The 72089-nt window shown below is 48.2% G+C and overlaps 1 protein-coding gene across 1 annotated transcript; it reads left to right on the forward strand.

The window, feature by feature from the left end:
* The first annotated feature begins 1160 nt into the window (after window positions 1-1160).
* LOC149326171 (uncharacterized) lies at window positions 1161-41511 on the forward strand. Its single transcript, XM_089564490.1, has 6 exons — window positions 1161-1169; window positions 30289-30986; window positions 39716-39908; window positions 40022-40134; window positions 40248-40360; window positions 41507-41511. The coding sequence occupies exons 1-6, from the start codon at window positions 1161-1163 to the stop codon at window positions 41509-41511; spliced, it is 1131 nt and encodes a 376-aa protein (XP_089420616.1).
* Window positions 41512-72089: the final 30578 nt, after the last annotated feature.

The following is a 72089-nucleotide window of genomic DNA, read 5'->3' on the forward strand; positions in this document are numbered from 1 at the left end:
CCCCAGTCCATGCAAGTCCTTGACAATCATTCTATCCACCCTGCTTAAAATATCTCTTAGCACAAGGCTCATCTTCGAACCACTACATATACCAGATTTTTGAACACATACCACACTACAATACTCTACAACCATGCTCTTAAAATAAATGCTACTCACTAGCATGCTCTTCAGATAAATTTCAGAAAAGGGTTCTTGCAAAATTTTGTCTGGTTATTTGCAAAAGCATCTGTCTACTTCGCATATTGAAGATCCGTTTCTTGTACTAAATTCGCAGCGTGGTTGAGTATCTCAATCAATCAATCAATCAATCAATCAGTTTATTCTGCACTACAAAGACATTTTACAGATTCAGGCCTGCCGAAGCCTCATTGGGCTTGTATGGAAGCGCCTGGCAGGTAGCGGCAAGTCGCGTGCGGCGCTTTACAAACTAAGATTAGCAGAAATCAACAGAAAAATAGGAACAGCAAAAAAAACCATTGAAACACATCACACTTCACAGTTAACTGGAAAAAACGCTGAATCCACTAAACTACACGAACAACAGATGTATATCAGGCAATGTAGGCGATGAAAGTCCAGGAATATGACCATGAAAAAAACGACGAGACAAAAACAAGCGATAAATTATACCAAAAAAACGAAGTCAAAGGTCAGATGAAAACAGATGAACGCAATAGTTTTTTTAGTTTATAATTTGTACTCACAGAAAATGCACTTGACGGCAACGCATTTAGTGACGAAGGAACATAGAATGCACGAGTTCTTTTACCATAGCGAGGGGAGCAGCGGGGAATACTATATCTATCTTTTGGTCTGAGAGTTCTACTCGGAACATATTCAACTTTATACGCACTTTCTCAAAAATGTCTGAGTATAACCGTTTCAAATAAGACAGCATTAAAGTTTGGGAGCCTTAGAAAACTAAAAACATCACATTCCTTTGGAAGGTGTAAATCGTAAACACTGTTTTTTAAGATTGAGCGAAATATGGAGTTCAGTCTGTTTTGCCAACGAAGCGCACAATGCCCATAAACTGTTATGCCATATCTTAAAACACTGTAACCCAAGGCATGAATTATTACTTTTCTAACGGAAAAAGGCATGTAGTATCTAATATTGAACAGCAGACAAAAAAGAGCCCGTAATTTCTGACAAACATGGTAAAGGTGAGAATTCCAAGATAAGTCACTGTCAAACAGCAAACCGAGATATTTTAGACAGGAAGCATAAACCAGAGGTGTACAGGAGCACGGGGCACAACAAGAAGTATGTAAAAGTAAACATCGGTCAAGCGTCAACTCCTTTAAAGGGTTACAGAAGCATATTAGATTTGTTTTGGATACGTTAACGCTGATAAGATTGTTGGCGAACCAGTCCATAACTTTTGTTGAAGTACTTTGAAGATCATTCATAGCATCAGAAAAGTGCTTTGCACAGGAAACGATAACGGTATCATCAGCATATTGAAACAAACGGCCGGGAACTGTGTCAACTAGATCATTAACAAAGATATTAAATAGCAAAGCGCTCAGAATGGACCCTTGGGGGACACCCGCGTTGATATCAATACAACTACTGCGAAAATTGGCGACTGAGTCTAGCTGCCGTCTGTTCTGTAGGAAATTAGTAAGCAGTAGCAAAAACAAGCCTCTAAATCCTAACATATGAAGTTTAGTTAAGAGCAGGCTATGACAAACACTGTCAAAAGCTTCACTCACGTCTAGAAACAATGCACATGCAACCTGGTTAGACTCGAAAGCCAAATTCAAAGTATCAGCGAAATCTTCAAGAAGAACCTGGGTGCCTCTGCCCTGCACAAATCCGTACTGGGCAGCAGAAATGACACCATGTCTATCCAAGAAACCCTGCATACTCTGAAGCAAGTGTTTTTCAAGTATTTTGGATATCGCTGGCAAAATTGAGATGGGTCGATAATTTTCTACCCTATTGCGTGCTCCATTTTTGAAACATGGAATGATAGTGGCGGTTTTCATTAGGACTGGTATTTCGGCTGTTGAAATAATATGGTTCAGTATTGTCAGTAACACACATTTAAGGACATGAAAATTTCTGCATAAATCAGCAACTAAGATTCCATCTATGCCAGGAGGTTTATTGGGTTTTAGGCTTGAAAGCAGATATTGAAGGTCATGTTCGGAAATAAGAGGCAGGTAGGCGGATTCTGCCAAAGAGTGCTTCAAGGAACATGTGTTCGGATGTGGCCTTGCTACGCCAACTACACGAGAAAAGTAACTGTTAAATTCTTGCACAACCGTTTCAGCATCGCTCGAAAAATGTCCCAGAATAGACCTGTCCTTGCACATGGCAGAGTTCTCACCTCGTAAGTCTTTGACAAGCCTCCACGTTCGTCTGCTATCAGAACGTGCATCGAAAAATTTTTTTCCGGCAGTGTATCCGCTTGGCAAGCCTAACCATCGCATTGACTCTGTTTCTGCATATCTTAAACCTGAGTCGCAACTCGTCGCAAGAAGGCGCACGCCTTACTTGCGTCCACAGCAACTCTTTTTCTTTAATTGCTGCCAATATTTCCGCTGACATCCACCGGCTATCAACACTACGCTGCTTAATATGGAGACACCGTGTGGCGGCCTGTTTAAATTTTTTGAACAATTTAACGAATTATTCATACATCTCACCAGGAGGCACGATTTTTAAGAAATTGTACCAGTCGTATTGTGCTATTAACTCGTCCAATATTTTAGGGTCTGTGATAATAATTTCTTTTCTGCAATTCATAGTAGACGCCAGGCAAGACGGTTGGGTGAAGTCGCAGCAGATGAAGTAGTGATCAGCAAGTTTTTGACGGACAACTACTGAACGCGTTGGAAGATTGTGAGCACGAACATTGATATGGTCAATACACGAGACAACCAGACGGTTAGATAATATCTCTTCACGCGTGACTTCGTGGATAGTATTTTGGATACCCCATTTCGACAGCACATCTAGATATTCGCATGTTAAACGTGTAGTGGTACGATGGGTGTCAATGTTGATATCGCCGATCAAACATAAGTGTTCTTCTAATGGCAAAGCTGAGACTGCAGAATCCAGCTCTTCAAGGAAGCGCCGCCCATTGTTACACGGGGGACTATAGACCGCTAATATTACCAAAGAAAAGTTTGATACTGAGAGGCGCAAGGCTACCACCTCAGCCTGGCAGAAATGAACATTTATTTCTTGCACTGACCAAGCATCTTTTACAAATACAGCCACACCCCCACCTTTACCTGTTGTGCGTGTGTGTGCATACATATGAAAACCCGGTATGGAAAAGCACAAGAGGCCATCTGATGTAATGTTAATTTCTGTTAGTACTAAAACATCAAAGAGCGATTGCAAGGGCAGTGTTATTGCACAAAAGTGATCCCAATGTTTGCGAATGCTGCGGATATTGACGTGCAAAATGCGGATAGCGCTATTGTTGGCTGTGAAAAGTCTGTGAACTTTCGAAAAATCAGTACAAAACGATGGAACGGAATTATCCATGATTACACGATGTTTTCAAGATCTGCCACACATACCACTCGAACAACGGAAGCGCCCTCAGATTTTCTGGCGAAAATCTTTCCATCTCGCGTCCAAACATACTTGAAACCTTGCTGATTTCCCTTCACACGGGCAAGGTAGAACAGCTCACGATTTGTCTGGGTCAAATTGTCATTGAAAAATAACTTCGGAAAAGTGCTATCTTGAGCTAAAGCCTCAAGCCCCTTTTTGGCTCCAATCCATTTCTGTTTCGAGGCGAGGCTGGTCGTTTGTACAAGGATGGGCGGAATAGTGTTACCCTTGGCCGGCAGACGGTGAACAGCAGCAATTTCTGAAGCATGAAAATCTGAGAGCTCTAGTTTGACTGATAACTCGTGAAGAAAAGACATCAAGTTTTCACTAGGCTTAACGGGATTTCCGTGGATTTCAAAATTGCACTTCCGACTGTATTGCTCCAATGCATTCAAATCACCACTCATCTTCTCAACAAGTGAATTCTGGTCAACCAGGCGAGATGGGAGAGACTCCACTTCACCACGCAGAGTCTTAAGCTCTTCTTGGTTGGAAGCCACAGTGGTGTATACTGCGTCATATTTCTCGGAAAGGAACTCAACTGACTCAGCAAGCTTTCCCGCTGTTGCTTTGAAAGTAAGCATCTCTTCAACTTTTGACGTAAGAACTGCAACCGTTCCTGTCAATGCGTCCAATTTTTTGCTAACATCGGAGAGTTGTTGCGAAAAAGAGTCGCCTTTCGAGGAGGACGTGGCTTCTGCTAAGTCAGTTGTACATGATTTACAAATCCACTTTTTTCGCTTCGCAGCCGGCATCTTATCATAAGTGCTAACCTTTACAGTCGAGTAGTTTTTCCCAACATGAAAATATTCTTCACACTCTGAACACTTCAACAATTTTCCATCCTGAGGCAACTGTTCTGAGCAAACATTGCACGTATCGGCCATAGCGGTGCAGTCAGCGGCCAAATTCACTTATTGATATAACGTATCGGTCAACACTCACCTGCCGAGTTAAAAAATATGTCAAGAATGGCAATACAGCGGATTTTCTGGCGGTTAGTGTCGATGTAGAACTATTTTATTCCATCCCGTATGAGGACCTCATGAAAAGCTTGTGAATGTGTATATCGGAGCAGAATTATGAGCTTGTGTTTAGGAACAGGTGCGTAATAGTCTGTTTTTTTGGACTTACCTCATTTTATTTGAAGAGCATGTTTGTGGAGTATGGCTGTGCGGCATATGTTCAAAAGTCTAGTATATGTATCGATTGAATGTCCCTGTGCTAAGTAATATTCTCTTAAACAGGGTGGATGGAATGATTGCCAAGAACTTGGATGGGCTGGGGGAAAATCTTTCACTGCGTCTGATTTTCTGGTCTTTTACAGAAGGTTGCGATAGTGTGAGACCTGTGTATATTGTCAAGTTGTTTAAGGAGCAAGGCCTTTCTTTGCCTTAGGTTATCCTTGGAGGAAATGTCCCATCAAAAAGAGCTGCGGTTTCTGGGCTTCGCCTTGATGTTCTGCACATGCCATGTATGCTGCCGATATTCACCCAGGACTGCCAAGCAGCTACTTGATTATTGGCCGAACCATTCTAAGCTAGTGAGAGATAGCATTGTGTCATCTAGGCTAGGCTCGGTATTGATGAAATGATGCTTTCACAGCATGACAAGTGGTCTCCAAGAGCAGATTTTGAGGCTTACGAAAGCATGGCGCAGCATCATGTAACGTGGACAGCAGGAGAGCACACATGCATTAGTGCCAACCTTGGAGCGGATACAGAATATAAGAGCGTGTGCTTGACATTCAGCGTTGGCAGTCAAGGATCGGGCTCATTCAATCTTGAATGTTCAAATCAGTGTTTTCTCATTTCCTTGACTGTCAGTGCTGATTGTCAAGCACGCGCTCTTGGATTCTGTATCCGCTCCAAGGTTGGCACTTGTGCGTTTGCTTGCTGTTCTGTTGTCCTTATTACTAGATGCTGCGCCATTCTTCCCTTTAGCATGTTAAAGCTAAAACCCCTTCACAGGGATTGGCAGGATACGGCCGGGGCCAGCCATCGAGATGCCAAAAGATTGACTGTTTTACTGTACATACGTAGATTGTCGCACAATTTGAAAAATGTGGTCAGAAGGTATGACGCAGAAATGGTGCTCTTGGCCCCTAATAAGTTGTCTACAATCTGTAAAATTGTTAAGAATAATTTTATCAATTTGGTCCGGGAAAAGCATATGGGCCTTGTAAAATGTGTCTGGTGTATTGGGTACTGTTATCTTGGGGTTGGGTTTATGTTGCTCAAACTCGAAGGTGTGTGAATGTAAGACTATGGCAGCACAAGAGATATTTGGATATTGGTAGGTGTTCTAACTTATCTGCACATCGCAAGGAATGTGAAGGCTGCTAGTCATTCCTTTTGGCAACACTCATTTTGGCGATACATTCGGAGCAGATTAACTGGAAAATTATCGAGGCTAGACACATCTTATGACTCGGTGACAAATCTGAGAGTGTGCTGTCCATTGCGTTAATATGCAACGAGTTGGACTATCTAGATGAGAGGAAAGTTAAGGGCGATCTTTTACTCATGTTGTGGTATAGCTTACCTGTACTGTGTGGTTTGTGGTGTTGTTTGGCTTTTCTGTGTATTCCCTGTTCACTTCAATAAACTTCAGTTGCGAGTCAGCGCCTGTTTTGTCTCCTTTCTTGTCATCGTGCTGGTAGGTTCACGTACTTGCAGAGTATATTCACTGAATTGTATACTTCCAGAGGCTTGTGAAGAAAAACCAGAGGAATTTTCTTTCCTTTGTCTGGAATGGAAGTTAAATTTTTTTTTTCCGCGTAGCTAGATGTTTGCAGCATGAAATTCTATTCTGAAAGTTGAAACCCACTAAATTGTACATTTTGTGTGCAAGGGTACTGATGCTTGCAGGAAACTGAAAACATTCATCCAGGCTATCTGGCTAGCTTTCTTCTTCCTTGTGCCCAGATTTTTTTAAACAACACTTTGTCAGATTTATTTTAACCAGAATTTCTAACATTCTAATCAACCACATTTTGTGATCATATACAACAAAATTCAAAACATGGTGATCACTGGTATGGTTTAATCTGGGGTAGAATGATGAGAAGTACCTAGTATATAGTAAAATTTAATATTACTAGTCTAACATAAACAAAATTGCTCTTTTTTTAGTGGAAAATTTTGCTACCAGAGAGTTGGAGCGGCATGGCATGATGAAGACTTGGACAGTGTGCATTCCAAAGTACCTGTATTCATGTCGGCACGAGAACTTGCGCACAGTGCTTCAAACAGTTGGTGAGTACCTTGGTGCTGTGCTTCTGCTTAAATAGATAGGTAGATATTTTATTTTAAATGTGCCTGAACAGCGAATTGGCCTAAACGAGTGCACACTAAGTCAATACAAACACCATGACGTGAACAGACATAATACAGAAAAATGATCACAAATGCGATGATAATAATAGTAAAGAAAAACAAGAATAATGAAATAAACAATGAAAACAGCAAATTAGGCAAATATTTGTGTCATAAAAAGTTGGATTGTATTATTTGCAAACGAGTCATTGGTGAAATGGCATGCATGCCAGGATAAAATTTATCATAGCATTTGGTGGTTTTTCCCGAGGCGCACGAAATCGCATGGACATCAATAACTGCTCACAGTCAATAGAGCCGAGCACAACTTTATGTAGAAAATGCATGTCACGCGTGAGTCACCTGTCATAAAGAGTAGACATACCAAGGTCTGCTAGAAAAAAGTCGTAGTCTTAGAAACGACAGCGCTCAATATATCTATCAGAAAGGATGCATACAATCTTATGCTGAACATTTTCAATTTCATTGGCAGAGGTAACAGAGGCACTATTCCAAGCTACTGATGCAAACTCAAGCGAGAGCACAGTAGCCAAATTATGTTTTTAATCTGAATAAGAGTGTGTATCTAAAAATTTGAGCAAAAATTGAGTAGCATTTAGATATTCTTGCACGAAATACTACTGTTAAAATTGGTTATAAATGATGTGTCTCACATGTACACTTACAGTAAGCATGGCTTGCGACCTGAGTGCCTCCGATGTATGAAAAAAATGGCCAGGTTACTGCATGACGTGTGGAGCAACCCATTGTAGCACATTCAGGCTTCATGGAGTAGAGAATGAAGGCAGTAATAACTTTAAGAATAGAAAACACAGGACCAGGAAGCTGACAGAGCACACTGACACTCGGCGCATGAAGGGCATTATGGAGTTGCCTGTCGTGTCGTGCAAGATGGAGGTCGCACAGACAGATGTTAAACATGAGTCGATGCAGATTCCTTCTTTCATTACGTAGTACTCACTGCAGAACTCAACAAGCAAGAAGCAAAGGTAACAGCTGAGCATGGCCAGACTCTTGTGCTTTCCTCCGCAAGCAATCTGGAAGCGCACTTCTTAGAAATCTTTTATGCTTTCGCTCGACATATACATCATCGCTGCATGTGTCGAGAAAAAGTACATACCCTTGATGTCAAGTGACAGAGCACTCACAGGGCCCAGTAACAGCTCACTGAGGTGTTCTAATACATCTACAGGGCACCTCATGAGAGATTCTTAGGCTTCAGAACACTCAGCCCTTGCAGAAATTGTTTCAGAGTTTGTTGCCACATGGACCTCTTCGTAATAATGACCCTAAAAGGCGAGCCTTCCTTTAGTGTTACAAAAAAAGGCCTAGGACATGGGTCTTTTTTTGCTCCTTCATTAGAACCAAAATGTTTGCGAGCGAGGTCTTTCACAGATATGGAATGATTTCACAAAATATCAAAGAGAAGACTGAAGCTGTGCGAACCAATACCAGCAACAGCCCTGCTGCGGTGGCTCAGTGGTTACGGCACTCGGCTGCTGACCCGAAAGACGCGGGTTCAATCCCGGCCGCGGCGGCTGAATTTCGATGAAGGCGAAATTCTCGAGGCCCGTGTGCTGTGCGATGTCAGTGCACGTTAAAGAACCCCAGGTGGTCGAAATCTCCGGAGCCCTTCACTACGGTGTCCCTCATAGCCTGAGTTGCTTTGGGACGTTAAGCCCCAATAACCAAACGAAACCAAGCAATACCAGTAACAAACACATCACAGCTATTGAAGAAGCTGAATGATTCATGCCTTCATCCTTTTTCTACATCAGACACATGACGACACTTCGTCTTTCTGGGCCATCATTTTGAAAAGGTTAACATGGCAGCGGCCTTCGGTTAAATTTCTGCAAAGAGCCCTTTGTGGAAACTTGAGCATCTTTTCCTCGTGAGGCACACTGCAGAGATATTTGAATACCTTAGTGAGCTGCAACCGGCACCTGTGACTGCATTTTCGTTGACATCAGAGATTAGTACATTTTCTTGCAGATGCTGAGATAATAGAAACTATGACTGAAAGCATAATTTTTCGGGGAAGTATGCTTCCTGATTGCTTGTGGGCAAGTGCTGGGTAATCACCAATCCAATAGGTACAAGCTTTCTCCTCACCTGGTGCTCGTCTTCTTTAGAGTGAAATGCCTGACAAATGGTTCATTGCCCCACCTTGAGATGAAGAAAATACCTTGTGCCATGGTGCTCTTTGTCCTCAGATTCCCTCGCGCCATCAAAAATCACAATCATCATCATGCTTGTGGGCAAGTGTCTGGCCTTTTTCAGATGTTACCAATGTTCCTTGCTCGCTAAGTTGTGCATTGAGTACTATGTAATGAAAGGCATCTGCATTGAACTGCATTTGGCACCCATCCTTAAATAGTTACTTTCTATTTGCACAAAATTGTAGACAACCGTAAAGACTTTCATGCACACAATGGTGTCCGAGTAAGCGCATTTTGTCTGCTTCTTCCGGCCCTGTGGTTTTTGCTGTTTACTGTTATGAGAAATGAATTTTAGGCAATGAATCATGTTGGTTTGGTTCTCTGTAAATGGCTTTTACAAGCTTCTACGAAAGCCGATTGTTCAATAGCGGATGGTTCAAATGTATCTGTGAAATTTATAATAGGTGTTGTGTGGCTACTAAATGAGGATTTTTTATCTTTTCAGATGAATCCGACAGCAATGTTTAGAGGTATCATGTGTGCAATTTGTCATGAAAATAAAACGTATGTACTTGTACTCAACCAATAACTTGCCACTTTTTCATTCTAAGTTGCATTCTTTGTACGTGTGCAATACATAATATGCATGAAAGTCTTGTACGTAATACTTATTTCCTCGGCCTCTGGACTGCCATATCTACAGTGAACATTCTGGGAAGAAGCTATACACAGATGCATGTGCGTGCACTACTGAAAGTACTATCGAGAGCAAAAACAACAGACCCCTGCCAACGCGTGCCGATCTGTGCCAAACTGCATGCAAGCGCCGCTTGACGAAGCACTCCAGATGCTGAGACGAGCGCAGTGGCACGCAATGCGTAGCGCTCCTCGAGATGGGCGCACACCATTGCGCTGGTCTCGGCACTAGGAGCGCTTCGTCAGGCGGTGCTCGCATGCAGTTTGGCGCGGATCGGCACGCGCTGGCAGGGGTCTGTTATTTTTGCTCTCGATAGTACATAAGTACAACGCAGATTATTTCCGTTCTAGATCAGATGACTTCCAAGTGAACGGAGGAAGTATGCATACACATTACGGGACCTTTAATAAGAACACAACAGAAGCATCCGTTGCAAAGAAACGATTTCATTCTCGTGCATACCATATCGTAACTTTCCGTTGCCAAGAATGTTACGACCGTCAGACGGAGTCGCTGTATTCATGTTGAGGAAAACCCTCCGGCAACGCTTTACCAGCGGGTTTCTCTGTACTGTGGAGCATTTTTTTTACAGTGTAGGTACGATCGGAAGGCTCAAAGTCGCGCAACTCGAGAAAGATCGTATAATCCACAGATTTATTTAATTATTTATTTATTTAATTATTTACTCTCAGGGCTGAAGCATTACAGAGAGGAGTGGGTGATACACAACAAAAACAGAACAGGTAACGCAGCACTCCAATGTAAAATCAATTACAGCATTTTTAACAAGTCGGCGTTTGTAATGGAGGCGATGGAAGCGGGAAGGTGGTTCCATTCCTTAGCAGTCTTGGGGATAAAAGAGGCGAAGTGTAAGATCCTGATACGATCTCGATAAATATTTCATTAGTCCACGAGATATTTCATAAATGCATGAATTGAGTATTGCTGATAGTCAGTTATCGCAAAAGCCGCCTTGATGCATGGGGCTTATGGTACTCGGCTGCCGACTAGAAAGACGCGAGTTCGGACCCCGGCTACGGCGGCTCTATTTCGACGGAGGCGAAAGGCAAAAGGCCCGTGTACTCTGTGATGCCAGCGCACGGTAAAAACCACAGCTGTGCGAAATTAATCCGGAGACCTCCACATGGCATCCCTCATAGCTTGAGTCTCTTTGGGACGTCAAGCCTCATAAGACCGTGAAACCAACCAGGTATCGCAAATGTTCTGGCTGTATCGCAGGCTAGCAAATGCATAATATCAATTGTGTTACCTTCGATAATGTTACTGTCGATAGTGTTACTATCAATAGCCGTACTATCGACAGTCTCGCTATTCGATAGCCTTGCTGTCGATAGCGGTACTATCGGTAGTAATACTACCAATACTATCGATTCTACTATCCATAGTATCAATAATACTATCGATAGTATATCGATAGTAGTGCTGTTGATAGTTTTTTAAGCATGAAATGCTTTTAGCCCCCGTTGTCGGCAGTGTGGTGACGTCACGCCGAGACCGAGAGTCATCATCCGGGCACTGAAATCCACTCATCCGGGCACTGAAATCCACTCATCCGGGCACTGAAATCGAGTCATCCGGGCACTGAAATCGAGTCATCCGGGCACTGAAATCGAGTCATCCGGGCACTGAAATGGAGTCATCCGGGCACTGAAATCGAGTCATCCGGGCACTGAAATCGAGTCATCCGGGCACTGAAATCGAGTCATCCGGGCACTGAATTCCAGTCATCCGGGCTCTGAAACGAGAACATCCGGGCACCGTACGAGACTTAACGAGATTTAACGAGACTCTCTAAGCCCTCCTACGCGACCGGCATGCAAGCAACGGTTGGTCTCCAAACGAGTCACAAAAAATAACTGCTGCCAGTGCCTTCTCAATGTTTATCAAGATATCAGTCGCGCTGTGCGTTTGATAATGCACGGAATTATAATTTCCGATTTCTAATAACGCCTGCAAAAAGCACATAAATGCCACGTACACTTCGTTGTCGTACGTGATCTCTTAGGGGCTTCGCGCATCGAAGCAAAGCTGCGCAGGTGCACAGGGGCCCGGGGGAGAAGCGCTGCGTTCAAAGGGCAAGGCATCGCGCCGAACGGGTGGTGGCGTTCCTCCCTTGCTTTACGGTGCGGTTCGGGTGTCCACCGAGATGGCAGAGAATTACTGCGCCATTTCCTTTCCTCAAAAAACCAAATGGCAAGGCATCGCGCTGAACGGGTGGTGGCGTTCCTCCCTTCCTGTACGGTGCGGTTCGGGTGTCCACCGAGATGACATTAGGCCCGTAAACATTTCATGCTTACTCTACTCTCGGTTACGGGAGAGGCAGAGATTTTTAAGCATGAAATGCTTTTAGCCCCCGTTGTCGGCAGTGTGGTGACGTCACGCCGAGACCGAGATCCACTCATCCGGGCATTGAAATCCACTCATCCGGGCATTGAAATCCACTCATCCGGGCATTGAAATCCACTCATCCGGGCACTGAATTCTAGTCATCCGGGCACTGAAATCCACTCATCCGGGCACTGAAATCCACTCATCCGGGCACTGAATTCCAGTCATCCGGGCACTGAATTCCAGTCATCCGGGCACTGAAATCCACTCATCCGGGCACTGAATTCCAGTCATCCGGGCTCTGAAACGAGAACATCCGGGCACCGTACGAGACTCAACGAGATTTAACGAGACTCTCTAAGCCCTCCTACGAGACCGGCATGCAAGCGCCGGTTGGTCTCCAAATGAGACAAAAAATAACTGCTGCCAGTGCATTCTCAATGTTTATCAAGATATCAGTGGAGCTGTGGGTTTGATAATGCACGGAATTATAATTTCCGAGTTCTAATAAGGCGTGCAAAAAGCACATAAATGCCACGTTACACTTCGTTGTCATACGTGATCCGGGGGAGAAGCGCTGCGTTCAAAGGGCAAGGCATCGCGCCGAACGGGTGGTGGCGTTCCTCCCTTCCTTTACGGTGCGGTTCGGGTGTCCACCGAGATGGCAGAGAATTACTGCGCCATTTCCTTTCCTCAAAAAACCTTGCGTTCAAATGGCAAGGCATCGCGCTGAACGGGTGGTGGCGTTCCTTCCTTTCTGTACGGTGCGGTTCGGGTGTCCACCGAGATGACATTAGGCCCGTAAACATTTCATGCTTACTCTACTCTCGTTTACGGGAGAGGCAGAGAATTTTTGAGGAAAGGAAATGGCGCAGTAATTCTCTGCCATCTCGGTGGACACCCGAACCGCACCGTAAAGGAAGGGAGGAACGCCACCACCCGTTCGGCGCGATGCCTTGCCCTTTGAACGCAGCGCTTCTCCCCCGGATCACGTATGACAACGAAGTGTAACGTGGCATTTATGTGCTTTTTTACACTATCGATAGTTTCAAAAATGTTACCGATACTATTGACAGTCAATTTCTCGATAGTTTTCCATCTCTACCTCAAAGCCGTTTGCGATGCTAGCGTCCTTTGCAAGTTAACGTCAAGTGCTTGAGCATTCTGCTTGAGCAACGTCAGAGGAGAAGGCTGCTAGGGTGGAGCCGTCTGCTTCCACGGCGGCGTTCTCTGAATACGCACCTAGGTGGTGAGCGCTGCCAGATCGCATGGATGGCTTTGCAGCAGCAGTGCCGGAGGTCTACGCAGAGTACTCCCTCTCCTAGGCTCCTCAACACGCGCATTTTACACGACAGCTATACAGCTCGTTCGGTCGGAAAGCCGTCGACGGCGTAAGAGTAGTAGTTGGGAGCACCGCGCGTCGTAAAAAATCGTACCATGCCAACCATTTGCCGCAGAATATTCCGGATGGAGTCATACGATTCAGCGTTTTCTGCAGCATAAACTTGCTAGCTAAGTTAGAGCCTAGCTTATGGCAGGAATACGAACCGGCGACCTATAATCGGGGGCTACGGGTGTCCACCCAGGTATGTGAGACAGTTACTGCGTCGTTTCTTTTCCTAAAATCCAATTTTGGTTTTCTTTATTACGGTATTCGCCAGTTGTAGGATTTCGCCGCAAAAAAAAAAAGAAATATTCCCAGCTGCTCCATAGAATCACTTGAGTTTCTGCTATTTACTGTGAAAAAATTAGAGGCGACACTTAAGCTCCGGCTTAAGGGTATGATGCTGTAGCGGAGAGGGTTAATTTCTATACAAATAAAAAAGGTAATCCTCTACTTTAGATTCACAGATCCCTTGAAGTCCTCATACCCTTCCTCTCGCAGTGGTGCAGCAATTGAGCGATGCGCTACTGCCCTGTGATGTCAGGTACTGCATCGGTGGGGCTTGTGAGACCCAGGTGGCTCTTTCCGAGTAGTCAATCGTTAATTTAAACGCAACCTGCCACAGTGGGAAGATTGTGGTTATGCTGCAAGGTTGCGTGACCTAAGTGGCCCACCTGCCTACTTGGTTGCTCTCTGGAGACCACCTCCCAGAGTCATGTCCACGATTTTTCCCTGACAACGTCGACGCCGAGAACGCCGGCATCAGATTTTCTGGAGAACGGCACCTTTAACGCCATTGCGTTGAAACGCACACCTGCGGGTTTCTGAACCAGTCTTAACGACTACGTGCGAGTGGAACTGAAGGTTTCAAAGCCAGATTTTTTCATGCATTGGAATATTAGACGATTTGTATCAATAACTTCAAAACAATATTGTACAATGTCCACTGTGGCCTCAAAGGTAGAAGTGATGGCCAAGAAAGCTCGCCATAATATGGCACATACATACATAGGCCAGACTGGCCGCTGTATTAACGTGCGCCTCATGGAGCACGCTAATTCTTTAAAGAAGAAAGAACCTAACTTAGCGAAGCATTGTTCCACATGCAAATGCCCGCCGTTTTTTGGTGACACTGATGTGTTGTTTCTTCGTTCTGACCAGTGCACTAGAGAAGTAGCTGAAGCCTTTCATATTATCCGGAAAGACAAAGGGTGCGTGAGTACGCCATCTGTAACATTCTCTCTTCGAGAAATGAATATGCTGCATAGTGGATAGCGGTTCTGCGGATGCACACGTGCTTTTAAAGCGAGTTTACCTCTTACCGGCACTAGGAGATTGACTTTGCGCATCTGCGCTGTTTTTTCGTGTGTGTATATTATGACGGGCTTCTTCGTAATAAAAAATCAGTTGTAAGTTCAGCGCTGGTGTGTGTGTCTTGTCTCCTTCTTGGTCTGTGTGTGTTTGCGCTGTTGAACCATCATTATGAATCGCCCCCGCGGTGGATCAGTGGTTATGGTGCTCGGCTGCTGACCCGAAAGACGCGGGTTCGATCCCGGCCGCGGCGGTTGAATTTCTTTGGAGGAGGAATTCTAGAGGCCCGTGTACTGTGCGATGTCAGTGCACGTTAAAGAACCCTAGGTGGTCGAAATTTCCGGAGCCCTCCACTACGGCGTCTCTCATAGCCTTAGTCGGTTTGGGACGTTAAGCCCCATAAACCAAACCAAACCATCATTATGAATCATTACAACTCAACGTTTTGACGCTCATGAACAGTCGAATGCCACTGTGCGCCATGGAAAGCAAGACCGCGCTACAGGTATCTTAGTCTGCGAGAAAGGTACGCTGTTGAATGACTTTCACCAGTCCGCAAGGTGAGGCACAGGATTTTTATAAGAGCACAGAGGTAGATAATATGTGTGATCGCTTTCTAATGTCCCCATGTCTGAAGGTGTTGGTGCCACCGTTTTAAAAATAATTGGCAGAGGCTCAGCTTGGTTAAGCCCGGAAATTGCGAAAGCAACTTCATCCGTTTCTTCAGCCCGCATCCGCCGTGTCTACCGCCGCTCTGCGCTGACGATGTTGTTGTTGTTATTGTGACTGGGAGAAGGATTAAAAGGAAATTGCACGGGCCTGCCTACTGGCTCGAGCCTAGCCACCACCGCTGCCGCGTGCAGATAGAGGAGAATCAAGAGGTCAGAAGAAAGAGAAAAAGAAAATACACGCGTCGCAGCAACAACCGCGTCCGCCGAAGCGGACGCTGTTGAAAAAACAGATAAGTGGCCGAAGCCGCGATCGCTCCACCACCTCGGCGCTGACGAGCCGAGCTGGAGCTCTGTTTATACAACTGGTGTGACGTCACTCCTACCACAGTGCCTCTAGTGGGAGAAGCGAGAGGCTCACCACCCGCCGTCTAAATTTGCGGAGCCCTTCACTACGGCGTCCCTCATAGCCTGAGTCGCTTTGGGACGTTAAACCTCAATAAACCAAACCAATCACCGCCCGCCGTGTCTACCGCCGCTCAACGCTGACGAGACGAGCCGGGGCCCTTTTCTTCCACAGATGGTGTGACGTCACTCCTACCGCAGCGCCTCTAGTGGGAGAAGCGAGAGGCTCACCGCCCGCCGTGTCTACCGCCGCTCTACACTGACGAGCCGAGCTGGGGCCCTCGTTCTTCGCAGCTAGTATGACGTCACGTCTAAGGTCACGCTAAAGGTCATACATGTTCACTGCCGCGCTACGCTGAAGGGCTCAAACTGTGAGCAGTATTGCTTTCACAATAAAAATTTTTAGTATCTAGTGTCGTCGAAAGTAAGCGTAAGCATGAAATCTATTGCAGGAGAGACGCAATACATTCCAGGACAGCTCATAGACGGTGGTAAGGCCTCACTCGGCTAAAGACCAGGGCATTTGGCTCCTGAACGTGCCGCCTCCTTCTCCTGCGTCTGTTTGTCGAGCTAGGCAGTTCGCATTGTCTCCCTGGCTACTTTCGCAGACTTCTGTGCCAGCTTGCCAGTGCGCTCAGCGTCCCTCGCTTCACTCGCTGCTTGACGCGGAACCTCGTCGCCCGCTTTTCTTCGACCTTATAGCGAGGCCATCGGGGGGCTTTTCGCGTTTGTTTGCGGCGACACGTCTCTTGTGTACTCCGGATCTATTGCGCAGCCAAGACTGCAGCTCGACTGACGTGAAGCACTTGAAGTTGCGTGCGTGTGTGCTCGTTGCGCGCGTGCATGTGGAGGAAAACGTTCCTAGGGCTGGTTGGCAATGCACTTGAAAGAAAAACCAAGCTGAAATGTGGTGAAAATCATATAGTCGCAAAGGCGGTAAACATAGGTATCAGAAGTCATCTACATTATTAGCAGAACACAGACACGTAGCGACCTTACAAAGTAAAAAATATTGCGGAGCGCACAGGTGAAAAAAGAGCGCGGTAAAAAAAAGTACACGAGGCGAAGCTACATTATGGCTGATAAATCGTGGCTTGCGATTTGTACACATCCAATAAAATTTAAAAAAAACAGGCGAAGAATCGATGACTCGCTGTGGGATGCAATCACAATACATACGTCTTCTATACTCATGTATAAGGCGTTTTATTTACGTAATAAAAGATTCAATTCAATTCATTTTATTTTCCAGAAAGATTCTGGCGGATTCATAGGCAAAAAGCTGTTCCTGACAGCTTGACAAAGGCCTATAAAACCACCAACGAGGCAGTAGGTGATGACCTTACGATGCAGAATATTGAAAGAAGAATAAAATATGTTTAACACACAATGTATGACTACAAACATGGATAATGGCTGAGTAGAAAAATATACATTAACAAGAATGACATTTTAGAGCTTGACACCAGTTTTACAGAAAACAGTATTAACGAAGTATCGATTATAACTTCAAAGGAAATTTACACATATTGTTTTAGAAATACAATTATGTGGCATACACAAAAATAAAAGAGATTAAGGCTAAGCAAATAATAGCATGAACAAACTATCCATCAAATAGTTAACCGGTAATATATCTAGGAAAAGGCAGCACATAATGCACACAATCTCGAAACCTACATTATACAATTATAGCTAAAATGAGTACACTTGTGCACATCTGGTATAATTTGTAAATAAAGGTACAGCTATGTGGACAAGAATTGGTCAAGTAACTGTTTTAGTGTAGGCTTAGTTATGTGTTTGTATTTATTTAGAATGACTGGAAGATTATGCTGAAGTGTTTGCACTTTATAATTTGTGCGGAAATGAGGTATGAACCATAGATCAGTGTTCCGTGTATGAGTGTTTTTATTGAGTTCTAAAGAGGCTAATGACTTAAGGAATTGCCTGAAAGAATCCATTGCTAAATAAAATGATCGCAGGACTCGAAACTCGTAAGCACGTTTGATGCTAATTATATTGTAGGACTGAAAATATTCTGCTGTTGACGTCTGTGTTGATATCAGTCATATTCTGTGTTGATATCAGTCACGTCCCTGCGATTCACAAGATTGGGGCGATCAGGACAGGCAAATTAGCGTACCTACGCTTTTGTTTATACCTGACGAGACGGCTTTAAACTTTTGAATTAATAAACTTGTGAAGCGAGTATTGTGAATGTTAGGTACTCGGCTTCGGCGTTACAGTGGGCACCATGCACGAACAAGTTCTGCTAAAACTTGGCTTTTGTGTACCGGTTTGGTACCTCTCGCGGTGGTCGTTGCGCAAGCTACTGTGGAGGCGCGTGCGAGCCCGTAGGCTGTCATCGCGGGCTATGCGTCCGGTGGCTGTGATGTGTTGGTTGTTGCTGCGGCATACCTAGGAAGGACAGCCGGGTACAAAAGCCGACTGGCCACGATTATGGGCAATGCCTACTCTGTACCCAACTGCTGTTTGGGCTAGCTGACTTGCGTTGATGGAAATGCCGCTTTTTAGTAAAGCACCTTCGTTGCATGCTCAACTGGACCTCTTAAGCTTGGTTTCAAGGCGTTGAACGTCTCAAAGCGGCTCAGGCTATGAGGACACTGTGGGGGAGGGTTGTAGACAACTTCGACCGCCCGGAGTTTTTTAACGTGCACTCATATCGCACAGTACACGGGCTTCCATCGAAATGCGACCATGCGGCAGGGATTGAACCCGCGTCTTTCGGGTGAGCAGCCGAGCGCCATAACCACCGTGGATTTGTCCGCTCCTGTGGCGAAGAGCAATCCCCAGAGTAGATAGGGCGTTGCGACCGGGAGACCATGCCTGTTATGCAGTTATCAGTTCGCCATTGAGAGGACGCATGTTTCTGAGATGTCTATGCGGTCGTTTTCCAAGGAGACGGATGCAGCGATGGTCAGAACTGGTGATCCGGTCTGGCCGCATGGCTACCCGAAAACTGCGCATCAAGCTGCGACTAAATGTGTTTTGTGCTTAATCCTGTGAATACACGGAATCACATCTCCCTGCAAGGCTGTTTATTGCACTGATTTTTTTTTGCGCAAAATCGCTTCTGAGGCCGCAGAGGATTCATGAATGAGAATTGCGCAGTTTACCGCCACGAAGCTATACGAGGAACGCCGCTATCAGGGCTCCCGTTAAAGAAAACCTGGGGTTTTTAAATGTGCGCTGACACCGCACAGCACACGGGCGCCTTTTGCGTTCCGGCTGTTTAGAAACGCGGTCGCCGCAGCCGGGATTGAACCACTGTCCTACGGCGAAGCAGCTGGGCGCAAAGACCACCCAGCTATCTTGTATTCAAAAGTATTGAGGTTATGATGTCAGCAAAAAGAAAAGCAATTGGTGCTACTGACGGCCGTCTGCACTCCTCGTAAAAACGCGACACATGAAGCCATACGCCTTCGGCGTTCATGGTGTTCTTTGGCGTTCGTGTTGACAATGTTTTAGACTGCGATGATTTTAAGGAAAGGAAGTTCGCCTAACTGGATCCTTGGGTCCGAGGACGCCTGAATCGCGCTTTGAGGTTCGTGGTACAGTGAGAGAGAGATGTGGGCTACATGCGTTAGCGCTGAGAATGTTGTGGCAGACAGGGCACTGCAGAAATACGCCACAGCGTTCACTGGATGAGGAAGCTCTCGTGATCGACCATTAACTGCCACCTGCCCGGGTGCTCGGGTGGGAGGGCTGCTTATCCAGTGCCCGAAACACACTCCGTGTTACAGACGCCAAGCCGCGCATTGTTGCCCGACACGCCATAGCTTTCGCGCTGTAAGCAGGTACAGCAGTAGTTAAACCGCACCTAATTTTTTAAGTTTTGCGCGACCTTCGACCTGCCGGCGCCTTATCACGGCGCAGAGCGGCGAAGAAGAATGACGTGTTCATGACGTGTTCTCCGGTAACTAGTTCGGGTTTATTAAGGGTCGTGGTACGCAGAACGTGCTTGATGAACTGTGTAATCTTCTAAACAGCTGCACTGAAGAAAATGAGTTTGCTTGCGATTTATTTTTGGATGTGTCCAAGGCATTTGACTCTGTTTATCCTGATGTGTTGTCAGATAACCTTCAAAATTATCGGTTTAGGGGTCTTTTTCTGTTATTTCTTGATAATTATCGACCCAACCGTCTACAGCTCGTTGCATTAGGTAAATATTGAAGTGGCCTGCAGCAGATTAAATCGGCTGGTGCTCAAGGATCTATACTTGCACCTATTTTGTTTAATGTATATGTCAATGATTTGAGCTCTGTCTGCAAAATGTGCCATGTTTTCCAATACTCTGATGACACGCTCTTAGTTGCTAGACACAAGGACTATAAGATGGCATTATCTTTTATTCAACACGACAGAGAGTTAGTTTTGGAATAGTTCAGCAATAACATAATAAATTTTAACAATGAAAAGACAAAATTGGTATTTTTTACAATCATTTCAAGGGAATTACTACTGATGTGTCAATTCGTTTGCACAGACCAAATTGTGCTCATTGCAAATGTCCTTCAATCATGCCTGTGTCAGCGGTCAAATACTTAGGAGTATCCTTCGATTCCGACATCTCTTGGAATACCCATTTGTCTTTTTTCTGTTCTCAGCTACGAAAAGTTGCGTGTTTGCTGCACTCTGCTAAGACCCTTTGCCCTATGTATGCACGCAAGCAAATAGTAAACGCCTTAGGCTGCAGTGTGTTACGTTATGGTATTTGCTGCTTTTATTTCTGCTCTGCCTTTCGGTGAAAGAAGGTTAACCGCATACTGAAATCCACCCCTTAATCAGAATTACATGGTAGGTCTCGATATGAAGATAGTTTTTTTTTTTGAACTTTTACTTATGCCTGACTTTTCTCATCTATTTTCTTGAACAGTACATTTTAAACTCATCTGTAGAAATGTTTTTTGTACACCATATGTTCCTGTTAAAGATATGCGAAGTCGCGATCGTTTTCTCGTGCCTAGAGTGCAAACTCGTTATGGCGAGCGCCTTCGAAAACATTCTGTTTCCTCCTGTTCTTAACCAATCGCCCCCCCCCCCCCCAAAAAAAAGAAAACTTCTGCTAATTCTAAAAATATAGTGAAAGCTTGTCTTGCGTAATTACGTTGTTAGTTCCAGTACTCTGCTTTCATGCCATGTTTTCACATGTTTTTGTTTTCTCTCCTTCTGTGTGTATTTTCGCGTTCGGTCATTTAGAATCCCATTTCTTCTTCTCACATCTTCTTTTTTTTTATTTTTTTTGGCTGCCTTTCTTTTTTTTTCCTGCCATTTTTTCTTCTGCAGCTTGTCTGCTCGGTGCATGACTTATATGCTGTCTGCTGCCGGGCACTGCCACTAAAGCCTTGTGAGGTTTTGGCAGGCCCGCATTTGTATTGGAAAGAGGAAATACAAAATTTAATATTATTATTATTAAGAGCATGCTTACCACAGGCGCTTATTCAGGCTTGATTGGCCGTGTGCACCAGGCTAGTTCTCACTTCTTTTTTTTTCCGCGTGCAAGGTACTGGGGCAGCTCGAGGGCCACCTGGGCTGAGGGTTGTCTGATACAGCCGGCGTCGTTGATTATACCAATTGGAGAATATACCGCCGAGAATATACCAATTTCCTACTGATTTTTCATTGAATTTTTGGTGTTGTTGACACAAGCAGCCCTGTTGTGTAACCCAGTTCTTCACTGGGGGTTCCGAAAATCGGTATGAGAACGTAAATACAGAAGGTTAAGTTTGCGTTTGTGAATGCTTTGACGTTTGTAAAAGCTGAACTCATGCCTCTGCATATTTCCAATCTTATGTTTACCCCTTTCAGGCTCTTTCTACAAAATTGCATACAGACTAGAGCAGGCTTTATTTTAGAGCAGTGGCCTGCCGAGCAAACGGGGCGAAAGTTGCTGGGTGCCAGGTTTCCCGCACAATGCTTGCGCTCTTGCGAGGCTTCGTATACATGAAGACACACACTGTCCTTAACGCAGTAATTGCGTTATTATTTCACTTCATTTGTTCTGGTAACTTTACGATTCTGGTCAGCTCAGTCTGGTATAGCTGTGTCTACTCCAAGATGGATGTGGCATCCATATGAGAAGCCCACTTATTTGCTGCAGTGTCTGATACTGTTGGTAGGTCCTTCCACAAGGCACCGGTGCCTAGATTACAAAGCATCGGCACGTGACAGTGCTTCTGAAAGTGCAAGCTTCTCTCATTTGGAGACAAGCTTTTCATGCTTAGTATATGTGCTTCCTCGTTTCCTTCAATGCAAAATGACTTTTGGTGCTGCGTACACCCTTAGCAAAAACTAATACGTTTGGAATATACGGTGGGCTACTTAAATTGTATTTTAAACATATTTTGAATTCATGAATGCACTAAAAATATGTAGGAAAAACGTTCCTGAAATTTCACGCTTGGTATCCGAAATATATTCTTAAAATATGCCAAAACTACCTCACTTAACCCATATTCCAGCACTTTTCAAATACGCGAAAAAATATGTATGCAGTTTTAGCATCTTGTCAATGTATTAAAAGTGTACGTCCGTAAATATGAAACTAATTCATCCGAAGTATACTTCAATTCTAACAAACGGGCAGTCCTTTTAAACGTATTTGCAACACACTCATAGCTGCCGTTGAACTGTCGAGTGCCTGAAATCCCTTTTCGGGAAATGGCAGTTGCCTGTTGTCAATGTACGAGGTGTACTTCCGTGAATACGCAATTAATTCATCCCAAGAATACTTAAATTCTAGCAAATTGGCAGTCCGCATTAGCATATTTGCAGCACACTTCAATTGCCGTTGAACAATCTAAAGTACGAAATCGAGTTTCGGGAAATCGCATTTTGGTATTGGCAAGGTATTTAAAGCGTACTTCCGTAAATACGGAATTAATCCGTCCAAAGTATACTTAAACTCTAAGAAATGGGCAGTCCGCGTAAACATATTTCCATTACATTTCAAGCTACCGTGGAACAATCTAGGGCTCGAAATGTCGTTTCAGGCAACAGAGAAAACTCCCTTTCCTATCGTCTTTTCCTTTATAGTAACTTGAAGGTTTATGGAAGGTAATCACCACTTATTTACACTACGTGCGGAGAACGTGATAGCATTTTACCGGCAAAGGCGCCTTGGTACTTCCGGGCCGATTATGCCAGCGAAAAGGAACCCGACTGGCAAGGCCGACCGGCTCCCTTAGACACCCGTCTATCTGTTGGTTGACAGTTCGACTCTTGACCTATTCCTGACGCAAGTTTCAACTAGCAATTCGGTTCTAGATCGTCCCCTGATTCGAAAGCGACCAGTATGGCACTTCTGCGATAATTTGGGGGCCCACAGTCTTTGCGCAAAAAACGTATCACCGGGCAAATAGTGCATCGCTCTCGGTGGGTATATATAAGGCAAGCCAAGTATGGCACTTGTCGGGCCTGCACTTACAGAACGATGGCAAAAACACCACCACCCTCAAGAAACTCAAGCAGGTTGTAGGCACCATATCGCAACTCATCCGCAGGGATTTGGGACATCATAGAGGCATGAAGGAGCGCGATCTATGATGCCTTATTCATGCCTTTGTCCTCAGCCGTTTGTTGTACACTTCCCCACACCTACAACTATCCAAACACGACATAAACACTTTGGGTGCCTTGATCTGCAAGGCATACAAGGTAGCACTTCATCTTCCTCTCAACACACCCACAGACAGATTACTATGCCTGCGCCTCCACAGCAGGATCGGGGAACTTGTGGAGGCCCACCGACAGGCCCAATACATCAGGCTCACATAAACTTCCACAGGCCGGTATATGCTGGACTCCCTCGGAGTCAGAACACAGGCCAACGACCGAACCCTCCTCGCCACCCCACGACCGCTTCACCGGGAGCTCCAAATCAAGCCGCTTCATCCACCCTTCTCACACTACCTCTCCCTCCAGACACCTCCCCAGAGGCTGCAGAGGAAGCCCCCATTGCACTTTCTATCACCCGCACGGAAGCCCGGCCGAGTCGATGTCCCTGCTTTTGGTATACTAGACTCGCCCGATGCACCCCACCCCGCCTAGTGGAGCTGATATGGGTGCCTGCGTTCTCCGGGAATCCCGGGAACGAGGCCGCCAATATTTTAGCCCGAGGTTCTTTAAACCGAGCCAGGTGGCCTCGGATCAGGGATTCACGAAGGAGCGCATGCACTCATTCAGCGAGCTGACGCAGGCATACAGAGCCCCACGCCAGCTCGACCTCCCACCCCGCCCCTCCCTATGTAGCAAACACGCAACACTTTGGCGCAGACTACACAAACATACTCTCCCCTCACCCCCTACCCTAGCCCACTATCATCCTTCCTTCCCCACTTCTGCTTGCACACTATGACCAAAACCCTTCGCCTTTTCCCTCCCTACTTAATACCAAGGCCCCGTTCGCGTACAACATACGGCGATCAAAAACTAAGTTATTTGATTCCGGATTTCCTCAATGCGCATCCTGAATTAGCTGAGATACTGTTTACTGCCACCAAGGTGCAACGACTGAGGAGAACACTTAGAGACTTTTTCTTAAATGAAAACTAAAGACCATGCTGTGCTGATAACTTCGTTCGCCTTCACTCCGGATCTTTACCTTCACTGTGATGATTGAAGACGTGCGTACATAGATCACTGTTTTTCATAACACCACACTACTGATCCAACTTATTGTTTTTATGTACCGATTGTAAGGCTAAAGAAGAAGATGCGTCTGATGGTTGGCAAAGACGAAGACGAGGTGACAGTGCTCTCGAGAGTCTGGGCAACGTTCCTTCAGCACTGGACGTTCCTTCCTGGCCGTGCATCGATTCCGAAGATGACCGAAGCGTTGCTGCTCTGTCTCCCGGCGCATCGTGTGCAACGGCTGCACGGAGTCCTGCTGTTCCCTCTCCTCCCCGTTGGTGCTGTTCTTCCACAGCCTGCCTCTGCGTCTTCTGGCCGTCTTCAAATTTTGGTGAGGCCGTTCCGCGAGTGGGGGATTTGGCCAGCTGTTTCCCCCTTTGGATGTAGGTTCGAAGGCTTTGCAGGTTTTCCGCCATGGCTATGTCTTCCCCGGGCTCAGGTCCGGTAACCTGGTTCGCCAGTTTGCCGGCTGAAAATCTGCCGCTAACATCTTTTAGTCAAAACGGTGTCAAGCTAATCCCTGTGGCGCTGGTCCCTGTAGGAGATGGTGTAATTAAAATAAAAAACTCTCGATTGATCCAGGAGCAGCTGAAGGCAGCCACCAGCCACTATCTTGAGATTTCTAAGGTGCGACCATTTGGCAAGAGAGGAATTCTATGCAAATCGGCTCACTTGGATTGCGTTGCCGATTTGCTGCAGTGCACCTCTTTCGCCTCACTACCGGTGAAGGTATTCATTCCTGAGCAGCTAGGCTGCGTAAAAGGAATTATCCGCGGTGTGGATCCTTCCGCTACACCAGGGGAAATTCTTGCAGACTTTCATGACGCCTGTGTTGGCATCCTTTCAATTTACCGCTGCAGCAGAGAGGCTGGAGGCTCTCGAACACCAACGGAGTCCGTTATTGCAACATTTGCAGGGTACTCTTGTCCGTCCGAGATCAAAGTTTGGCCTATTGTGTACCGTGTAGACCCACTGCAGCCCCGTCCTTTACAGTGTAAGAATTGCTGGCGATTCGGTCACAGTGCCAAATCTTGCAAGTCCGCAACGCGCTGTCGCGTTTGTGGCGGTGATCATGCACACGACATTTACACTTCTGAGTCGCTTAGCTACTGTCTTTGCCACTCTGATCACACAGCTGACGACCCCACCTGCCCGAAGCGTGCCGATGAGCAGAACGTCTTGGACATTATTCAGCGTGACAGATGCTCGCGCGCTGATGCATACGCCCGCCTTGACAGACGGCAGTGCTCATACGCAAGTATTGCCCGCACGACCACTGCTGATGTGGAGGCAGCCTTAACTAAGTCCGTTGTTGCTGCGGTGGAGAAGGCTGTTGCTGGCGTACTTGACCGCATGATCCGCACGTTCAGCGATGCCTTGTCCCAGGTCATTTCCGCGCAGGCTGCTTCATCGGCTTTAAGTAACCTCAACTCGTCTACCTGTCCTCCCTCCTCTGCCACTGCTGCTATTCAGCCCACCACCCCTTCTGCCTCCACGTCCGTGGGTGTAAATGACTCTGACCAAGTCCCCCTCTCTAACGCTTGTGAGTCAGATGTTGAAATGACTACTCCATCTCAGAAGCATCGTGCTTCCTCTTCTCCATCGAAATCTGACCATCATCATGGTAAGACTAAGAAAAGTTCGGCTGGAATTTCAAAGAAAATAGATGTGTTGAAAGAGGCTGTTGCGGCTACGTTTTTAAAGCAATAATCATGGCGGGAATATCTGTTCTCCAGTGGAATTGTCGCTCTATATCATCTTCTTTCCCCGATTTACAGCAGCTTATACTAAAACATAGTCCAGACATTATTTTAATACAGGAGTCGTGGCTCAATCCTAATCGCCCATTTGCAATTAAAAATTTCTCCGTTTTTAGAAATGATCGCCCAAACGGCAGGGGTGGGGGCTTACTAACATTGATTTCAACGAAACTGTATCATCGTGCTAAAGTGTCTCACAAAATTATGAGACCTGATTGTGAGATACTTGCCGTTGAAATCATTATTCCGCAGTGCGCCCCTGTTACGGTGGCAAATATCTACTTTCCCGCAGGAGTCCGTAGGACGGATGAGCTCGATGCGTTACTGCGCAACAGCAGACGAGTAGTTCTAGCTGGGGACTTCAATTCACATCATGTAATTTGGGGTTTCAGATCAGACTTTAGCGGGAAATTACTTTGGTCTTGGATGTAAGCAAACGGCGTGTGCTGTTACAATAGTCGCGCCATAACTTACATGAGGGCTAGTTCTCGATCAGCTATTGATTTAACGCTAGCAGTTAATGGTACAGCGGCATCTTCGTGGTGTACAGTTGACTGCGGTACGTCCAGTGACCACTCCCCAATCACTTTCACTATTGCGTGCAGTCCAGTCAGGGCGACTGGTTCGCCGCAAAAATTTATAAATACTACACTGTTCAAGAACCTCCTAGGTGAGGCCCTCTCGTCTGTTGCCCCCTCCGATAAATCTGACGGGGGCCCTCAAGTATTAACTTCTGTGTTAGACGCCTCTCGGCGAGCAGTCTTTACAGTCCGGTCAGGCGTTGAAAATAAGACTCCTTCCAGTTGGTTGAATGACGACTGCGAAAAAGCCTATCGTCAAAGGAAAGCTGCATGGAAGAGTCTAACGCACAACCAGTGCCCAAAGAACTAGATAAATTACAAATTCTTTGCAGTCTCTTTTCAAAGAACAATATCTAAGGCTAAGGATGATTACAATGCCAGCCTGAACACCTATCTCTCTAATCCTGTTAACCGGAAGTCTCTTTATAGATTCATGGAACGTACTCATGTGCTGCCCTCTTCTCACATCTCTCAGTCCACAGTATTGACACCTCGGGACGAAAAAGATAAACTAGAGTCCATAACTCAAGGCTTTGCTGTGCGTTTTCGAGCTCGCACTACCTTTCCATCAACCCCGTTTCATTTGGGTGGAGACTTCACTACGGTATCTGTATCTGATTTAGCGTCTGTAGTTAATTGCCTGCAATCTGCTGCCCCTGGGATTGACGGAGTAACAGTTGGCATGCTTAAAATCCTAATACAAGACTTTGCCCCGTACCTCTTGCGGACTGTGAACTGGTCTTTGGAAAAATCCTGGATTCCACAAAATTGGAAAACAGCGAAAATTATTTTACTGCTGAAAGAGCAGGGGAAGGGTTTTGATCTCGACAATATTCGGCCGATTGCTCTCACATCAAATTTGGTTAAGCTTGTAGAGCGGGTAGTCTTCAGCCGCCTCACGAGTCATATTCTGAGTCTTCAAGGTTTTAGCGAGGCTCAGATTGGCTTCAGCCGGGGATGTTCGATTTGGACCGCACACATAGACTTGGAGAGCCGTATTAAGGTTGCTATGAGGCAAAATGAGGTATCAGCTCTGGTTACTTTAGATATTCCAAAGGCTTACGACAGCGTCGAACACAGCATTTTGCTTCATAAACTGGCTAATGTACAACCTCCTTTGTACCTCTTTGCGTGGATAAGAGAGTTCTTAAAGAATAGAGCGTTCTTTTGTTCTAAGGGTACGTTAACTTCTACAACATACGCCCAGTCTAGAGGTGTCCCACAAGGCTCCGTTCTTTCACCGTTATTGTTTAACATACTAATGCGTGATATCCCTATTCACCCAGCCGTCAAAGTTTATGTGTATGCGGATGATATTGCTTTTTTCGCTTCTGCCAAAGACATTCATATCCTGTACCAATTACTGCAAGAGTATTTTAATGCTCTGGAAGTTTGGCTAGACAGCATAAAGTTAACTTTAAATGTGAACAAGTGTGCCGTCCTTGTTTTCCCACAAGCAACCCCTCTTTACATCTCTCTGTCGTATCACTCTATCCTCATCCCGCAAGTTGATTCAACAAAATACTTGGGTATAATATATAACCCGCATTTAGACTGGCGGCCACACATTAGAAGCATTGCGCTTAAGGGTGAGCGTGCCCTCGGCCGGTTGGTGAGGATCAGCAACAAAAAATTCGGTATGCGACGAGACACTCTACTGCTTTATAAGACCTATGTACGGCCAATCCTTGAATTCGGCTCCGTTCTCTTTTCTGGGTGCCCGAAGTACAAGCGTGAACCCCTGTTTGTTATGGAGCGACGCGCTCTGCGCCTTTGCTTAGGTCTGCCTAAAGCAGTAGCTAATGCTGTGTTGTACTTGGAGGCGCGAATACCTGATCTCAATTCCCGGTTTGAGCTTATCACTGTGCGGACATTTTTAAGGTCTTTGGAGCCTGTTCCTGGATTGGCTAACCCTATATTTACAACGAACCCAACTCTCTTCTTTGGTACTCCCTGGCCTCGGTATAAGCTCCCTCAGGTGGTGTTCACTAACTCCCTGCTGTCAAATATTTCTGTATCAATGAGATCTTTAGTACTAGTCAACCACAGGCGGGCTGACACGGCAGTCTTCTTTGACAACACCCTCCCAAGGAATGCTAAGAACCTGCCCGCCAATATGTTAAATAGGCTCATAGAGGAGTACCTAGACAATTTTCCTAACCATATTGCCGTCTATACAGATGCCTCCCAGCAAAATGAAAAGGCCGCTATTGGTATTTACTCAAGGGCTCTTGATTGGAGCTACTCATTTCGGGCCCCTGACTATACCCTTATTTTTGTAGCTGAGTTTCTGGCCATTGAGTTGGCCTTAATAAGGATTCCCTGCAGTATCACTCGGGTTATTATACTCTCAGACAACCTTTTCTGTTTTGGCAGCGCTCGAAACCTCGAGTGATACTCCTATGAGCCGTTCCCCTCAATTTTTTATTCCTCCACATGTTTCAGAAGTTCGCTTTCACTGGGTCCCTGGGCACTGTGGCATTGTTTCTAATGAGAGGGCTGATTTTTTAGCAAAGTCTGCCCTTGATGGTCCTATTGTCCCTTTCATCCCAAATACTGTTTACTTGACTCTAGCACGCTTTCAGCGATTCCAGCGTTTCCACACCTTGAGCCATGAGCCTCTCCTCGCTGCAGCGGATTTTGAACACCTGGTATTTGCTTGGAGTGTGCGGATGTGCAGTTCGAGGCAATGTGAGGTGTCTATGACCCTTTTGCGCTGCAGGATACCGCGGCTAAATCTTTATTTATGCCGATCAGGGCTTTCGATATCCAACCTTCGTGAGTCTTGTGGCGAAATTGAGTCTATAGAACATTTTTTCCTCTCCTGCCGGCGGCTCGCTGCTCTCCGTAGAATTTACTTGGAGATCCCCCTCGCTCGGCTTGGGCTTCCTCTATAAATTCCGATTCTCTTATCCTTCGGGGCAAACGCCAAGGGATATGCCCTGAAACCAGTGTTCGATTCTATTCACGATTATATAATTTCATCTGGTAGATTCCTCTGCTAGAATGTGAATTCACAACTTTTCTTTCTCCGTATTTTTTGTTTTGTACAAATTCTAGCTCTGCGTCCCAAAATTTTAGATTTAAATATACTCCATTCCCTGTACATGAGTGCGTTCGTATCCGCTATGCACCCTGGCCAATCCCCCGCCGTGGGTATGTGCCATTCAGCCCGAGGACATCATCATCATCATCATCTTGGGCCAGCGCTACGCTTGTGTGTCCTTCGCCGACCTGATCCCGGACTGCTGCCGTTGCCGTTCCCGTCGCCCCAGTACCTCGTAATAAACCCCCCGTTACATTTGGTGGAGGTGTTGGGTAAAAACATCGGCCCTGGAGCTCCGTAGTCGTGCTCTCCCGACGCGCAAGATGCCTGAGGACGTGCAACACCAGGCCGTACAAGTGGGCCAGGCTGTCATCTGCGCCGGCTCCCTTCGTCAACGGGACCCGGCCATTTTCAGCGGGACCGACGAGAACGATGTTGAAGATTGGCTCACATCGTACGAGCGGGTGAGCGTATACAACAAATGGGACGATGTGACGAAGCTAAACAACGTCATCTTTTATCTCGCCGCTGTGGCTAACCTCTGGTATCGCAACCATGAGGCAGATATTCAATTCTGGTCCACCTTTAAGACTAAATTTTCAGAAGTATTTGGTCGACCGGCTGTCAGGCAACTCCGAGCCGAACAGCGATTGCACGAACGATCTCAGCAGGCTAGTGAAGATGTCGTCGACTTGTGCAAGCGGGTCAATGCTCGTATGTCGGAAGCCGACAAGATCCAACACATTTTGAAAGGCATCGATGACGACGCTTTTCAGGTGCTTCTAGCGCGCGACTTGCGTACCGTTGCTGAAGTTGTCACGCTCTGTCAAAGCTTTCAGCAGTTGCGCAAGCAGAGGATTCTGACACGCCAGCGGCCCCCGCAGGTTGAGTCGCTTGCTGGGCTCACGCCTGCCCCTGACCCCTCGCTGCTACAGCAGATTAAAGACTTCGTGCGGGAAGAAGTGGCACGCCAACTTTCCTTTCTGCCGAGCGCTCACGACCGACCACCATATCTGGCTCCAGCCCTCCGACATACAATTCAAGAGCAAATTGCTGAGGCTCTTCCACCGGCCCATCCGTCACCACCTGTCATGGTTCCGCTGACATACGCTGACGTTGTCGCCAGATCACAACCTGTGGCGGCTCCGCTCACATATGCCGAAGCCGTCGCGAGACCGCCTCCTGTCGCGGCTCCAGTGACGTCTGCCGATGTCGTCGCAAGACCGCAGCCGCCAATCTATAGTGCGCCTCTGGCGCATTTGCGAGGGCCAGTGGCTTACCGTCGACCTACTCCAAGGGTCAGCGATTCCTGGCGCACAACGTACAATCGGCCGATTTGCTTCTTTTGTGGTCTCCCAGGTCATGTAGCTCGGCATTGCCGCCGTCGCCTCCCGGACGCAGAAATTGCTCCCCAAGCTCCTGGGTACTGGCCTCCACCGAGTCAGTACTCTGTGCCAGCTGCGCCGCCGCAAACTCGTACTTTCTCGCCGGACCGTTCTACCCTCTCCAGCCGCCGGCCATCTTCTCCACGACGCCGGTATATCTCGCCTATGCGACGTCGCCCCACCGCTAACCAGGAGGAAAACTAGGCGCCGCAGTTCCTGAGGCGAGAACTGCGTCCACAACGAACTTCGAAAGGCCTTATCCGTCAGCCGCTAACCTCATTGAAATTTCCGTCGACGGCGTTTCTGTCATGGCGCTTGTCGACACTGGTGCTGCTGTTTCCGTCATGGACGCAAAGCTGTGTAGTTCTTTGAGAAAAGTAAGGACGCCAATTGCTGGACTCTCACTGCGCACTGCCAGCGCTCAGAACATCCAGCCGTCAGCAGCGTGTATCGCTCGAGTTGTCATCCAGGGACCATCTATGCCGTCGAATTCGTCGTACTGACTTGCTGTTCTCATGCTGTTATCCTGGGCTGGGATTTCCTATCACGCCATGCTGCTATCATCGATTGTGCTCGAGCTGAAATCGAGTTCTCTCACCTGCCCGAGGCTGTCTTGGACACTGCCGCCCCTTCTGGTGCCTGTGTTAAGGCCCTCGTTGCCGAAGACATTGACCTGCCTCCCTGCTCTTCAGTCCTCGTACCCCTCTCTTGCGGCCCTCTTCGCGACGACACTGTCCTCTTCACTCCGTCCCCTATCTTTCTGCACCGCAAGTGTCTGCCTCTGCCATACGCCGTACTGACTATATCCGCTGGCCTCTCCGTACTGTTCGTGTCTAACCCATTCTCGTTCCCCAACGCCTTGCGCCTAGGTGAATGACTCGGCACTGTACAACCATTCGCGTCTCTGCTCATCCGCGAAGAGACGGACGACGCGCCGCACCTCTCCATAGCCGCACTCAGCCCACCTACTGCTGCGCCCGATCCCTCCTCAACCGAAGCGTTCCTTCGCTCCATCGACGACAACCTTCCAGTGCCGCAAAGGGCACAGCTTCTCACTTTACTTAATCAGTTTCGCTCGTCATTTGACTCACATCAAAGTTCCTTGGGCCAAACTTCCACTGTCACCTCGTCTTCGTCTTTGCCAACCATCTGCTGCCGTTGCCGTTCCCGTCGCCCCAGTCCCTCGTAATAAACCCCCCGTTACACTGTATTTTTGTGTTTTTAATGCCCTTTCATATCATCAGTATTGATGTTTATTTTGCGTTGTAATTATTGTGCTTATGTTGTTTCCGCCGCAGCCAAGGGGAGCGCGGCCCCGTCAGGCATGTCTATTGCCTTTTGTCGCGTCCCCCAAGGCATTTCTGTAACGGAATGTCTTGAGTAAAGAAAGAAAAAAAGAAAGAAAGGAAGAAAGAAAGAACGAAAGAAAGGAAGAAAGAAAGAAAGAAAGAAAGAAAGAAAGAAAGAAAGAAAGAAGGGAAGAAATAAAGAAAGAGAGAAAGAAAGAAGGAAGGAAAGACAGAAAGAAAGGAAGGAAGAAAGAAAGAAAGAAAGAAAGAAAGAAAGAAAGAAAGAAAGAAAGAAAGAAAGAAAGAAAGAAAGAAAGAAAGAAAGAAAGAAAGAAAGAAAGAAAGAAAGAAAGAAAGAAAGGAAGAAAGTAAGAAAGGAAGAAAGAAAGGAAGAAAGGTAGAAATAATGAAATAAAGAAAGAAAGAGAAAGAAAGAAAGGAAGAAAGAAAGAAAGAAAGAAAGGAAGAAAGAAAGAAAGAAAGAAAGAAAGAAAGAAAGAAAGAAAGGAAGAAAGAAAGAAAGAAAGAAAGAAAGAAAGAAAGAAAGAAAGAAAGAAAGAAAGAAAGAAAGAAAGAAAGAAAGAAAGGTCCTTTCCCTCTGCCCGGCGGACCCTCCCCCGCGGGGCCTCGAGAACCTCAAGACCTGGGAGGACTGGGAGACCCTGCTGCGCTCGGAGGACCTGGCCCCGCAGACCATCGCCATCGGCCGGGCTGCCAGTGTTATGTACCTTAGGAACATAAACACTTGAGTGCAGTGGGGTCGCGCGGTGACCCTTGGGCGTGCCCTGAATTCCTTTAATAATAAAGTTTTTTTTCTCTCTCTTGTGTCTTTAGATTTTTAACAGAAGGACCACTTCTCAACAAGATCTAAATCAGGATCTAGTGCTTCACCTGATGTCGCTCAGCCACTTCCTTATTCTTGAGAAAAAAGGCTGAGCTTTTTATTTGATTCGTTGGGAGCCTCGATATCCTGGCCCAGGCAAGGATGGCCGCTTAGGCTACCTGACCTTTTTTAAAGCTTTTACCATTAGTCATTCCTAAATCTCTTTTTCTCTGTTATTTATAGTTAAACTTTTTAGGCCCGCTACACCACTGATCACTTTACTCCTTTTTATTCAAACCTGCAGAAAACATTGCCTATACCTTGTGCTTGGCGCATGATGGCCTTAGCTGCCCATGCGCCATTGAACCCAACATAGCGCAGCACAATAGTTGTGCAAAACAACAAAGAAATACTCTTTTATCGTCCCATCCGACAACTAAAAACACTCATCCTCCCATCCATTGTCTGGGCGCGCATGCGTTGCTTGGCGAAGTTTGCTCTCCCTACATCGTTTTTTTTATTAGTATAGAGAACAGCGCCCAGACAGCGATGAAAAAACTTTTAGACAACGCACGTAAGGCGCACTAAAAACTTGATTTTTTTTATTATAACCCAGATTATATACCTGCTGCCAAGCGATGAACACGGAAGAACAAGTGACGTCACACACATCAGGTGAGAACATGCGCCGTTCGCGCTCTCGACCCCAGAAACGCGAGCTCTTCTCCCTATAGCTACTTTCCGCAGCTTCCAATCCCAGATACACGAACTCCATTTCCGATAGCAACGTTCCGTAGGTTCCAATTTTTCCCTCGTTAATAGCTTCTTGCCTCTTTAGAACGAACTTTATTTTCTTTTCTTTCTATGTTGTTTGCTTTCTGCAATCTGTTAACTAATCCAGCAGAAAAGAGCCAGGAAGAGGAAGCGCTTTATAGGAGATAGATTGCCGCAGCCTTCAATCCGATGTCATCCTGCAAGACATGCAGATGTGCACAAAGTAGGTGGATGACATTTTCATCTTGTCATATTATGTAAGTCAGCGCACTGCGCAAAATTCACGCTGTCAATAGAACAAATAGCGATCTCATGAGTAAGGCTGTTAACAAGTTGTTTTATTTGGAACAGCGATTCACTAGGCAGTAACCGTCTTTGTGTTTCAAGCTGGGAAAAATTAAATTAAAGTTATTGGTTTTTTAAAGGAAATGGCTCAGTATCTGTCTCGCATATCTCGGTGAACACCTTAACCGCGCCGTAAGGGTAGGGATAAAAGAGGTACTGAGAAAAGAAAGGAAGGAATAGGCGGCGTAGCGGAGGACTCCGAAAAAATTACCGACGATTACGTTACTTCCTAATGAGAAATTTGAGCGCAGCTCATGAGCTGTGTTTGTGTTGTCGTCACTCCGTCTCCGTTCTTGTCCTTGTGGTGCCACAGCGGCATAAATTCGTACCAATTCGCCCAATTCCCAACCCTTTCGATTCATTGAGGCAAAGAATTGGAGGAAGACGTGTATGTACCATTACAGACAACTTATTTTTCACACACATTCCTTCGTCAAAACACACCCCACTAACAGTTCTTGATTGTCATGAACGAAGCCTTGTAGGCGCAGAAATAGATAAATGTATGCCTGACTTGCGAACCAATGCCTGGTTCTCAAAGACGAGGTCTGCGCAAGTATTTCACCAGGTTGTCACAGCCGTGGTTACGAGCGAGAGAAACGGGAAGTTCTCCCGCATAAGTGCGAAGAAATCCTGTTGCTCTTTATATCTACATTGAAGCCCTCACCCACCCTGCCATCCTGCCATGTGCCAGTTAATGGTTGTATTTGAGGAAAGTAAATCACGCAGTAACTGTCTCACCTACCTCTGTGGACACCCGTCACCCGTTTGTAGAGGAAGGAAGGAAGTGGGAGGGAAAGAAGAAACAGAAAGAGGGGCCGTAATGAAGAAAATTAAAATTGTATTTGGGTAAAGGAACTTTCGCAGTAACTGTCTCACATATCTCGGTACACACCCGTGAAAAGCTCCCACTTCTGCTGACAAGCTTCTGCTGATAGCCTTCTGTCGACAACGATGAGGCATTAAAGGCTTTCGCCTTAAAACACTCGTCCTCCCATCAATGGTCTGGGCGCGCATGCGTTGCTTGGCAAAGTTTGCTCTCCCGACATCGTTTTTGTTGCGAAAGCAGCACTCCGACAGCCAAAGCGAAGCATCAGGTGGCCGCCGGATCTATGCTTACCTTGTTTCAATTGGTCGAAATGGTAGTGACGTCACAGTGCGCAAATTTCAAACGGGCCCAATTGTGCTTTGGCTAGTGAGTAAAACACAAGTCAGTTGGCGGCAGCTCCAAACAGACACTTTCTTTAATCCGTACATGTACTTTTTTTAATTTTTTATGAGCATTAAGGGGCACTAAAAACTGGAAGTTTGTTTCCTATAACACAGCCTACATACATGATGCCATGCGAATCCGATCATGCAAGAACAACTCACGTCACGCACACACATCTCGTTAGAACACGCGCCGCTCTGCACTCGACCCCGAAAACGTGACCTCCTTTGCCGATAGCAAAATTCATTTGCTCTCAATTCTTTTCTAGTTCGTAGCTTCTTGTCTGTTTGGAACAAACGTATACCTTCTTTTGTTTTTTATATTGTTCGATTCCTACCAATTTGTAGTCGATTAAGCATAAAAACACCAGGACGGTGAGCGCTGAAAAAAGGTGCACAACCGAAACCTCCCTTCCCATGTCAACCTGCAAAATATGGCAAAGTACACAAAGTACGGGGACGAGATTTCAGTAATATTATGCAAGTCTGCGCCCTACGCAAAATGCACGTTGCCAATAGCACAAAGAGCGATCTCATGCGTAAGGTTTTCGACAGGTTGTCTTATTCGGGACAGCGCCTCATTAGGAAGTAACTTTCGTTGTGTTTCAAGCTTGGAAAAATTAAAGTTCCGTTGTTTTTTTGGGAAAGGAAAAGGCGCAGTATCTGTCTCGTATTTCTGTGTGGACACACGAACAGCGCCGTAAAGGGAGGAATAAAGGAGGGATTAAGAGAAGAAAGGAAGAGGTGCCGTAGTGGAGGGCTCCGAAACAAATTCGACCGCCTTGGGATCTTTAACGTGCACAGACATCGCACAGCACACGGGCGCCTCTTGCGTTTCCCTTCCATTGAAACGCAGCCTTCACGGTTGGTTTCGAACCTGGGTACTCCGGCTCAGTGGCCGAGCACGCTAACCACTGAGCCATCGCGGCGGGTAAAATAAAATTGGTTTCAGGCAATTCGCGAGTCAATGGACGGATGGATGGAAGACAGGAGCGTCTCTTTTAAAACGGACTGTTGGCCGATGCCACCACGCTCGGCTTTTTTAGAGCGCAGCTCTTTGGCGTCCGTTCCTGGGTTTCGCGTCGTCGTCGGCGTCGGCCTCGTAACCAGCTCCGCCCCCCTTTCATCCCCCCAGCGCTAGCAGCGACCGACTGATACCGCTGGATGCCGCTGACGCCGCTAGAGAGTCAAGATAACGTGACTGCATAGAACACCGTCGCCGCTATGCAGAAAGAGGAGGAAAGGGTCCCCCCCCCCTTTTCTTGTGTGGCGGATAGGGTGCTCTTCAGTTGCCGACGCGCCGGTTATTTCACGTAGGCCCCGGCACGTCGACGAATACGTGACCACCTTCCCACGGCTAGACCTGGTTCTTAGCGCTGCGGAAGCGAGGGTATCATATTGTTTGTGTCGGCATCGGCGGCGTTGTCCCTGAAACCAACTCCGCAGCTGGGGTTGACTCACTATCGGCGTCAGCGGCATCAGTCAGTCGCTGCTATCTCTTCCCTCCTCCCTTTATCGTGTTGTCCGCTTGCTGCGCGCGCTTCTGCCCCCATCGTTTGCCGCTGGGTGTACACGCCGCCCCCCTCCCCCCTCTTCCTGCGAAAAATAAAAAAAAATTATGTGATAGCGCATACATGTGTTGCTCGATTTCTTTGCCTCAGTCTATCGAAAAGGTGAAACAGCTTATTTGCTGCGCTCAAATTTCGCATTAGGAAGTAACGTAATCGTCGGTAATTTTTTTTATTTATTTCTGTTGTTTAACTGCCCTGTAAATTAATTTCTGCTGTCCAGTGAAGGACAGGGGGCGCGAAGAAGTCTGGCCGGTCTGGCCACATTGGGCAACACGGCGGACGCAGGAAGGTCTCACCCATGGAGGAAGCATAGTCAGCATGGTCTCAACGGTAATTGAATATGCGATGTCGACTCTCGTTGTTTTATAGAAGGCGAGCGCAAAATTGAGGGGGTAGCGCCTGGTCTCGGCTGGTGTGAAAACAAAACTAGACAATGAAACCGATATTGCTGTCAAACTCGTCCACGTGTTTAACGAGCAAGCAGTGAAAGAAGTCAAGCGTTCGTGCACCGGCGGCATCTCTGAATAGTGCAAACATGTCTCTGCTGCACTGTCGGGGATCGTATCATCGAGCGGGGAACTATAGGGCGGTCGAGGCACGTTTACGCGGTACGTGCAGATATGTACTTTTTGGCTGGGAAGCTTATTGTACGTAGACCAAATACTTGAAGCGAAAACTTCACTACGCTAGGTGAAGCCAAAGTCACCGTGTCTAGAGATTTCACCTTCATTTGGCCTTCAGATAAAGCAAAGAAAAGGAGAGGCGCATAGGGGGCCGCCTGGGACAGTGGACACCTTATAGTCGCGCTTTAAGCTACGAAACCGATGAAGAGCTTTGAAAGCAAAGCGAAGGCGCCTAATTGGCCTCCATGGGACACTGGACACCTGAGTTGAACTTCAAGGGTAGTGACAGATGTGGCGGAAAGGCGGCACTGAACCCATACGCCGTCGGCATTCACGGTGTTTTTTGGCGTCCCCGTTGACGTTTTAGACTGCGATGATTTTAAGGGAAGGAAGTGCGCATAACTGAATCCTTGGGTTAGCGGACGCCTCAATCGCGCTTCGAGGTTCGTGGTTTAGTGAGAGAGAGACGTGGTCTGCATGCGTTAGCGCTGACCACATTGTGGCAAAGACACGGCGCTGCAGAAATACGCCACAGCGTTCACTGGGTGTGGACGCTGTCGTGATCGACCATTAACTGCCACCTGCCAGGGTGCCCGGGTGGGAGGGCTGCTTATCCAGTGCCCGAAACGCACACAGTGTTAAAGACGCCAAGCCGTGTATTGTTGCCCGACACGAGATAGCTTTCAAGTTCTAAGCAGGCTCAGCAGCAATTAAATCAAAACTAATTTTTTAATAGTTTTGAGCGACCTTCGACCTGCCAGCGCCTTATCACGGCTCGGAGCGGCGAAAGAGATTAACGTGTTCATGACGTGTTCTCTGGTAATGAGCTCGGGTTTATTAAGGCTCGTGGTCCGCAGAACGTACTTGATGAACTATGTGATCTTCTAAACAGCTGCATTGAAGAAAATGAGTTTGCTTGTGCTTTATTTTTGGATGTGTCCAAAGCATTTTACTCTGTTAATCATGATTTGTTGTCAGATAAACTAAAAAATTATTGTTTTATAGGTCTTTTTCTGTCTCTTCTTCTTAATTATCGATCCAATCGTCCACAGCGCGTTGTGTTAGCTAAATATATAAGTCGCCTGCAGCAGGTTAAATCAGCTTTTCCTAATTAAAGTATATGACAATGATGATACTGTCTTAGCTGCTAGACAAAAGGACTATAAGATAGCATTATCTTTTATTCAACACGAGAGCGAGTTACTTATGGACCGGTTCATCAATAAAAAGGCAATATTAGTATTTCTCCACAATTATTTCAAGGGATTTACTAATGATCTGTCAATTCGTTTGCACATACCAATTTTTGCTCATTGCAAATGTCCTTCAATCATGCCTTTCTCTCTTGGAATACCCATTTGTCTTTTGTCTGTTCTCAGCTCCGGAAAGTTGCGTGTTTGCGGCACTCTGCTAAGACCCTTTGCCCTATGTATGTACGCAAGAAAATAGTATACGCCTTAGCCTACATTATGTAACGCTATGGCATTTGCTGCTTTTATTTCTGCTCTGCCTTTTGGTGAAAGAAGGTCAACAGCATACTTAAATCCACCCTTAAATCAGTATTACGTGGTAGGTCACGAGATGAAGATAGTAGCGTTTTTGTTGCGGAAGCAACAGTACGCTAGGCGAGAGCGATTTTGCAGAGCCCCAACTGCGCATGCACGAGGAGCGAGTGACCTCTGAGCAGCGCGGAGCCGTTGCCGACTCCTCCGCTGCGCGGGTGACTCAGAGTTGCCGTCGCCTCTGCACCAGCAGTGCATTCTGCAGGAGGAGTGACATCACACGGCGCAGTGCTGCGGCGCTGGGCCCCCTCGGACTCCTCCGCTCCGCGGGCGACTCAGAGTTACCGTCGCCGCTGCACCACCAGTGCATTCTCCAGGAGGAGTCACGTCACACGGCACAGTACTGCTACCCTGGGACCCCCGCCGACTCCTCCGCTGCACGGGTGACTCAGAGTTGCCGTCGCCGCTGCACCAGCAGTGCATTCTACAGAAGGAGTGACGTCACACGGCGCAGTGCTGCGGCGCTGGGACCCCCGCCGACTCCTCCGCTGCACAGGTGACTCAGACATGCCGTCGCCGCTGGACCAGCAGTGCATTCTGCAGGAGGAGTGACGTCACGCGGCGCAGTGCTGTGGCGCTGGGACCCCCGCCGACTCCTCCGCTGCACGGGTGACTCAGAGTTGCCGTCGCCGCTGCACCAGCAGTGCATTCTGCAGGAGGAGTGACGTCACACGGCGCAGTGCTGCGGCGCAGGGACCCCCTCGGACTCCTCCGCTCCGCAGGCGACTCAGAGTTACCGTCGCCGCTGCACCACCAGTGCATTCTCCAGGAGGAGTCACGGCACACGGCACAGTGCTGCTGCGCTGGGACCCCCGCCGACTCCTCCGCTGCACGGGTGACTCAGAGCTGCCGTCGCCGCTGCACCAGCAGTGCATTCTCCAGGAGGAGTGACGTCACACGGCACAGTGCTGCTGCGCTGGGACCCCCGCCGACTCCTCCGCTGCACGGGTGACTCAGACATGCCGTCGCCGCTGCACCAGCAGTGCATTCTGCACGAGGAGTGACGTCACACGGCGCAGTGCTGCGGCGCTGGGACCCCCGCCGACTCCTCCGCTGCACGGGTGACTCAGAGTTGCCGTCGCCGCTGCACCAGCAGTGCATTCTGCAGGAGGAGTGACGTCACACGGCGCAGTGCTGCGGCGCTGGGACCCGCTCGGACTCCTCCGCTGCACGCGTGACTCAGAGTTGCCGTCGCCGCTGCACCAGCAGTGCATTCTCCCCTGTGGAGTGACGTCACATGGCACGGAACACCCCGTTGAGCGAGGTGTTGCTCAGTACTTCTATGATTTGTAGGAGCACGTCTTGGGTTGAAAGCCTGGTTCTGAAGCCGAACATGCTGTGGGGGTAAAGCCTGTTTTCTTCCATATAGTTTTGTAGCCTTCTCGTGACCACTCTCTCGTAGTATTTGCCTAGGCACGATGTAAGGGAGATTGGTCTGAGGGTTTCTACTTGAAGCTTTGCCTGGTTTCGGAATCGTGATGACTTCCGCGTGTTTCCATTCTTCTGGTACGGTTCCCGCTTGCCAGTGCCTATTTTGGTATTCGGTTAGCTTTTTGATTTGTTTGTCGCTGAGGTTGCCAATGAGCGCGTTTTTTATCTTGTCCGCGCCCGCGGCGGTGTTCTTTGTTGCGTTTCTGATTGCTGCGTAGACCTCTTCCCGGGTAATGGGTCTGTTTAGCTTTTCGTTTTCTTCTCCTTTGTAGCGCTCTGCGTAGGCTGCTGGGTTGCCTTCGCCGTAGCACTTTTTGCGTGATTTGCCCCATAATTCCGAGTCTGTTCCTTCGTATTGGTGTATCAGTCGGTATATGGCTTTGTTCTTTGCTGTCTTTGTTTTTGCTGAATCTAGAAGTGCCTTGTGTATGCGCCATGTTTTTGCGGTGCTTAAGGTTCCGTTTAGGGAGTCGCTAAATTGCAGCCAGTTCTGTTTTGCTACCTCCGTCGCGTACTCCTCTGCCTTTTGTGTGATTTGCGCGATTTCCAGCTTGAGTTTCCTATTGTATTTCTGTCGTTTCCACCTTTTTGTGGGTGCCCTCATAGCTTCCGATAGCCTGAGAAGTCTGGAGTCTACATCCGGTGTTTGCGGCGTACGCTCGAATTCTTTTGGTGAAATTGCGTTGTTTTTCTTTGGGCAAGTTCCCCCACTCCGTGATCGACTCGCTACTTTCTCTATCGCGTCGTCACATGCTGCTCTGAAGGCATTCCAGTCCGTTATGTTTGCCTTCCCTATCTGTCGTCTGATTTTGTCCGCTTCCGCGCAGTCACGATTTTATACGTGCCTACGCTTCATTACAAAGCAACTTTCTTTGTGTTTCAAGCTTGGAAAAATTAAAGCTCAGTTGTTTTTTTGGGGACGCGGGGGGCTGGGGGGGGAAGTGCGCAGTATCTGTCTCGCATTTCTGTGTGGACACACGAACAGCGCCGTAAATGGAGGAATAAAGGAGGGATTAAGAGGAGAAAGGAAGGAAGAGGTGCCCTAGTGGAGGGCTCCGAAACAAATTCGACCACCTTGGGATCTTTAACGTGCACAGACATCGCACAGCACACGGGCGCCTCTTGCGTTTCCCTTCCATTGAAACGCAGCCGTCACGGTTGGTTTCGAACCTGGGTACTCCGGCTCAGTGGCTGTGCGCGCTAACCACTGAGCCACCGCGGCGGGTAAAACAAAATTTGTTTCAGGCAATTCGCGAGTCAATGGAAGATAGGAGCGTCCTTTTTGAAACAGAATGTTGGCCGATGCCACCATGCTCGGCTTTTTTTCTTCATTTCTGTTGTTTAACTGCCCTGTAAATTAATTTCTGCTGTCCAGTGAAGGACAGGGGGTGCTAAGAAGTCTGGCCGGTCTGGCCACACTGGGCAACACGGCGGACGCAGGAAGGTCTCACCCATGGAGGAAGCATAGTCAGCATGGTCTCACCGGTAAATGGGTGGTTGGTTTATGGGGCTTAACGTCCCAAAGCGACTAAGGCTATGAGAGACGCCGTAGTGGAGGGCTCCGGAAATTTCGACCACCTGGGGTTCTTTAACGTGCACTGACATCGCACAGTACACGGGCCTTTAGAATTTCTCCTCCAAAAAAATTCGACCGCCGCGGCCGGGATCGAACCCGCGTCTTTCGGGTCAGCAGCCGAGCACCATAACCACTGAGCCACCGCGGCGGCTCGGCACCGGTAAATGAATGTGCGACGTCGACTCTCGTTGTTTTATAGAAAGCGAGCGCAAAATTGAGACGGAGCGCCTGGTCTCGGCTGGCGTGAAAACAAAACTAGACCATGAAACCGATATTGCTGTGAAACTCGTCGACGTGTTTAACGAGCAAGCAGTGAAAGCTGTCAAGCGTTCGTGTACCGGCGGCATCTCTGAATAGTGCAAACATGTCTCTGCTGCACTGTCGGGGATCGTATCATCGAGCGGGGAACTATAGGGCGGTCGAGGCACGTTTACGCGGTACGTGCAGATATGTACTTTTTGGCTGGGAAGCTTATTGTACGTAGACCAAATATTTGAAGCGAAAACTTCACTACGCTAGGTGAAGCCAAAGTCACCGTGTCTAGAGATTTCACCTTCATTTGGCCTTCAGATAAAGCAAAGAAAAGGAGAGGCGCATAGGGGGCCGCCTGGGACAGTGGACACCTTATAGTAGCGCTTTAAGCTACGAAACCGATGAAGAGGTTCGAAAGCAAAGCGAAGGCGCCTAATTGGCCTCCATGGGACACTGGACACCTGAGTTGCACTTCAAGGGTAGTGACAGATGTGGCGGAAAGGCGCCACTGAAACCATACGCCGTCGGCATTCACGGTGTTCCTTGGCGTCCGCGTGGACAACGTTTTAGGCTCCGATGATTTTAAGGGAAGGAAGTGCGCATAACGGAATCCTTGGGTCAGCGGATGCCTGAATCGCGCTTTGAGGTTCGCGGGGTAGTGAGAGAGAGTCGTGGGCTGCATGCGTTAGCGCTGAGAACGTTGTGGCATAGACACGGCACTGCAGAAATACACCAGAGCGTTCACTGGCCGAGGAAGCTCTCGTGATCGACCTTTAACTGCCACAAGGGTGCCCGGGTGGGAGGGCTGCTTATCCAGTGCCCGAAACGCACTCAGTGTTACAGACGCCAAGCCGGGTATTGTTCCCCGACACGCCATAGCTTTCGCGCTCTAAACAGGTTCAGCAGTAATTAAACCACACCTAATTTTTTAATACTTTTGCGCGAACTTCGACCGTCCGGCGCCTTATCACGGCGCGGAGCGGCGAAAGAGAATAACGTGTTCATGAAGTGTTCTCTGCTAATCAGTTCGGGTTTTTTAAGGGTCGTGGTACGCAGAACGTGCTCGATGAACTATGTGATCTTCTAAACAGCTGAATTGAAGAAAATAAATTTGCTTGTGCTTTATTTTTGGATGTGTCAAAAGCATTTTACTCTGTTAATCATGATGCGTTTTCAGATAAACGAAAAAATTATGGGTTTAAAGGTCCTCTTCTCTCTCTTCTTGTTAATTATCTATCCAATAATTCACAGCTCGTTGTATTAGGTAAATATAGAAGTGGCCTGCGAGAGATTAAATCCAGTGTTCCTCAACGATATATACTTGCACCTATTTTTTTAATGTATATGTCAATAATGGTACGCTCCTGGCTGCTAGACACAAGGACTATATTATAGAATTATATTTTATTTAGCACGACAGCGAGTTACTTACAGACCGGTTCAGCAATAATTTAATAAATGTTAACAATAACAAGATAATATTATTATTTTTCCACAATTATTTCAAGAAAATTATTAATGATGTGTCAATTCGTTTGCACAGACCAATTTGTGCTCTTTGCAAATGTCCTTCAATCATGCCTGTGTCTCTTGGAATACCCATTTGTCTTTTGTCTGTTCTCAGCTCCGCATTCTCTTTTGGGAAGGTGGGAAGGGGACAGCTTCCTCATTTTCCCACAGTATGTCCCTCCTCCCACACACTGATTCCAGGAATTCATCGAGATTTTTTGGCAATGCAGCAGAGCTAGGTTAGTCAGGTTTCTTTTTTTTTCCCCCTGCGGAGCAAGTTGGTTGATCGCTGTCGGGCTAGGGGTGCGGAGGGGTGAAGGTGTTCCGTTCGAGAGAAGGTTCGGGGTCGGTATAGGATATACCAAAGACGCCCATGTGTTCTAAGAACATGAGAAGGCGGGACCCCTCCACTTCGGCTCCTTCAACCTCATTTCGCACCCTCTTTCATCCCTCCCCTCAAGGCGCAGATGACATACAATGATTGTTGGCTTCCGTCATATAACTGCGTTATAGTTACTTAACGCCAGAATCGTGAACATGCAAACACAGGAACGTGTGGACTTCGTCGGTGCGGTTAGAGCACCGCGAACACCCATTTTACACGCATCAGTGCTTGGTCCTGGCCTATACGTGCCTCTCTAATATGCCATGAGAAAGTGGGTCGCTTAGACCATGCTGCCAGATCGGACGGGCGGAAAAACACACCTTTTAATTTGAAGCTACAAAACGCAAGTAGCGCAAGCACGCCAATCTCATCTCAAAACTTATCAAAACTAAGCGACGATGACGATACGATGAAGCGGAGCACAACGGGTTTTTGTTCGACGGTAGCGCAGCTGGCTACATTTTCTATTGAAAGCTGTGTCTGCAGAGAAAGCTGTGCTGTAGAAGTGGACTCCGCTACGAAGAGCTATCTCTCCGGTTTTCATAATTCATGGGTTTTGTATATAATTTTATCGGACTGAATTTGTCCATCGATTTCCTTGGCGGTATTCACACTAATATTATCATTTTGCAAAATAATTATTTTTGGGAAAAAAAGGGGCAATTTAGAGTTCAGAACTGGGAAAAGCCAACCGACCAATCCTGCAACACTGCATTTGTGCATAGTGTGTGTTCCCGCCCTACCCCTATCCTTTCTTACTATCGCTCCTCCCTTTCTTTCCCTCTCTCTGTCCCCTCTCTCTTTTTATTCCCGCTATCCTTCAACGCCTTCACGTTGTTCATTCTTTGTTACTGTCGTGTGGCGATATTGAGAGCAACCCCGGTCCTGACAAGCTAGACATTATTCTTGACGAACTAAAAAAGATGTCTTCTGGCCAGACCAAATTAGTAACTGAAGTGCAAGAGCTTAAGAGCCAACTTCTCTCAATGGACCAAAAAATGGCAGATTTCACCACCCGTCTCAGCACTTTAGAAACTCACTGCGGAAATCTGTCTACAGTGCGCACTGACCTAGAAGCAATCCAAACCACTACGACCGAAACGACTCGCCTAGTTAGTGTGCTAGAGGCTCGCCTGGAAGACGCTGAAAACCGCTCCCGGCGAAACAACCTAATTTTCTATGGTTTACCTGATACCAACCCCTCTGAAACCTATTCGCAATCGGAAGAAATAATAACTCGCCACTGCTCTCAATACCTTCATATCCAGTTAAGCCCAATCGAAATTGAACGTGCTCACCGCCTCGGAAGACACTCTCAGGATCGGCAACGCCCGATTATTTTCAAATTTACATCCTTCAAAACAAAAGAATCAGTTCTTTCCAAAGGTCCAAAGTTCAAAGATACAGGCTACAGCGTAGGTGAAGATTTTTCGCGCCGCGTCCAGAATTGCCGAAAACAGCTTATAGCTTTCGCTAAGGCAAAGTCTGTGTCTTATTCCCTGCGGTTTAAAATGCTGCATATTGGCCCAAAGCGTTACATTTTTGACGAAACTTCTGAAACTGTTAAAGAAATATCTTAACAATCAACTCACCCCTGCCGGCCACCGCATTATTCCCCACCTACTCCTCGTGCCAACTTTTCCCTATCGGTTATCTTTACTAACATCCGCAGCTTCTTGCCGAAACGCGATATCGTGTCAAACCTTATTTCATCATCAGGCAGCGATCTACTTGTATTAACCGAAACGTGGTTGAACAGCGACATAAATGACTCAGAGATCCTGTTTGAATTGCCAAATTTTCGTCTTTTTCGCGCCGATAGGAAAGAAGCCCGCGGAGGGGGAGTTCTAATTGCCGTCAACGAACAGTTATCATGCTCCGTCATCAATGTCTGCTCGGACTTGGAAATACTATGGCTCGTGTGCCGGGCTTCACCCCTGACACTTCTAATTGGGGTGTGCTATAGACCACCTCGAAGTAGTCCCGACTTCCCTCGCAAGCTTCACAACATCCTGAATCAACTGGTTTCAAAGCACCCTAACGCACATATCCTCCTATTTGGGGATTTCAACTACCCCAATATCGACTGGAATAGTCAACTTCAGCCCATGGTCAGTCAGGAAGAGTCGAGAGAATTCCTTGATGTCTGTCTTAATTTTAATTTGACCCAATTAGTATCTGAACCAACACGTGTCGCAGGAGAAGCAGCTAACACTCTTGACCTCATTCTGACCACTCATCCAGATAGCTTAGAATCCCTTACGTACCTTCGCGAAATCAGCGACCATAAAGTAATTCATGCCACTTTCAGCTTTACACCTATGTTAAAAGAACCTTCCCGGAAAACTATTATGCTCTACGACAAGGGAAACTACGAAGCAATCAGCAATGAATTAAATAACTTCTTGTCAATATTTGAAACCTCCTTTCATAGCAGAAGTGTAAATGAAAACTGGACACTCTTCAATCATAAAATAGCTGACGTAACCAATAAATATATCCCGACGTGCAGTTTTAGGAAGCGTAATCAGAAGCCGTGGTTCACCAAAACACTAAAAAGACTCGAAAATAAGAAAAAACGCGCATTTCGTACAGCGAAGCGACAAGGAAGCCCAAATGCGTGGGTAAAATACCATGAAGTTGAACACTTGTACTTGGCCGCAATTGTAAAAGCTAAGCGCTCCTTCTACGAAGTCGACCTACCAAAAATGAAAGTCTATAACCCAAAAAAATTCTGGAAAGTGATAAACCCAAAAGAAACACGCACTATCACCCTCACTAACAATGCCGGTGTTACAATGACTGATACCGAATGTGCAAACGCATTTAACACTGCTTTTTCGTCCGTTTTTACTGACGAATCCGAATTGCCCTGTTCTACATTACCACTTGTTATCACCACAGCCATGGAACCCATAACTTTCAAGAGTAGCGGAATTTAATGCATAATTCATAAAATAAAGAACTCATCCGCTACCGGCATAGATGATATAAACTCAAAAATTTTAAAGAACGCTAAACTAGCTTGCTCCAGTATTCTTTGTGCACTGTTTACGCAATCATTGTCAGATGGAACCATACCTGACGACTGGAAAGTGGGGAAGGTCGTTCCCGTCCACAAAACAGGTACTACTGATTCACCTCTTAATTATCGCCCTATTTCATTAACAAGTGTACCCTGCAAATTAATGGAGCATGTCATTTACAGCCAAATCATACAATTCCTAGATTCCAATCACTTCTTCCATCCGTCCCAGCATGGATTTCGAAAAGGATTTTCCTGCGAAACTCAACTAGCTATTTTTCTTCATGACATTCACGCCAACCTTGACACTAACCTACAAACTGATGCCATATTCCTAGACTTTGCTAAGGCTTTCGACAAAGTACCTCATCAACGCTTGCTTCTCAAACTCTCTCAGCTGAACCTAGATCCAAACATCATCGCGTGGATTAAAGAATTCCTCACGCATCGTTCTCAGTCTGTCTTCATTAATAATCAGCCCTCCCACCCGCTTCCAGTAACCTCCGGCGTCCCGCAGGGCTCCGTCCTCGGTCCTTTGTTATTCCTTATTTACATTAACGACCTACCCCAGCATGTATCTTGTCATATCCGTCTGTTTGCTGATGACTGCGTTATTTATCGTTCAGTAACTAACCCTTCTGACCAAGAATCCCTACAGGCTGACCTAAACCATGTGCAAAATTGGTGTTTGCAGTGGCTGATGACACTCAACCCTAACAAATGTAAGTATATGTCTTTTCACCACCGCCGAAATCCTTTTGTTTTCCAGTACACAATTTCTAACTCCTCTGTCGACCTCGTCCAGTCGTACAAATACTTAGGTATCACCATTTCTAATGATTTATCCTGGCGTCTGCATGTGACTAACCTGATATCATCAGCTAATAAAACACTTGGCTTCTTGAAACGTCACCTGCGGGATGCCCCTCAACATGTAAGACTACAAGCATACATTTCACTCATCAGAACTAAACTGGAATTTGCATCGGCCATCTGGAACCCTCACCAAGCATATCTAACAAACGCCCTCGAAGCTGTGCAGAACAGGGCCACAAGATTCATTCATTCCTCGTATTCATACGACGTTAGCATATCATCTCTAAAATTGCAATCAGGTCTATCTAATCTTTCTGCTCGCCGTCGCTCTGCCAGTCTCGTCTTATTCCACAAGTTTTTTTATTCGCCACTCAGACAAGAACCCTACATCTGCGCACCCCCGCCGCGCAGATCCCATCGCATCAGTCATCCTCTTCAAGTTTTGCGCCCACGTGCCCGTACTACTGTTTTCTCTAATTCATTTTTTTGCCGAGTAGCAGCTGACTGGAACGGCCTTCCCCACGATATCGCTTCCATCACCTGCCCTGGAACATTCATGACTGCTTTGAACACCTGTACTTCTCAAAAACCCACCCCTTATGTAACACCCCGCAAGGGGTATTTAAGGAAAATAAAGTGATGTGATGTGAGTGATATCCGCAGGTCAGGGGCTTCAGGTTTCGATGGCAGATGCCGCGGTTAGCAACATCTGTTCCTTCCATATTTGTTTTTATTTTTTTATTTTTCTAAACAATAAATAGCCACTAACAAAAACCGCAAATTCTAGAGGCCCGTGTAATCTGCGATGTCAGAGCACGTTAAAGAACCCCAGGTGGTCGAAATTTCCGGAGCCCTTAACTACGGCGTCCCCCATAGCATCAGAAAAAATCGTATCATGCCAGTTGTTTGCCGCAGAATGTTCCCGGTGGCGTCGTACGATTCAGCATATCGTGCATCATAAACTTACTAGTTAAGTTAGAGCCTAGCTTGCGGCAGCAATTCGAACCACGGCCTATAATCGGGGCTGCGGGTGTCCAACCAAGAGATGAGACAGAGTTACTGCGTCATTTCCTTTCCTCAAATAGAATTTTTATTTCCTTCATTACGGCACCTCCTTCGCTTTTTCTTCTTTCACTCCCACCTTCCTCCCTTCCCTTACGGTGCGGTTTGGGTGGCCACCGAAATTTCCTCTCATCAAAAATGCGATGTGTCCAAAGCACTTTCCGACGGACAAGGCGTCGCGCCGATCGGGCGATGGCATTCCGTGGACTCCCTGGAAGCGCTGCAACACGCTGTCGTGTCTCACTTCTACAGGCGGTGCTGAAGCGTTCTCCAATTTTGGCCATCTGCGCGTTGAACCACAATAATAACGCACAGCTATTGCAGCTATTCAGCCTCTCCTTCCACATCCCCTATTTTCCTTCTTTCAGTCAGTACTTTCTCTCCTTTGAGGCGAAAGCCTTTAATACCTCATACTGTCGTGACCAAGGAATATTTGCAAGTGTGTCCGTGTTTCGGCGTCACTGCGTAAAACAAAACTGCGCCGAGGGTGTGAATTGAACCAGGGCCTATGGCATTTGAAGTGGAGACGCTACCACTCCGCCACGAAGGCTCAGGATTTGAGCATGAATAACGGCGCATCTAGTGAATGCATGGGTCACATAAATAAGATAAAAGAAATAAGAAGAATAAAAATCAGAAAAGAAATAAAATAAGAAATATTAAACTAAAATTTATTTATTAAAAATAGAGATAGGAAAACAAAAAATAAAATAAAAATATGAAAAATAAAAAATAACAAAAAAAAACGAACAGTGCGCCAGGAAACGCTTTCGCCTTGCAGCACTTTAGAGAGCCAAAGTGCCCCCTGAATTTTTCTGACGGCGCAGTGTAGGCGTCCCCCGACAGTCACCTTCCCTTCTAACCTAGTTAAGTGCCTACGCGCAGCTTCCTCTGCTTTCGGTCGCTCGCTTGCTTGCGTGATCCATGTATGCGATGCACCACCGTAAATGTGCATCTGTACTCACCGCTGAATGTGGGAGGTGCAGACTAACGCCTTGAGTGCCTTTCAGGCAGCCGCGAGGCGGCTTCGCTTTCGCTTTTGTTAGTGCGGAGGCATTACTAGGCTATGTCGCCGGCTTTCTGCATGAAAACCGTGTCCGCAGCGATTGTGGTAAACTGTAAACAGATATTCTCTCAAAAGTGGTCATAATCAAAGGAGGATGCTGTGAGGATGCGGCGCAAAAACCTTGGTGCCTATCGGATCATCAGAGGGCACGGCATCAGGCCTGCGGACAGCATGGCTCACCCGCTGCTGCTGTTTGTGCAGGTTCTGCCGTGGATTTTGCATGCGACGCCCACCCCGGTATCAACGACCAACATCAGCGTGACACAACCCCCGATGCTTTCCTCACACCACGTCACAAGCAACGGCACATTCGAGACATATCGAACACGAGGTGTGACGTCACCAGCAGCCGATATACTTAACGGCGCGGCACCGACCAGATCAGAGGGCACGGCATCAGGCCTGCGGACAGCATGGCTCACCCGCTGCTGCTGTTTGTGCAGGTTCTGCCGTGGATTTTGCATGCGACGCACACCCCGGTATCAACGACCAACATCAGCGTGACACAACCCCCGATGCTTTCCTCACACCACGTCACAAGCAACGGCACATTCGAGACATATCGAACACGAGGTGTGACGTCACCAGCAGCCGATATACTTAACGGCGCGGCACCGACCAGATCAGAGGGCACGGCATCAGGCCTGCGGACAGCATGGCTCACCCGCTGCTGCTGTTTGTGCAGGTTCTGCCGTGGATTTTGCATGCGACGCCCACCCCGGTATCAACGACCAACATCAGCCTGACACAACCCCCGATGCTTTCCTCACACCACGTCACAAGCAACGGCACATTCGAGACATATCGAACACGAGGTGTGACGTCACCAGCAGCCGATATACTTAACGGCGCGGCACCGACCAGATCAGAGGGCACGGCATCAGGCCTGCGGACAGCATGGCTCACCCGCTGCTGCTGTTTGTGCAGGTTCTGCCGTGGATTTTGCATGCGACGCCCACCCCGGTATCAACGACCAACATCAGCCTGACACAACCCCCGATGCTTTCCTCAGACCACGTCACAAGCAACGGCACATTCGAGGCATATCGAACACGAGGTGTGACGTCACCAGCAGCCGATATACTTAACGGCGCGGCACCGACCAGATCAGAGGGCACGGCATCAGGCCTGCGGACAGCATGGCTCACCCGCTGCTGCTGTTTGTGGAGGTTCTGCCGTGGATTTTGCATGCGACGCCCACCCCGGTATCAACGACCAACATCAGCCTGACACAACCCCCGATGCTTTCCTCAGACCACGTCACAAGCAACGGCACATTCGAGGCATATCGACCACGAGGTGTGACGTCACCAGCAGCCGATATACTTAACAGCGCGGCACCGACCAGATCAGAGGGCACGGCATCTGGCCTGCGGACAGCATGGCTCACCCGCTGCTGCTGTTTGTGGAGGTTCTGCCGTGGATTTTGCATGCGACGCCCACCCCGGTATCAACGACCAACATCAGCCTGACACAACCCCCGATGCTTTCCTCAGACCACGTCACAAGCAACGGCACATTCGAGGCATATCGAACACGAGGTGTGACGTCACCAGCAGCCGATATACTTAACGGCGCGGCACCGACCAGATCAGAGGGCACGGCATCAGGCCTGCGGACAGCATGGCTCACCCGCTGCTGCTGTTTGTGCAGGTTCTGCCGTGGATTTTGCATGCGACGCCCACCCCGGTCTCAACGACCTACATCAGCCTGACACAACCCCCGATGCTTTCCTCAGACCACGTCACAAGCAACGGCACATTCGAGACATATCGAACACGAGGTGTGACGTCACCAGCAGCCGATATACTTAACGGCGCGGCACCGACCAGATCAGAGGGCACGGCATCAGGCCTGCGGACAGCATGGCTCACCCGCTGCTGCTGTTTGTGCAGGTTCTGCCGTGGATTTTGCATGCGACGCCCACCCCGGTATCAACGACCAACATCAGCCTGACACAACCCCCGATGCTTTCCTCAGACCACGTCACAAGCAACGGCACATTCGAGGCATATCGACCACGAGGTGTGACGTCACCAGCAGCCGATATACTTAACGGCGCGGCACCGACCAGATCAGAGGGCACGGCATCTGGCCTGCGGACAGCATGGCTCACCCGCTGCTGCTGTTTGTGGAGGTTCTGCCGTGGATTTTGCATGCGACGCCCACCCCGGTATCAACGACCAACATCAGCCTGACACAACCCCCGATGCTTTCCTCAGACCACGTCACAAGCAACGGCACATTCGAGGCATTTCGACCACGAGGTGTGACGTCACCAGCAGCCGATATACTTAACGGCGCGGCACCGACCAGATCAGAGGGCACGGCATCTGGCCTGCGGACAGCATGGCTCACCCGCTGCTGCTGTTTGTGGAGGTTCTGCCGTGGATTTTGCATGCGACGCCCACCCCGGTCTCAACGACCTACATCAGCCTGACACAACCCCCGATGCTTTCCTCAGACCACGTCACAAGCAACGGCACATTCGAGGCATTTCGACCACGAGGTGTGACGTCACCAGCAGCCGATATACTTAACGGCGCGGCACCGACCAGATCAGAGGGCACGGCATCTGGCCTGCGGACAGCATGGCTCACCCGCTGCTGCTGTTTGTGGAGGTTCTGCCGTGGATTTTGCATGCGACCCCCACCCCGGTCTCAACGACCTACATCAGCCTGACACAACCCCCGATGCTTTCCTCAGACCACGTCACAAGCAACGGCACATTCGAGGCATATCGAACACGAGGTGTGACGTCACCAGCAGCCGATATACTTAACGGCGCGGCACCGACCAGATCAGAGGGCACGGCATCAGGCCTGCGGACAGCATGGCTCACCCGCTGCTGCTGTTTGTGGAGGTTCTGCCGTGGATTTTGCATGCGACGCCCACCCCGGTATCAACGACCAACATCAGCCTGACACAACCCCCGATGCTTTCCTCAGACCACGTCACAAGCAACGGCACATTCGAGGCATATCGACCACGAGGTGTGACGTCACCAGCAGCCGATATACTTAACAGCGCGGCACCGACCAGATCAGAGGGCACGGCATCTGGCCTGCGGACAGCATGGCTCACCCGCTGCTGCTGTTTGTGGAGGTTCTGCCGTGGATTTTGCATGCGACGCCCACCCCGGTATCAACGACCAACATCAGCCTGACACAACCCCCGATGCTTTCCTCAGACCACGTCACAAGCAACGGCACATTCGAGGCATATCGAACACGAGGTGTGACGTCACCAGCAGCCGATATACTTAACGGCGCGGCACCGACCAGATCAGAGGGCACGGCATCAGGCCTGCGGACAGCATGGCTCACCCGCTGCTGCTGTTTGTGCAGGTTCTGCCGTGGATTTTGCATGCGACGCCCACCCCGGTCTCAACGACCTACATCAGCCTGACACAACCCCCGATGCTTTCCTCAGACCACGTCACAAGCAACGGCACATTCGAGACATATCGAACACGAGGTGTGACGTCACCAGCAGCCGATATACTTAACGGCGCGGCACCGACCAGATCAGAGGGCACGGCATCAGGCCTGCGGACAGCATGGCTCACCCGCTGCTGCTGTTTGTGCAGGTTCTGCCGTGGATTTTGCATGCGACGCCCACCCCGGTATCAACGACCAACATCAGCCTGACACAACCCCCGATGCTTTCCTCAGACCACGTCACAAGCAACGGCACATTCGAGGCATATCGACCACGAGGTGTGACGTCACCAGCAGCCGATATACTTAACAGCGCGGCACCGACCAGATCAGAGGGCACGGCATCTGGCCTGCGGACAGCATGGCTCACCCGCTGCTGCTGTTTGTGGAGGTTCTGCCGTGGATTTTGCATGCGACGCCCACCCCGGTATCAACGACCAACATCAGCCTGACACAACCCCCGATGCTTTCCTCAGACCACGTCACAAGCAACGGCACATTCGAGGCATATCGAACACGAGGTGTGACGTCACCAGCAGCCGATATACTTAACGGCGCGGCACCGACCAGATCAGAGGGCACGGCATCAGGCCTGCGGACAGCATGGCTCACCCGCTGCTGCTGTTTGTGCAGGTTCTGCCGTGGATTTTGCATGCGACGCCCACCCCGGTCTCAACGACCTACATCAGCCTGACACAACCCCCGATGCTTTCCTCAGACCACGTCACAAGCAACGGCACATTCGAGACATATCGAACACGAGGTGTGACGTCACCAGCAGCCGATATACTTAACGGCGCGGCACCGACCAGATCAGAGGGCACGGCATCAGGCCTGCGGACAGCATGGCTCACCCGCTGCTGCTGTTTGTGCAGGTTCTGCCGTGGATTTTGCATGCGACGCCCACCCCGGTATCAACGACCAACATCAGCCTGACACAACCCCCGATGCTTTCCTCAGACCACGTCACAAGCAACGGCACATTCGAGGCATATCGACCACGAGGTGTGACGTCACCAGCAGCCGATATACTTAACGGCGCGGCACCGACCAGATCAGAGGGCACGGCATCTGGCCTGCGGACAGCATGGCTCACCCGCTGCTGCTGTTTGTGGAGGTTCTGCCGTGGATTTTGCATGCGACGCCCACCCCGGTATCAACGACCAACATCAGCCTGACACAACCCCCGATGCTTTCCTCAGACCACGTCACAAGCAACGGCACATTCGAGGCATTTCGACCACGAGGTGTGACGTCACCAGCAGCCGATATACTTAACGGCGCGGCACCGACCAGATCAGAGGGCACGGCATCTGGCCTGCGGACAGCATGGCTCACCCGCTGCTGCTGTTTGTGGAGGTTCTGCCGTGGATTTTGCATGCGACGCCCACCCCGGTCTCAACGACCTACATCAGCCTGACACAACCCCCGATGCTTTCCTCAGACCACGTCACAAGCAACGGCACATTCGAGGCATTTCGACCACGAGGTGTGACGTCACCAGCAGCCGATATACTTAACGGCGCGGCACCGACCAGATCAGAGGGCACGGCATCTGGCCTGCGGACAGCATGGCTCACCCGCTGCTGCTGTTTGTGGAGGTTCTGCCGTGGATTTTGCATGCGACCCCCACCCCGGTCTCAACGACCTACATCAGCCTGACACAACCCCCGATGCTTTCCTCAGACCACGTCACAAGCAACGGCACATTCGAGACATATCGAACACGAGGTGTGACGTCACCAGCAGCCGATATACTTAACGGCGCGGCACCGACCAGATCAGAGGACACGGCATCTGGCCTGCGGACAGCATGGCTCACCCGCTGCTGCTGTTTGTGGAGGTTCTGCCGTGGATTTTGCATGCGACGCCCACCCCGGTATCAACGACCAACATCAGCGTGACAACCCCCGATGCTTTCCTCGGACCGCGTCACAAGCAGCGGCACATTCGAGGCATTTCGACCACGAGGTGTGACGTCACCAGCAGCCGATCAACTTAACGGCGCGGCACCGACCAGATCAGAGGGCATGCCATCTGGCCTGCGGACAGCATGACTCACCCGCTGCTGCTGTTTCTGCAGGTTCTGCAGAATAGCACTGCGAAAATACATTTTCAAGGCCACGTCAAATCGACGTCACCCCGAAAAGTGCTCCTGTAACCTACCCTGATTGACACGCCCATTGACGGCGATTGACACTTCTGACAGCCAATCAGAGAGGCAATATGGTGCCGACAGGCGAATGTGAACATCGAGAATCGGGCGCCCGGTCAGCGCGCCTCTAAATGTGCTGACATATTAACACGTGATGCGCGGGCAGCGGGCGAACGGACCGTCGTGTGAACCGGCCTTTAGCAAGGCGCTGTTCGCATTCTTCATCTGTCTCCGAAGCCCGTTGTCGTTTCCTGGCTTTGTCAAGCCGACATAGCCTGCCTTTCTGTTCATCAGGCGGCATAACGACTGAGCCGTGTTGTTGTTGTTGCGACTGAGAGAAGGATGAAGAGGAAAGTGCACGGGCCTGCCGACTGGCTCAAGCCGAGCCACCATCGCTGCCACGTGCAGAAAGAAGAGAGTGAAAAGATAAACGGAAACAGTGAAAGAGAGAAGAGACGCGCGTCGCAACAACCGCGTCCGCCGAAGCGGGCGCTGGCTGAAAAAACAGATAAGCGGCCGCAGCCCTCATTCGTAACTGAAGCGAGCGAACGCATTTTATACCCTCCCCCCCCCGTTCTCCAGCCTCCTCTCCACACTCCACAGCTGGCGAGATGGATGGATGGATGGATGGATGGATGGATGGATGGATGGACGGATGGACGGATGGACGGACGGACGGACGGACGGACGGACGGACGGACGGATGGACGGATGGACGGATGGACGGATGGACGGATGGACGGATGGACGGAGGGACGGAGGGACGGACGGACGGACGGACGGACGGACGGACGGACGGACGGACGGACGGACGGACGGACGGGTGGATGGATGGACGGGTGGACGGATGGGTGGACGGATGGGTGGACGGACGGACGGACGGACGGACGGACGGACGGACGGACGGACGGACGGACGGACGGACGGACGGATGGACGGATGGATGGATGGATGGATGGATGGATGGATGGATGGATGGATGGATGGATGGATGGAAGGATGGATGGATGGATGGACGGACGGATGGATGGATGGATGGGAGCGCCCCCTTTGAAACGGGGTGGTGGCAATTACCACCCTGCTCAGCTTTTCGTTCTTTATTATTTTTTTGTTTACTGTGTTGGCAATTCTCATTAAGATTCGCCATCATCTTTACCTACGGTTTCCTATAGTTCTAGCCTTATGCCACATCTCTGCTTTTCAGCCACCAATCCTCCAATCGCTTTTTGCTAACTTCCACTGCAGATTTATTTACATGACCATTGTTATTTTTAAACCCTAGGGCCTCAGGAACAGTGACTACGCCTGCATCGACATCCGGATGGATACCATCACATTTGAGTATGAGGTGTTCAATTGTTTCCACAGATCTACCAACCACTGCACATGTGTCATCTTCTTCGTTGAATTTCTTTTTGTAGCTGCGCGTTCTAAGACACCCTGACCTAGCTTCAAAAAGTAGGGCACTGCCTCTTGAGTTATCATAGAAAAATTCTCTCCTGATCCGCCTTTTCCAGTATCGATATAGTTCTACACTAGGTTTCTTTTCCATTGAATTCATCCAATTTTTAACTTCCGCGTTTTTAACCTGTCGTTTAATGCTCTTTCTTTCTCCGTCCTCATGACCGGCATACTCACTGGTTAGTTTTCTAGTTCTTTTCCGCCACTGTGAGTCAACGCTCTTTCTGTACAAATATCTAAATACCTTAGCTGCCTACCTGTTATCGTTCAATTTCCTCAGGCGTTCTTCATATAGTATTTTACTCTTAGCTTCCCGTGCTTCGAACGATGGCCAGCCCATATCCCCTTGTACTGCCTCGTTTGTGGTTTTGCCGTGGGCACCTAGTGCTAATCTTCCAACAGCTCTCTGATTTACGTCTAATCTCGACTGAACTTCTGCCCTTAAGCACAGAACGGCATTGCCGAAAGTAAGTCCCGGCACCATTATTCCTTTCCAAACACCTCTTAGTACTTCATATTTTTTGTACCCCCATAATGCCCTATGTTTCATTATCCCGGCGTCTCTTCGTCCTTTTGCCCTAAGTGCCTGTTCATGCTTTTCCGTATATATATGCCCTTCGTTTAGCCATATCCCGAGGTATTTGTATTCGGCCACTTTGGGTATTTCGTGGCCTTGTATTGTAAGCCCCTGATCAGTTGTATCGTTAAAAATCATCACACTTGATTTAGTTGCGCTAAAACTAAATCCTAGAGCGTCTCCTTCGTCTCCACAGCAATTAACCAAAGTTTGTAAATCTTCCTGGCTATCTGCTAACAGTACAGTATCGTCCGCACACATTAAACCCGGGAGTCGCTGCTCAACTAAATTTCCGCCTAATCTGTACGACAGATTATAACCGAGATTAATTTCTTGTAGCCTTCTTTCCATATTTATCACGTAGAGCATGAACAGCAGCGGTGATAGAGGACAACCTTGCCTTAATCCTTTGTGCACCCCCACAGTTGTGGTACTTTTTTTCCCTTCCCATGTAATTTCAACTTCATTATCTCGGTAGATTTCCAGTAGAAAATCAATTACCTCATGACCGATACCTAAATCTTTCAATATGCTCCACAGGAGTTCCCTGTTCACGTTATCGTATGCACCGCTTATGTCCAGAAAGGCTAAAAACAGAGGTCTGTTTTCCGCCTTAGCTATTTCTATGCATTGGGTAAGCACGAACAGGCTATCATCTAAGCGCCTACCCCTTCTGAACCCATTCTGAAGTTCTCCGAGTATCCGATTACCTTCTACCCATGACTGCATTTTTAATTTCACCGCCTGCATTGCCAGCCTGTACATAACAGATGTTGTCGTAATCGGACGGAAGGATTTTATGTTCATCTTATCTCCTTCCCCTTGGTAAATCAAATTCATTTTACTCTGTCTCCAACTGTGCGGAATTTGCTGATTTGTTATGACTGTCTCCAATGCTTTTATCAGCGCTTCCTTGCTTCTTGGGCCAAGTTTATTAATCAGCTTAATTGGAATTTCGTCTATCCCTGCGGATGTGGTTTTAGGAATATTCGCTTCCGCCTTTTCCCAGTTAAGACTAGTCAGTTCTAAGCTGTTCTCTATTGTGCTGTCCTGTGTTGCCGCCTCACTTGGGAAGATTACCCCATTGTCGTTACTAAAAGACGCAGCTATAAATGACGTAATGTAGTTCACAGCATCGTCTCCCTCTAAACATTTTCCCTCAGCATCTATAATCTGTTCCTGCGTTCTTTGATTTGTTTTCCCCAACCAGCTTATATGGTTCCAGAATTTTCTTGGCCCCGCTTTATTTGTCTCGCGAACTTCAGCCAGCCGTTTATCAGAGGACTGCTTCATTTTAGCCTGGACTGGGACCTGAACTTGCTGTTTATTTTGTCGATAAGATTCCCATTTTTCGCCTATTTCCTCTTCAGATAACTGCTCCCTCTTTGCTTCTCTGTGTTCCCTTGAAGCCACCCGTCGTTGTTCGATGGCCTCCTTAATTTCCATATTCCACCAGCTTCGTGGCTTCCTTTTTTCTCTCCAGTGGTTTACTCCTTTCACTTCTTTCATTTTTGTAGCGATGAGCAGTTCTGATTATAATCCCACTTTTCCAAGGGGCGTTTCTCGATTACTTCTTCTATATCGGCGGAAATTAGCGCTATTTTTTCATCGTTTAATTATTCGTTGTCTTTTTGACTTCGCTGCAATTCTCCTTTGACTAGGGCTCCCAACTGTAGACTAATACGTTTACGATCACTTCCTAAGCTGTACTTCCCCTCTTCGTCTATTTCCATTATTGCGAGCTTACTATAGATGCCCTGCGATATTAGACAGTAGTCAATGGTTGTTTGCCTGTTACGGGATTCCCACGTGATTTGTCCCTCACATTTAGTTTCTCTATTGACAATAACTAGGTTGTGCCGCTCACACAACTCTAGCATTAACTTCCCGTTACAATCTGCGTATCCATCCAGATCCTCGATGTGGCCGTTTATGTCTCCAAGCAAAATAATATCGACACCGTCTCCAATCTGCTTTATATCGTGATTGAGGCACTTAACTAGATCCTTGTTTTCTTGCCTGCATTTGTCCCCGGTCCGTAAATAAACTACCCCTAGCCATGTCCTTTCACCGGCAATTGTACCTGATACCCAGACATGTTCTTTGCAAGTTGATTTTATTCTTTGCCAATTTGTTCCTTGATGTATCAGCATACCTACTCCTCCTTCCTTCTTCTACGTTGTTGTTCTGTTGCATCCTTCCCAGACATAGCCATCGATTAAAGGTGGATCGTCTAGATCCCTCAGATGTGTCTCGCATAGAGCGTACACACCTACTGCTTCGTCCTTTAACTGCTGTTCTATTTCTAGCTATTTCGCTCTCTTTCTACCCCCTTGCATGTTTATGTAACTGATCCTGGCATTAAATTTCTTTTTCGTAGTTTTCTTTCTCGGCCTCCTAGTGGCCATTTTGTTGGGCTCAGTCGCCATTGTTACATTTACTACATCGCTTCTACCTACTACTGCGCCCTGAGCCACCGTGGACCCCCTAAAAAAGCTATCGCTCGGCCTCCCAGGCGCCAGCCTATCTTTTCTCCTACCCTTCCACTGAAATGGATGCCGTCTCGTTCAAAGTCTCTGCCCAAACCTGCTCTGTGCACTTCCTTGTTTATGTCTACCACCTCAAAGCCTTTCTCGAGGCTTAACTTCCTTATCTCTCGATTAAGATTCACAACGTCGTTAGCAACCTCTACATTCCTTCCTTGTACCTCCGGCACTGTACACACCACGATCTGCGCTTGCTGTGCTATCGCCCTTATACCGTCAACTCCCTCAGGTAATCTTTTCCCTACTTGTGCGGCGTTACCATTCAGGACGTCATTTAGCCCCGCCGCTACTACTACCAAGTTACGCCTTGCAACATTCTCGGAAAGTTCACTTTTTGTCGCTCTCAGAACATCGTCCATTGTCCTTCCTGGAAACACCCCGACTGCTACCCGCCTATCACCCTTTACACGGTCCAGAATAGCTCTTTTGCAGCGCCTCATGTTTGAGACACCAGCGATAAGCACTAGTGTACTCTGCCCTTCCCTCCTATCTTCCGGATCTTGCTGCCTCTTATCAGCGACTGTGACCTCATTTCCTGAAATTAGCTCGTTCTCCTTCTCAGTATACCGCCTCTCGACTTCCCGGCTGCGACCTGTGCGTAGCTGCTCCTGCCTGAACACGTCTGACGTACTGGCTTATCGCTGTCCATGCCAGTGCAAGCCCCATCCACGTGGCTGGCACTGGAACGCCCGCCATTGTGGCTTCCAATGGCGGTGTCAGCCATTTCTGAGTCCAACTGAGAAAGCTGTTCTTGAAGCTTGCGCTTCTCTGTCCTTTCTATCTGTAACTCTGTTTCTAGAGCATCCAGCCTTAGCACTAGTTTGCTGTTCGCCTCTTCAGCCCTGTCCAGGCGTGCACCTAATACGCAGAATTTGCACATAAAATCTGCGCCTTCGGTTTCTTTTAAATTCACCGACGCCTCACACTCCATACAACTAACCTTCAGTAGCTTAACCATATTAGCAACACTCGATTATTGCTTCCACCAAATGCTAATATATCTACAGGCTCGACAAAAAACACTTGAAAACACGTGCAGAAATGAAATAAAATTCTGCCTACCGCAAATGCCGGTCGATCACTTAGAAAAAAAATAGCTATCTCTCTAAAAGTTGACGCACAAAAAAGCACTGTTGACGCACAAAAAGAGCGCGGCGACGGCAGCGCCCCCACTCGGCAGCGGCGCGGCTGCAGCTGTAGTGCGCCGTGCCTCGCGCCGCCCTAACCCGACAGTTTGATGTGGGAGCCCAGCGACGGCCGTTCTTGTTGCCATAGCAACGACGCTCCATCTGTTGCGCGCCGTGCCTCGCGCTGCCCTTATCCGACGGCTTGAAACGGGGGCCCATCTGCGGTCGCTCTAAAGGTCAACCGTGCCTCGCGCCGCCCCTAAGCGAAAGGCTGAAACCTGGCGTAGTATTCCTTACGCAATAAAAGAAAATGCGAATGCTTTAAGGAGGTGTGATTGAAATAATCGGGAAAAGTACTAGAATCTACTTAATGTAGCTGTCGGCAAAGAAACTCGCGTTTCGGGGTCGAGTACGTGAAATGTGTTCCGCTTAGTGTTCGTCGCTTGGCAGCAGGTATATATAATAAGAAATAGTTTTTAGTGCGCCTTATGTACGTCGTCTAAAAGATTTTTCACCGCTGTCTGGCCGCTGGTTTCTATACACATAAAAAGAAAGGAGCTGGATATCGGCAGATCGAACTTCGCCAAAAAGCTAAAGTTCGTAGAGGCGAAAGCATTTTCCGCACCATTTTGCCTATGTGACACTGGTGACGTCACCACTGAATTACGTCACACATAATTGATGACGAAGTAATGACAAATTACTAATTAGTAACTAATTACTGCTTAATGACTAAAACTAATTAACTGCTAATTAATGACGCTCAAGCTTCGCCTTTAGGAGTGGAACGCGACAGCGTGTTGTAGCGCTGCCAGGCGGTCCACGAAACACCACCACCAGTTCGGCGCGATGCCTTGCCCTTTGAACGCAACGCTTTTTGAGGAAAGGAAATGGCGCAGTAATTCTGTCATCTCGGTGGACACCCGAACCGCACAGTACAGGAAGGGAGGAACGCCACCACCCGTTCGGCGCGAAGCTACCGGCGCTTGTATTCCGGTCCTGTAGGAGGGCTTAGAGAGTCTCGTTAAATCTCGTAAGGTGCCCGGATGCTCTTGTTTCAGTGCCCGGATGTTGGCTCTCGGTCTCGGCGTGACGTCACCACACTGCCGACAACGGGAGCTAAAAGCATTTCACGCTTAAAACAGTTCTCTATTTTCTCTCAAACCCAGACCGCCCGGGCTATGCCGGGCCGCTGGAGGCTGGCGCGCTTTTCAGAGAACGTCCGTATGCGCTGCCTGCGCTCTCGATTCCTTCTCGTGCATCAGCCCGCTGCTCTCTGACCTGGCTGTTCTGGCAAATGCGAGCTCGGTGAATTTTCCTTGCAGTTCACGGTTTAGACAGTCCTACCTGCAGTTTTCTCCCGACTGCGGTGCGCCGCGAAAGTGTACTTCGTTTTGCATGCACGATGGTGTTTAGTACTTGCCCGCCAACTCTAGATGAAGGGTTCGTCGCTATGTCATTGCCGTGCAGCTTGTTGCAAGAGCTTCTCCAGGGCAACGCCAGTGTGTGATGGTCTCGATTTTTAACGGGGCAGCTCCTGAAGTATACTGCATTTCGCGACAGCCTCAGGTGCAGGCCTGTGAGCAGACCGCGGAGTGCCGTCGACGAGCTCGTTTCTTTGCGCTTTAAACCGGTTTCATGCTCACCACTGCGCACCGATCGTTGGCCGAACGGCGCTAACGAAAGTTTGTCTCGTTCAAGATCCATGTCCGAGCTTCGCACTGCATGGCCTCTTCATATTTTAGCCGTGGTTGTTATTTATCTGTGTGCAACGTAAACGTGCTCCTCTACGATTGTGGGATTTGAATGTCTTCCTCGCAGTTTCAGCAGATGAAGTGACTTGCGCTATACAGTCGTCGGTCTTCGCGAAAAGTTTGGTTTATGGGGATTTAACGCCCCAAAAGGACTCGGGCTATGAGGGTCGCTGTAGTGAAGGGCTCCAGAAACTTCGACCACCTAGGGTTAAATGCACTGACATCGCACAGTGCAAGGGCCTCTATAATTTCGCCTCAATCGAAATTCGGCCGCCGCGGCCGGGATCGACCCCGCCTCTATCGGGTCAGCAGCCAAGCGCCATAACCACTCGGCCCCCGCGGCGGCGTGGGCTTCGCGAAAGGTTGTTGTTGTTGTAGCCTTTGACAGAATAGGGGGCAGTTATCTGTGCGGACCAGTCATATGTTTTCTCTTTTTCTTTCACATGGTCCTGCAATGCACGTTCAGGAAGGAATTGCTAGCCAGAGGGGAGCCACAGTGTAAATACCTGATGTTCTGTAGTTCCCTTCCGTGTGTGCACAGGACGTGCATCATTAATTGTGTTTATATTTGCTCAGGCCTGTCACTGCCAACTCAATTTCAAGGCGATGGATGCTGCAAGGAAGTCGTATTTAGGCAACTTTCATGGACACTAAGAGGGTATTTAGACAAACAAAACAAAGATGAAGCTCGGAGCCAGCAAGTCTGTTGGAGGAAACCTGGCGGTCGCTGGGTGGACCTCACGTGGCGGTCAAGGAACAACGCAGCTGCTGCTGTAACCAGTTTCCAGTGCAGTTCCATGCAAGTAGCACACGGAGCACTTGCTGTTTCAGTGAATCCAATACACTGTTTTTGTTTGTTGCTAATTATTGGTTTGTGAATGTGCGAGATGGTCATGTGTACGTCAACAAGTAGCTGCCAATGTCGTCACTTCGTCTGCTGCAGCAGGATCCCTCACTTGTTTTACTCATTCTGAGAGTTACGTTGTGAAATTTTATCTGTACAAACTTGCTCCTTTTGCACCTTTTGTATGTGCATCTGCACAGGAAGTGAGTTCTTTGTGTGAGCTCCCTTCTCCAGCTCGATTCGGCCTTCACCTCGTTTATGCAGTGAGCTGCGAGTGGTATGGCGAAATGCAAAGTTTCATCATTTCCACAGGTCCAGAGCATGCTGCCAGTTAAGTTTTAAAAATTCAAATTATTAATAGCTTGCCTGCAGTGCGGTTTGTGCTGTGCAGTGCAGTACATCGTAATAACCGCAAAATTTGGTGTCTGAACCCATTTAATGAAGGATAGGGTACCCTCGCTAACTTCACACTAGCTATTCTCCTCAGTGCGAAGTTGCATGTCCAGTCGTCTCCACTTGCTTACCACAACTCTTATGCGGTGAAGCCGTCGTGGCGGCTCAGCGGCTTTAACGTTCGGCTGCTGGTTACAGGGCCGCAGGTTTCATCCCAGGCGCGTAGGTTGTATTTAGATGGATGTGAGATAGAAAGGCGCCTTACTGCTGTGAGACATCAGCGCATACGTAAAGAACCCCCTGGTGGCCAAATGATTAACAGGCTTCCAGTAGCGCACCATTTATGGCCCGCGTGTCACTTCGGACGACAGACTCCTTCTTGCTTCACCGTTTCCGCACCAGAAGTGTAAGTACAGGTGAGGACTGCACTCAGGCCAATCCCGCCCATCATGGATTGGTCTAGCCACCTCAGCTGTGTGGATCGGTGCTCCATCCAACTACAAACGGAGACAATTCGGCAATCTTTGGCAGAAAGCAAAGCAGCAGCCGTGCGACAATATTGTGGCGTGCTGGTCTAGTACTACAAATCGTTTCGTTGGCAGCTTTTGGTTTCCTGCGGGTCGTGTCTTGACACGGCAACATGTGCACACATCTCCGCACGTATGTAGGAAGCAATGCTGAGAGGGCAGACAAAAGCTGTTGAATGCCGCGCTAGAATGAAACTAATTTCTTCTGGCATGAAAAAAGAAGCGACATATGAACCCCCTCAATCATATGTCGTTTTGGTATTCCATTTTACAAGCGCGGTTTCTATGTGCCGACACGCTTTTCATTATCATATTGTTACGTGACGGCAAGGCTTGAAAACAAGGCTACATCACAGATGGCCATGGCATGATTTTAATGGTGGTTGGTCCAGCGCGACCGTTCCGTGCCGCGCCACAGCCAGTTTTGTCGTCTTCTAGTCCGTGACAATATCTTGGGGCTTTTTTTTTTGCGCATTGACGGGCACCTTGGCGTGATGACGCTTGCCCACAGCACGGCACGTAAAACTGACGACTGAAAGTCGGACTGATCAATGAGAAGAAGAAGGCAAGGTATCGTTGCTGTTAGCCAAGTATAAAGTCTGTTCAGAAGAACTTTCTTATAAAGAACTTTCTTATATAGAACTTTCTTATATAGAACTTTCTTATATAAGAACTTTCTTTCTCTTCTTATAAAGTCTGTCTCGGCTGATTGTACCGTGCATTCCGAATGGCATCCCGTTTGACACCAGAAGGGCGGCGAATTATAGGGACCGGACAGCTGGACCTGTGGCTCTCGGCTCTTCCCTCGACGCCGGAATGGGCCGGTGCCAGACGGCTCATTGGAGTGCGCCTTTGTCGTTGGTTTCTGTGGAGTTTGCTTCGGTGCTCTTAATTTAAGTGGTGTTGTGCGTGAATGTCTGCTGAAACGAATTCTAGGCCGACGTGTTGTGTCGGTGGCTGCACTAACAGCTATGCAAACTCGTCGGACACTTCTAACCGATTCATTTTTTCCCCATTTTGCACCGAATTTTGCATACGCACTTAAATACAATATATCACTTTTGCTGGCGAATAGCTGACTGATTAAAATTCAAGCTGCGCCTATTTCTTCTGCTATAAAAAGTTGCAAGTATGTGCATTCTAGGTTCTCAAAGGTCATGTTCTTGAGGAAATCATAATATGAGCTGCGAAAATCTCAAAACTTTGCAACAAAAATGGCGATCGCGCCATTCGGGTGTGAAACGGAGGTAAACTCTTCGAAAGCTAGCAGAGGACCTCCAGGCATTATTAATGCGAGAGCAGTTCTTTTCTCATGAGTGGCGTGTACTGGACCTCTCATCATCAGAGCGTGTCGGCAGAGTGTGTAATCACAGCGTGTCCGCACTGTCAGTCGTCCATTATCGGGTTAATTAATAAAATAGTTGATTAAACAAATATTTAATTCACGTGCATGAATAATCAGTTCAGTAAGATGATTAAGCACAAGGGTAAATAATTAATTTAGAGAGATAAATAATTAGTTGAATTAATCAATCACTTAACAAATTAGGCGTTCATTTAACAGAACCTGTGAATTGGTTAATTTCTTATTTAATTAAATAAGTAAGTAAGTTGCATTACATTCAGTTCAGTCACCGAAATGGCTAATTAACTGGGTAAATTACTGACCGAATTAATTAGCCAAATTAGTGACCACGCAATAAAAAAACAACGACCCTTCGCGGCGTATGCATTGCGTGCCCGCCTATAGCACACAGTGGGTCAGGGTTCGAACCGCAATTCCCACGAAAATCTTCTTTCGAATGGTCATTTGCGTGCAGACAACCTCTGATGACACGCTCTGCTGACAGTCCTGTACACGGAGGCAAAACAAATGACTTAACAGCTTGGCGGTCCTCGAATGGAATCATCGCCGCTCTTGGCCGTGCTCAATTTAAAGCTGGCAATGAACCTTCGAGGAAAGGTTCGAAGGGCGACTGCAGAAACAGTCAAGAATATTGCGGAAGCAGTTGCGCGTTGCTGCGATCATTGCAGGCAGATCTGGTCGCATCCTTCGTCGCGAACATAAATTAAGGCGACGCTTAGGAGGGTAGATGTGTAGACCAGTTCGTGAGAAATCAGGAGGCTATACACTGCAGTACTGGGTGAAGAAATGGGTGAAGGAAACGCGTTTTCATCTGATGTTTTAGAGCGCAGCTCTTTGGCGCCCGTTACTGCGTTTCGCGGCGTCGCCGACGCCGTTGTCCGTTGTAACCAGCAGTCGACATCTTAATGGAGCGGGAGCTTGGAAAGCAGAGGGTAAAATTGGTAAATTGGTTTTTAGGAAAGGAAATGACGCAGTATCTGTCTCACACGTCTCTGTGGACACCTGAACCAGAGGGAAGGCGCATAACTGCCCTCTTGGAACAGTGGACACCTCAATCATGCTTTAAGATACGTGGCGGTAGTGAGAGATGTGCGGTGCATGCGTTGGCACTGACAACGTTATGCCATTTTAAGGAAAGGAAGCGCGCGTAACTGGCTTCCTGGGTCAGTGCACGCCTGAATCGCGCTCATAGGTAGGTGAAATGAAATGTAACGTTCGACGAAAACTCGTCTGGTCGGGAAGAAGATTCATGAAGTCAATAGAAGGAACGCCGACCAAAAGGTTGTTGTTTAATATGAAGACGAAGACGTTTCGGCTTCCATACGGAAGCCTTGATAGTGATCAAGGCTTGTGGGGTAGGTGGGGTGACGAGAGATGTGGGCTGCAGGCATTGTCAACGTTGTGGCAGAAACGAGGTGCTGGAGCCATAAGCCGTCGGCGTTCATTGTGTTAATTGGCGTAGGCGTTTACCACGTTTAACACTCCGATCACTTTAAGGAAAGGAAGGGCGCATAACTGGCACCCTGGGTCAGTGGACGCCTGAATCGCGCTCATAGGTAGGTGGGGTGATGAGAGATGTGGGCTGCAGGCATTGTCAACGTTGTGGCAGAAACGAGGTGCTGGAGCCATAAGCCGTCGGCGTTCATTGTGTTAATTGGCGTAGGCGTTTACCACGTTTAACACTCCGATCACATTAAGGAAAGGAAGGGCGCATAACTGGCACCCTGGGTCAGTGGACGCCTGAATCGCGCTCATAGGTAGGTGGGGTGATGAGAGATGTGGGCTGCAGGCATTGTCAACGTTGTGGCAGAAACGAGGTGCTGGAGCCATAAGCCGTCGGCGTTCATTGTGTTAATTGGCGTAGGCGTTTACCACGTTTTACACTCCGATCACATTAAGGAAAGGAAGGGCGCATAACTGGCACCCTGGGTCAGTGGACGCCTGAATCGCGCTCATAGGTAGGTGGGGTGATGAGAGATGTGGGCTGCAGGCATTGTCAACGTTGTGGCAGAAACGAGGTGCTGGAGCCATAAGCCGTCGGCGTTCATTGTGTTAATTGGCGTAGGCGTTTACCACGTTTTACACTCCGATCACATTAAGGAAAGGAAGGGCGCATAACTGGCACCCTGGGTCAGTGGACGCCTGAATCGCGCTCATAGGTAGGTGGGGTGATGAGAGATGTGGGCTGCAGGCATTGTCAACGTTGTGGCAGAAACGAGGTGCTGGAGCCATAAGCCGTCGGCGTTCATTGTGTTAATTGGCGTAGGCGTTTACCACGTTTAACACTCCGATCACATTAAGGAAAGGAAGGGCGCATAACTGGCACCCTGGGTCAGTGGACGCCTGAATCGCGTTCATAGGTAGGTGGGGTGATGATAGATGTGGGCTGCAGGCATTGTCAACGTTGTGGCAGAAACGAGGTGCTGGAGCCATAAGCCGTCGGCGTTCATTGTGTTAATTGGCGTAGGCGTTTACCACGTTTAACACTCCGATCACATTAAGGAAAGGAAGGGCGCATAACTGGCACCCTGGGTCAGTGGACGCCTGAATCGCGCTCATAGGTAGGTGGGGTGATGAGAGATGTGGGCTGCAGGCATTGTCAACGTTGTGGCAGAAACGAGGTGCTGGAGCCATAAGCCGTCGGCGTTCATTGTGTTAATTGGCGTAGGCGTTTACCACGTTTTACACTCCGATCACATTAAGGAAAGGAAGGGCGCATAACTGGCACCCTGGGTCAGTGGACGCCTGAATCGCGTTCATAGGTAGGTGGGGTGATGAGAGATGTGGGCTGCAGGCATTGTCAACGTTGTGGCAGAAACGAGGTGCTGGAGCCATAAGCCGTCGGCGTTCATTGTGTTAATTGGCGTAGGCGTTTACCACGTTTTACACTCCGATCACATTAAGGAAAGGAAGGGCGCATAACTGGCACCCTGGGTCAGTGGACGCCTGAATCGCGTTCATAGGTAGGTGGGGTGATGAGAGATGTGGGCTGCAGGCATTGTCAACGTTGTGGCAGAAACGAGGTGCTGGAGCCATAAGCCGTCGGCGTTCATTGTGTTAATTGGCGTAGGCGTTTACCACGTTTAACACTCCGATCACATTAAGGAAAGGAAGGGCGCATAACTGGCACCCTGGGTCAGTGGACGCCTGAATCGCGTTCATAGGTAGGTGGGGTGATGAGAGATGTGGGCTGCAGGCATTGTCAACGTTGTGGCAGAAACGAGGTGCTGGAGCCATAAGCCGTCGGCGTTCATTGTGTTAATTGGCGTAGGCGTTTACCACGTTTAACACTCCGATCACATTAAGGAAAGGAAGGGCGCATAACTGGCACCCTGGGTCAGTGGACGCCTGAATCGCGCTCATAGGTAGGTGGGGTGATGAGAGATGTGGGCTGCAGGCATTGTCAACGTTGTGGCAGAAACGAGGTGCTGGAGCCATAAGCCGTCGGCGTTCATTGTGTTAATTGGCGTAGGCGTTTACCACGTTTAACACTCCGATCACATTAAGGAAAGGAAGGGCGCATAACTGGCACCCTGGGTCAGTGGACGCCTGAATCGCGCTCATAGGTAGGTGGGGTGATGAGAGATGTGGGCTGCAGGCATTGTCAACGTTGTGGCAGAAACGAGGTGCTGGAGCCATAAGCCGTCGGCGTTCATTGTGTTAATTGGCGTAGGCGTTTACCACGTTTTACACTCCGATCACATTAAGGAAAGGAAGGGCGCATAACTGGCACCCTGGGTCAGTGGACGCCTGAATCGCGCTCATAGGTAGGTGGGGTGATGAGAGATGTGGGCTGCAGGCATTGTCAACGTTGTGGCAGAAACGAGGTGCTGGAGCCATAAGCCGTCGGCGTTCATTGTGTTAATTGGCGTAGGCGTTTACCACGTTTTACACTCCGATCACATTAAGGAAAGGAAGGGCGCATAACTGGCACCCTGGGTCAGTGGACGCCTGAATCGCGCTCATAGGTAGGTGGGGTGATGAGAGATGTGGGCTGCAGGCATTGTCAACGTTGTGGCAGAAACGAGGTGCTGGAGCCATAAGCCGTCGGCGTTCATTGTGTTAATTGGCGTAGGCGTTTACCACGTTTAACACTCCGATCACATTAAGGAAAGGAAGGGCGCATAACTGGCACCCTGGGTCAGTGGACGCCTGAATCGCGCTCATAGGTAGGTGGGGTGATGAGAGATGTGGGCTGCAGGCATTGTCAACGTTGTGGCAGAAACGAGGTGCTGGAGCCATAAGCCGTCGGCGTTCATTGTGTTAATTGGCGTAGGCGTTTACCACGTTTTACACTCCGATCATTTTAAGGAAAGGAAGGGCGCATAACTGGTACCCTGGGTCAGTGGACGCCTGAATCGCGCTTACAGGTGCGTGGGGGGATGAGAGCGAGATGTGGGCTGTATGTGTTAGCGCTGACAATGGTGAGCGAACTCTCGCGATCAACCATTAACTGCCACATGCCAGGGTGGCAGGGTGTGCGGGTGCTTTAATGTAGATATAAAGACATGCAGGAATTTCTTACCACTTATTCGGGAGAAGATCCCGTTCCTCTCGGTCGTAACGGCTCCCACGGCCGTGACAACCTCGCGAAATGCTTGCACATACCTCGTCTTTGACAACCAGGCATTGATGCAGCAAGTCGAGCATATATCCATCTATTCATCCTACCGCAAAGCTTCCTTCCCGACAATCAAGAACTGTTAGTGCAGTGTTTCTTGAAGAAGTAATATGTGTGAAAAATAACAAGTTGCCTGTAACTGTACATACATGTCTTGTACGAATTCTTTGCCTTAATCTATCGAAAAGCTGAAACGGCTGATGAGCTGCGCTCAAATTTCGCATTAGGAAGTAACGTAATCGTCGGCAATTTTTTATTTTCAATTTTCAAAGTGGAATAATTTTCTCTTGCATGCTCTGATTTCCATAATTCTTTTTGTACTGGTCTCTGGAACGCATGATGAATCTGTTTAACGATAACAATTGGTGCTGGCGAAATCAACGTGGTGAACCTTTAAGCTCTGATTGAAGTTAAGCTGACCTGATCTGTTCGCGCCGCTGTGACCAGGTGGTGACTGTCCGTCTTCCAACTTTCTGGTTGTTCGCTTTGTTTTTCGCCTTTGCAGGGTGTTTGCTGGTGGTTAGGGCAGATGTCGACGTCGAATTTCTACGTACGCCGTATTGCTGAATTTCTTTTTATGAAAGTTTGGTGTTGTACTGAATCAAATGCCTTTTAAAAATCTGTGTATGCG

Source organism: Amblyomma mixtum, chromosome 10, assembly GCF_055824585.1.
Source record: "Amblyomma mixtum isolate Tamu chromosome 10, ASM5582458v1, whole genome shotgun sequence".
Lineage (NCBI taxonomy): Eukaryota > Metazoa > Arthropoda > Arachnida > Ixodida > Ixodidae > Amblyomma > Amblyomma mixtum.

Bases quoted from the DNA above. Each gene is read 5' to 3' on its own strand.
- LOC149326171 (XM_089564490.1), top strand. The intron at 30,987-39,715 runs GCAAATTGCTGA...CCTCTGCACCAG, and splicing joins CTCCGACATACAATTCAAGA to CAGTGCATTCTGCAGGAGGA. The intron at 39,909-40,021 runs GTGACTCAGAGT...TCCGCTGCACAG, and splicing joins CCGACTCCTCCGCTGCACGG to GTGACTCAGACATGCCGTCG.